Raw genomic sequence first — 72,089 nt, 5'->3', positions numbered from 1 at the left:
TGTTCAAATTTCATAAGTGATTTAATCTCACATGTTTTCCAGACATTAAAAACTGTGTACGTTTCAGAGGATGGAAAGAGGTGGTTCTCGTGCAGAGGTGCCACAGATAAAAGCTTCTCTATCCTGAAGTACTGTACTTCCTGCATTGGTTCCATATTCTGAGTGAGTGAAGCACAATTGGGTTGTTAGTACAGTGGTACCTTGGTATACGTCCTTAATCCGTTCCAGTTCCTTGGACTTATACCAAACAGGACGTATACCAAACAAAATTTTCCCATAAGAAATAATGGGAAAATGATTAATCCGTTCCCATGAAAAAAAAATCCTATTGTTATTGGCATATTATACATTGACGGGGTTGTATAAAATAATTTAAACACTGCTTAATACTAAAATACATAAATACAAAAGCAATTAGATTAAATAAATGAAAATTTAACCTCACTTTACTTTTAATAACGTCTTTATTTTTCACAATCGTAGATACCGTCATTCTAGGCAAATGGTATGCAACAGCCATGTCCCGGATACGCATGACACCTTTATACTTTTCAACAATCAATTCAAATTTACATGAAAAAAACACAAAATCACGTTGTGATGATGCGGGTTTGCTGTATGCTCCCATCTGCTGTAGGGGATCCCTTGAACCCTACACCGTCGGTAATGTGCCTCACTGCTAAGCTCATTGGTAACAACAAAGCAAGGGAATGGTGAAAAAGTGCAAAGTGCTTTTATTAAAACAATCAACAAAACAAGGTGTTCAAATTAAAGTGCAGTCTCCAAAGTTCCAATAAATAATCCATAAAATCAGAAGTGAAACGTGGAGGTTAGAAACAAAAAGGTCTTCTTAAAAACAATCAGGTTAAAATACAGCAGGAAGCATTCTTACCAGGCAGCCCCCCTGCTTCCCAACAGGGGAGTCGCCCTACTTGCAGCTGACCTTCACTTTGCCTATTTCTGCCAGTTCATGCATGCGTGCGCGCTCGCTCGCTCACTCACACTCTCTCTATCTCTACCTCCCATCCGTTCTTTATTTTTCCTCCCCTTCTAGCTGACTCGCACTTCTATTTATAAAGATAAGCAGCCCCAGGAACAATCACGAATGCAGATGGTCTCTCACCTGTGCACTTAAGTGAGAAACGCCCACATCACGAATCGCCCTGAGAGCCACAAAACTACCACGCCCCCTCACCAAGGAGTGAACACAGTGATTATTTATTTTAAAACTGGGCTTTGACAGGAGCTGTGGACCCGCTATACCACACACGTGAAAATTCACAGAGAGTTATAGCGCGGGTTGTTCACTGAATGCTAGCAACTGGCGCACTAATGCTGGTGGGCAGTCGTGGCTTTGTCTCAAGAGAGGTAAACAAGGGTAGCACGTGAGTCGTATTCCAAACAAAGGTCGTATACCAAGCAAAATTTTTAGTGTCCAAACAGGACGTATACTAAGTTGGACTTATTCTAAAGCAGACGTTTACCGAGGTACCACTGTATTTTGATGATAACTTGTATTTACTTGGGCACAAAGGAAGGAATATAAAGAAATACTGCAGGATTTTATTTCTATTGTGGACCATTTGAGACTTGAAAAACGAAACTGCCTCTTGCCTCGTAGTGTACTTAAAGCTATCCTGGTTAACTTTATAAGGTACAGAGAAGATTTCAAATTAAAAATTTGTCCAGGCAAGTAATACTCATATTGTTTTTGTTGGTTGTATTTTTATTGTTTTCAGAAGAACTCACTCCTCCGCCTCATCTTTCTCTAATAGACATTTTTGCAAATGGAAGGAGATGTATGAAAATTTTCATTCAAACCTCTGCAGCACTGTTACTTCCCCATCTAAATCAAATACTTTCCAGGAAGGTGCAGTTTGACATGTGTCAATATACTGAAGTGCAGATTTAAACTGATACTAAAGGTTCCTACAACTAATATACCATCACAGGGGAAATACCACAAGCAAACAGTAGACATCGTGGCATAATAAATAAACAAAGTGTCAGTGCCTTCTATAACAATGAAACCATATGAATCCAAGTATGTCTAGATGAAGAGCAAAAACTGAGTAATACACTCAATAAATTAGCTAATGAATTAATGAAATCATTTCTTATGCACGGTGGTGCAGTGGTAGCGCTGCTGCCTCACAGTTAGGAGACCTGGGTTTGCTTCCCGGGTCCTCCCTGCATGGAGTTTGCATGTTCTCCCCGTGTCTGCGTGGGTTTCCTCCCGCAGTCCAAGGACATGCCGGTTAGGTGGATTGGCGATTCTAAATTGGCCGCTTGGTTTGTGTGTGTCCTGTGGTGGGTTGGCACCCTGTCCAGGATTAGTTCCAGCCTTGGGCCCTGTGTTGGCTGGGATTGGCTCCAGCAGACCCCTGTGACCCTGTGTTCGGATTCAGCGGGTTGGAAAATGGATGGATGGATTTCTTATCGAGCCAAATCCAGCACTGCCAGGAGAAAAACCTTTGGTATAATAATACTGATTCTTCAAAACAAACTAATATTTTCCTATAAACTGTGTGAATTGTTTACACAAAAGATGGAATTTATCAACAGAACAGAAAAATGCTTTTTTTTGCTCTATTAAAGAAAACCTGTAAAGAATTGAGAAACTCTTCATAGTCGTCAGTAAAAAAAAATATGTAGAATGGCATTACAGTTAGTTAGGTTGGACTCCTGCATACATACTTAAAATGTAAATGTAATGGGTAATGCAAATAAAAAAAGACAGAACATTTGGCTTCCTTTCTAAAAAGGCAAATACTGGAGGTCAGTTTCAAATGCTGCTGAGTGATGGACATACATCTGGTATATTAAGACAGACAATACATTGAAATGGATTCTGTCTGTCTCTTGGGGCACAGTTACTTTATTAGCAGTTACAAAACCAGAGTTTGTGTTGAAGGTTTCAAAGTATTAGACAGAAAAAAAGACACTTATTTCTACTAATAGCTCCTATTTTAGAATTATATGTTTTGATCATTATTATAATTTAAGAGATCTTTAGTGGGTTTTGAACTTCTCAGGAGGAGGTTATCTCAATACATGTACAGGCTGTTTGATTTCACTGTTGCTTATCAGAATGCACCAAGACACATTTTTAGTGGAATTTGAACTATTGTTTCTATCCCCACAGATCAATGCAGGCTTCAGTAGGAGTTCATTATAGTTGGGGATTTTTTGACATTTGACTTTACCTTTGTAATTCCCATTGCCCTTAAAGGGCCCTTAAACAGCATTTGTCTTACATTGAATATGGTCTCAGCTCATTTACCTAATATATGATTACAGCTAGTAGTAATTTATAAATGCAAAAATGATTTTAAAAGATTCTAATAGACAACCTATTTCTTAAAAAGAACTCTGCCTCTTAAAAATTGTTTCAAGAGTATTAATTGGGTAGACAGGTGAAATACAAACAGTGAGGAGAGCCTGTGCCTGTAAGACCCTGAGAGATATTTTTTTCTGAAGAAGTATAAACATACGACAAAGAACAATCCAAAAAATAACCCATATGATAGTTCTGAACAAATCAAACAAATTAGTGCCTTGAACAGAGTTATATTAGAGCCAGGCCTGGAAGTGAACTTCACAGGGAAGCGCCTCATGTAGCCTGGTCAGACTCAAAAAAAGAAAAACATGTATAGTTGCTATGTGGGCTCACCACACATAAAGTTGAATAATGAGGGCTGGTGTAATGTCAGTCAGGCGAAAGACAAGAGTTGGACAGACCCAGGTATACTAGACCCTGAGATTGAAATTGGCTTTTTGAGATGTAGGGCATATGTTTCCTGGCAGAGAATATGCTGGAGCTTGTGCAGGAGATGGAGAAATACCAGCTACATGCAGTCAGACTTACATCTACACACATAATTTTATCTGGAAATGTTCTTCATCTTTCCCCTGCTTTAGAGTTTCCCCTCAGGGCAGACTCCAGGTACATGTTGGGATACTTAGAAGCTTTCAACTGAGTGCTCTATACTTGGAGTTCATTGTAGTGGATGAGGGGGTCCCTTAAATGTGACTCTGAAGATACAAGGAAGGAAAAAATCCTTATTGTATGAGTGTCAGCGACATTAGATTTAGTGTTGTAAAAAGCACCATCTGCTGACTTTGTAGTCCTTCTGGGAGATTTCCGGATCACATATTGGGAATGATGGGAAATGATTGAAAGGAACGGCTGGCCTGAACTGAATCTTCTCTGCTAGTCATAGATTCTACATAATGAATTCCATGTTCGAACACAAGGATGCCCACAAGTATGTCTGACTTCACTGAGCAGACCTAAAATACTAAAACAAACTGAGGTTGTGCTGGGAATGACTTAATAACTTTGTCCAGGAGGAATGTGGTTAAAAGTCAAGCAAAATGACCCGTTTTATTGGACAACCAAAAAGATTACAATATGCAAGCTTTCAAGGCAACTCAGGCCCCGGAGGAGTGTAAATCTTGGTAAAGGTCAGCGACTTACAGTTTAAACGTACTTTTCAATATCTTAGTAGTGTTGGCAGCTATCTTACCAAGATGTCACTGGTGTCTGATGTTATAATTACCAAGAAGAAATTTAGACAACAAATTAAACCAAAAAGCTAAGATAAATATCCACATATAGCCCTAAATCTCAATAACTGCAAGGTTTACTTACAAACAATGCTGGTGTAGTGCAACTGCCTCTATGGGATGAGAGTTGAAGATGAGTTTTGAACTGCGGATGATCAAATTGTTTACAGTTGCTACCACATTGCTACACTGAAACAGCTAGGAGTATACAACTGTTATGTTTCATCCAGGATTTATTCCCTGGCTTAAATATATTTTCTTTTTGGCTGCAACATCTTGTTTTTGAATTATTTTTTCTCTTGGGTTGTGTTATTTTATCATTTTTGTTAATACTGTTTTGATTAAATATTATATAATTCAGTACTTTTGTGTTTGTCTTATGGTTGTAGTTCTTGTGTTTTATGGGTGGAGCCCCAAAAGTTGGAACCACCATGACATCACTACTGAGGAATTGCTCTCAATCTGTATATAATGGCTGATGAATTAGGTCCCTCAGCAGGGCTTCATTGACTGCTGGAGAATTTGGAGCTTTTGTAAGCACTAGTTGGATGTTTTTCTGTTTTTTGGATTTTTTGCTTTGTCTCTGGTTTCTGATTATTAGGTTATGAATTGAACATGTTAGCCATGGGGACATTATACCTTATTTTTTGCCCCTTTTCCTTGCTCACCAATTTTTGTGCTTCTTCTGCTTATTTAATAATTTAGTGATATTTTAGGATTTTGTTTTTGTGTCCTTGACACCATATGGTGTACGGTCATCTTCACCCTTGAAGAGCATTTTTGTATATTTAAAGAATTTTTTAACTTTTAAAACCTGAGCCCCATTTTGGGCCTGTGACTGCCTTTTGACCTGCCTTAGGGTGAGGCCTATTTTTGAGGCAGACCAGCAAGTTCTTGAAAGCCAGAAATCTAATCTGAAATTCAAAAAAACACAATAATCCACCATCCAACAGTGCTGAAGCTGCTATGATAGCAGCAACTTTGTCTTAAATATTTGCTGGGGTAAAACACTAATGGTATGATTTGGTTACTTACTCAAGGAAACTCCATTCAAGACAATGACAAAACATAGCTAAAACAGGCTTAATAAATTAATATTAAACATTATATTTAAATGATAAAATAACTATATAAGAAGAAACTGTCATGAACTTGGAGTCCCAATCACTAAAGAGTTCCAAAGCATGCAGTTCCAAACAGTTCCAATAATGCCCCTAGAGAGGGATGTCACTGTTAAACACCGACTAGTAATAATGGCAAGCACAGAATTTTTTATAAAAGATTCATTCTTCACCAAAAGGATTCTCTGTGGAGCACAAAAGCAAAATGGAATTGCTTGTAACAAAGGCGATCCAAGTCGAACAAAGTCCCAATACAGAATCCAAACAGAGTGGTTGAAAAAACAATAGAATCAAAGTTCAGTCAAACACAAATATCACACCAACTCCAGAGCACATTTGCAGTGACCACCAGGAACTGTGGAAGTCCTGCCAGGTTTACAGAGCATGGGGAAATTCTAGGTAGTAATTGGCAAGTAGCCCGGCCTCTTGGGGGACCACCCACAAAACACAAGGAACATAACAAAGGCAGTTCACTGTACATACGTAAAAGAATAAATAAAGAATCATGCACATAGTTAAAATAAATAAAAGAATAAAAAATTAACAAAAGAGTCCTAACTCTGTACTAACCCCTACTCTCTCTTCTGTTTCCTTTTTCGTTATCCTTTTGGTGGTGGCTTGCGCAACCACCATCTACTCAAAGCACCGTGATGTTCCAACAATGATGAATAGATTAAAAGCCAGAAGTCTGTATGACCATCAACATCAAGTGACTCCGTGAGAACCCTAACTACAAAGAGGACTATTTCATTCATGTTAGGTAGAATGCCCAGAGGGGACAGGGCGGTCCCGTTGCCTGGAACCCCTGCAGATTTTATTTTTTTCTCCAGCTGTTTGGAGTTTTTTTTCTGTTTTTCTGTCCTCCCTGGCCATCGGTCCTTACTCCTTTTCTATGTTAACTAATGTTGTCTTATTTTAATTTCTTATTTTGTCTTTTATTTTTCTTTTCTTCAGTATGTAAAGCACTTTGAGGTACTTTTTGTATGAAAATGTGCTATATAAATAAATGTTGTTGTTGTTGTAAATAAAAACGTAAACTTGAACCACAGCCAGGGAATGAAACATGGCTGAGACACGGCAGAAACTAACTTGAGCGACAACTTGTACTGTGCCATAACAGGAATGGTTTAAAGGTCAGTATTTTTGCTTTCTGGTTTTCCGAGATTGTAGATTCTCTTCACATTTTTTTTATGTGCTTAAGTTCTTTATTTTCTGGTCTCCTAATCTTTTGCTCTTGAATATTTCACAGCTTAGTGTTTCAGGTATTCAGTTTGCTTGGTCCAGTGCTGACTTTTACCTCATTTTTTGATCAGGTTATATCTCCTGGTTCTTTACTAAATAAATTACATGCCATGTTTTCTCTAGAAGTAGCAGGAAACACGTCCTGTGAATAGATAAGTGTGCTTAAGCCACACTCAGAAAAAGTGAAATGAAAAGTTGATGAAATAAAAAACAATTTCATTGTTTTATATTATGCACAGTTTAAATCTAATAGTCTTTGTTTTTTAAAGTGACTTTCACAATGAACAGCATTACAAAACAATTAATAATACAAAACTCAAGTAAACAGTAATTCATTTATATATTGATGAAATGGGAGTACTGATAAATGTGGGCAATAAGGTACATGTTTGAGCCATCCCCAAACCCTGGATGAAAACCGTAAAGTACTTAAAAGGTCTTTTATTTTTATTTATTTATTTATTTAAAAAATAAGTAAAAAGGGAGGTAATAACACAAGGAAGCACAATGTGTCAACTAAATAACCAAACATGAAACTCTAGCTGCACCCCTCACTACTTGTTAGAATGCAGTATGCACTTTCCTAAGAGTCACAATGAGAATCGTCCTTAATTAAACTTTCCCACCTCACACACACAATCCTTGCCTCTCTTCTTCTCACCAATTGGACCCTTGACATACTCACCACCCAACTTGAAGTTCAGTGATGAGCTAGACATAAGAAACTTTTAAACTCTGGCTGGGTGCCAATCCCTGCCTTATCTCACAAACCACCTCCTGGATTAGAAAGGTCCTCTGGGTCCCTGTCATCCTCTTATTGGAGTTTTACTTCTTGGAATTACTACTTAAGAGACTCTTACTGTTAAAATATAGTTTACCATATCCTAATAGTCATCTTTCATCTTTGCAGATGCCTACAATGACAGTGCTTCACATGGCCCTTCACACCAATTAAAATAGCTTACTCAGGGCTCAACAGCCATTGGCAGAGACTGAACATGTAGGCTTGTGGAACCCAATCTAGTCCAGTCACTTAGCCACTAGGTCATATCAACTACAGTACATAGCAGGAGATGCATGACATTGAAGTTATCTGTGGCAATCCTCTTGTTTGATCTAAAAGTATATACTGTATAATGGTAAAAGTGGAACAAGAATTCCTTTTTACCTCTTAACATTGACATGTTGACATAATGAAATAACCTAGAATACATTTTACTTAGCAGAATATTAAATGAAATGAAAACTCCCTCTAATGTTAAAAAACTTTCTTTAAAGTTATAGCTAAGTGCACACATGCAGTCGCCAACTCTTTGTGTAATGTTGAGTGTTTATGCAGCACTATTCATTTTTTAACTGAAGAGACTACATCTTTACTCTAAAGATAATAAAATTGCTCATTTTCAGTGCCGTAATATAATATCTTGTTCTGTACTTTTTAGTCAGATTATATGGTATTAGATCCTGTGAAATATTATTCAATAAAACATCTAATCAGTTAATGAAAGAGAGAAAGAAACAGTCAATCAGCAAGTATAAAGCAGGGCAGGAAGTCAGGACAAGAAGTATAGTACAACATATGACAGAAAAGACATTTCAGTCAAACAGCATAATAAACGGATCATCTTTAACAACAAGATTCTTCAATCACAAAAATTATTAGGTTGGAAAAAACAGCAGTTTAATGGTGATTTTTTCTTAAAGGCATAATATGTATATATCAAGGATCAATGGCAAAAAAATTCAGAATCATGAATGTTTTGTCACAGCATAGCTTCTTAAGGTGTTCTGGACATGAAAGGGGTGGGGGGAGGACATTTAAGTGAAAGGTCTAAGCCCATAACACTAAGAGGGGTTTTGGTAATGGGAATACATTTTAAGACAAGTGCATGGAATTTTCTAAAGCTGGAAACTGGCTCTCTAATTCACATGCCACTTGAATTTTTTTACCAATGGTAGACTGCGAACCTTACAATTTAAACCCTTGCAACAAAATAGTACGGGATATTCATAAAACAGGTAGATTAAATATATTTTAATTTTTAAGCAATTGAAGAAAGAATTAGGAATTAGCTTATCTGGGTAGGAAAGAATATAAAAGGGTTAAAATAAAGACTAAGGTCAAGAGTAAGAACGATTTAGAGAAAGAAATGCAGAGTGCTGAGATATTGAACAATGAAAGATATGACCTTTTAGAGCTCCTGCAGACTGCATCTCTTGACAGAAGGACTTTGATCGCATGTCAAATTTATTGTTAGAACAACACTCAAAGTATCCCATAGATTTCACTTCACTACAGCATAAAGTGTTCTTAAACATGCTTCTAGATCTGGAACTTTTTGTTTCTAAATTTTAACTGTTGTGCCTTCATTTTAAAACAGATTAAAGTGATTCTCTATATTGCTGCCATTTAAAAATTACTTCCTTGGCTGCAATGTAACATTTTGCTGATACAACACTTTATTTTTTAATAGAAAGGATTTATTTTAGAATTTCCAGCAGCATACATCTTATCCACCTAGCCAGTGTTGACGCCTGGTGTTTATCTTAATTTGATCTTTTTTTAAAGATATTGAGCCTCATTCTGTTTTGGATATGTTGCAGAAAATAAAGCTGCTTACATGATTTTTGTCCTGTGCTTTTGTATAAATTGTCCTAAATATGTTCTATATTTACAATTAGGGTGGAAATCTGAGTCCTTATAATAGCATTATAATTAAGCTTAACTGACTACACAGCATATTGGTCTTTTAAGAAAATCTGAATTTTGGGATTGTTTATGGGACATCTTTAAATAATAGAAGAATACTACAAGAAAGCCATTTCCTCCGCTGGAGAAAGAAATTATTGACTGAGAGATGACAACTGAAGAGCTAGGCAAAAGAATGATCAACGGGAGTGTGAAAGGAGCCAAAAGGAGCATCAAAAACTAACTGTTTTTCTAATTAAAGAGGCAAAAGGCAAATTTTAGAGCTGAAGACAGTAAGAAGAGTCAATGTAAAACATGATTCTAAATTTTTAGATACTTGATAGAAACCCTAACAAATGCTAAGGATTGTTTGAAGACAGTCTTATAGAATGAGGGATACAGAACATGGGGATTGCTGTCATATTTATACTGGAAAGTACATGACACTATTAACCGTGTCAGTCATTATCACATAAACACCCAGAAATGCATCATGGAAAATAAAATTAACAAAACAATTTAAAGTAGTCTAGAAAATAATGTAATAAAGAAAGTTCAGAGAAAAAATAAAATTTAAACCGAGATTCATAACAATAGCGAGCAATGGGAAACAAATATTAAAAGTTAATAAGCCAAAGTCAACCTAAAGGACTGTTCAACACATATCCATCCATCCATTATCCAACCCACTATATCCTAACACAGGGTCATGGGGGTCTGCTGGAGACAATCCCAGCCAACACAGGCCACAAGGCAGGTAACAAACCCTGAGCAGGGTGTGCGCACACTAGGAACAATTTAGAATTGCCAATGCACCTAACCTGCATGTCTTTGGACTGTGGGACGAAATCCACACAGACATGGGGAGAACATGTAAACTCCACACAGGGAGGACCCGGGAAGCGAACCACTGCACTGCACTACCACTGCACCAATGGGACGCCCTCAACACATATCCTGTACTGTAAAGATTGTGTATGCAATATTTCAAGTTTTTTTTTCTTTTCAGATCAATCTTATTGTTTTGTCTACAGTCCACTAGGACTCTTACTTGTCTGTCACAGACTAAATACAACATAAAATTATTTGGTTTAGTGGATTGAACACCCAGGCCCATATCAATGTGTTTGTATTCTTTTGTAGGTTCATGCATCTCTGGAGCCATGGTCCTCTGATATTTCTTGTGATTAGCACATGGTTCACATTAACAGACACCTTAAAAAGTGTAAGCTCAGTCAGTAACCAAAATATTTGCCTTTTTTTATAGGGCAGTGCACCTCAAAACCTCAGCTACAATCTCATCACATGTACTGAAACACCTGACTCCAACTACCTTTTGGAGAAGTTCACATACTTTTTCTGTCCTTGACTGAGAATGTTTAAATCAGGCATGTCAAACTCACTACCATTGGTGGGCCGCTTCGACTGCCATACGTGCGTCAGCGGGCCGCACTGTAACAAATACTATTATACAAAGTTACTGTAGCTTTCTTTGTAATACAGAAAACTTTAAAAAATATAACACTTAAAGTTTAAAGAAAAGCAATTTATTTTCATACAATTTACGTAAAACAGCGTACAATTAGAGTCTTAGCCTCTTAGCTAGATCCTTATATAGGAGTCTTACAGTGTGAGATCTATTTCTTTTGTCCCGACACTTGGCATCTCTTGTTAGTAACCAGTTCGTCAATATCAGGTTTGAAATCTTGTGCAGCTGCAACTTTTATGAGGGATGAAAGGTGCTTGGCAGTAAGTCTTGAGCGATGGGGTTTTTTTTTTGGTAGCTTTCATTAATGAAAACAATTGCTCACAAAGGTAAGTGCTTCCGAACATAGACAGTACTCTTGATGCCAACTTATGGATCTACACATACGAGGATGGCAGGTAAGCATATAAGCCTGGCACCCCAACTTCGTTGTATTTTGCCTCCAGAATAGAATCTGACTGAAGTTCAATCAATTCCATTTGGATATTCTCAGGTGAATTCTCAATGTTATAAGAGTAGGTGACATAAACAGCGCAAAGTCCTGTTCGTGTGAACTGAAATCATGAAATGCTCACTGAATTCATTGCTCTGTAATTCAAGTTGGAAAACAAATCCTCCAAAAATCAAATTTTACTTTACTAAGTTTATTTCAAAGTTTATATTGTAAAATAAGCCAATATGCAAAAAGCCCCCCAACCTACACTAATTTTACAAACTCAAAATCACAAAAATTTGTTAAACAACTTACCAACTTCTCGCGTCCACTTCAGATCTTCAACTGTAGTCTGCACTAACTGTTCGTTACAACACTAGCACAAAATGACATAAAACTAGAGCAAAAAAACATGAAAATATTCAAGCTATTACTACTCATGATGGTCAGTTCTGCCCAGTGGCCATTCTCAGCAGCACAGCCAGTAGCATAGCCTGCCAGGCTGCTGCAGTCTAGCACTTCAGTTGCGATGTCGTGGCTCATTAACTTTGGTCAAGGCTTGTGAAGGGGGGGGCAGTGTCATGCCTAGGGTATCAAGGAGCTGACGCCGCAGCTGCAACTATACTAGCAGATGATGTTTCCGGTCCTGTAATGCCATGGGAAAACGCGCTTTTGTCAGAAGGCGGTAGTAAGAAAAGTCAATAAGTAACGCCCAAAGTTGCAAAATGATTTAATCACAAATAATCGTAATCATTTTGTAGAAGTTTAGTGCTAACTAGGATCTGTCATGTGGGCCGCACAGACTTCTGTTGCAGGCTGCATGCGGCCCATGGGCCGCGTGTTTGACATGCCTGGTTTAAATGATGCAATCAGTGTTGACAGAAAGAGATCCAATAGTTTGTAAGTTATTAGTTTATAGCAGACTAAGAAAAGATTGGATCGGAGAGCTGTCACGTCAGCACTCAAACACACAGCATGCAAGCAGTGATGCTAAAAGTCATCCTGCATTAGCTCCCTTCTTCAGATTAAAAGAACTGATAATATTCCTCATCATGCAACATCTGTGGCTGCTAGTTAGCAGCTGGAATAGGCAGCATTCTGGAGGAGAGATGACAGAAAGTGAGCACAAGGCCAGGTCAATGGCCAAGTTTAAATGTTCCTCACATTAACTGCTGGGTGACAGACATGTTAGGCGATGAGTCTGTGAACTTGCAGTTGCTCCAGCAGCTGTGCTGTGCTGGGATTACATACCCCTGCTTTGTTCACACCAGTGTGAATTAAGCAACAGTCAAAGCTGGACTCAGCTGGACACAGCACGACATCATTGTTGATGTGCACAAAACCGGGACGATGGTTGACATCAAAATCAAATGGCTGCAAGCTAATGAACCACCAAGCAAACAGTGAGTTCCTATCTTTCTGCCTGTAGAGCCAGTGGAGCAGAGCCTGGTCAGTCACCAAAATAAAACTCCTACCCCAGAAGTAATAGTGGAGTGTCCCCACTGCCCATTTAATAGGCTATATGCACAGGGTAGTGCTGACGTACTTCCAGCGAAATCTCAGCAAGCTCAGCCACCTTCTTTATTCATACTACAGCTGCGACACTTGTTTAGTGGTGAGAATATCCATGACAAAAATGTTTAGGCTTCAGTGTACAGAGAGCTCTACAGCTGAACATTGTTGTGTACCTTGTGTGCAACAAGGTACTTAGTTTTCATATATTTCTCTCCAATGCAGAAATTTGATCTAAATGGATTGTTGCTATCTGGAGAGAGCTTTACAGTTGATCATCATAACCGAGCTTGTAGCCAGCATTTTAGATTCACAGAAACTTGATCTGATGAACAGGAACCTGTCTCAGGAACAAGCCTGCAATGAACCTGTAGGATCATTTACTGTATGCACAAACTGTGAGGATTTTGGCTTTTCCTTATTGATGTGTAGCACTGAGCCCTGATTTTAATATCTCCTTTCTCTGAATCCTTGTTTGAAACTGAATTTGACAAAGTTGTTAGGAAAACTGTAACAGGGATTGACACACGTTAGTGGTACCACTATGTTAACCTTGCCTTGTACACAAATATGTTAATACATCCGGATCTTACCTTCATAATTATGGATGTCTGAATGAACTCCTTAGAAAAATCCAGATTCCATTTTCAAGTCAGAGAAGAAACGTTTGTAATCATTGGACCAGACAATGTGGCAGTTCATTTTGCCCTTTGTCAAGTCAGTTAGAGGGGCGACTCTATTTGCAAAATTTGGGATGAACCTCCTATAATAACCAATAACGAGTCCTAGAAAAGCTCGAACCTGCTTTTGTGTTTCTAGAATTGGATACACTGGCATCTCACCCAGCTTGTCCAACTGTCTAATCAAACTGTTCCCCATAGAGTATCCTAAAAACTGCATTTCTGACACATCCAATCTACATTTGTTAGGGTTAACTGTTAACCCAGTCTGCCTGAACCTGTCAAGCACTACCTGTAGAGAGTTGAGACGAGACTGTGAATCGTTACTGGAAATGACCACATCATCAAGATACGCTCCACAATATGCAGAATATGGCCACAAAATCTGATCCATCATATGCTGAAAAGTTAAAGGTGCACCATGCAGTCCATATTGGAGTCTAGTGAATTCGAACAACCCGTCCGTGCAAGAAAACGTGGTCTTCTAGCAAATGGATTCTTTTAGGGGTACCTCCCAGTATCCCTTTTTGAGATCTAGGATAGAAATATATGAGGCTTTTCTAGGTTTCTCCAGTTAGTCATCAATACATGACAATAGGTATGCATCAAATTTGGAAATGTTATTCAAGATTCTAAAATCTATACAAAGTCCAAAGGGAGCCATCTCATTTTGGCACCAGAACAACTGGGCTTAAGCCGGTAGATGCATGAGGAGATTCACAAACAGCGAACATGAAATAGAGCCACACACTGAATCATCTGCTTTAAAGTCTTGTTAACATTCAGCCAGACCATTTGTCTGAGGATGATAAACAGTGGTTCTCAATTAACTGTCAGGCTCTCACATTGCTGCTACCCTGGTTAGTTAAAATCTCATGTGGAATGCCAAAATATGCGTTAGCCTTGGGATATCTCTGTTGTGTAATCAACACAAACATATACTAATAATTCTTACTCTTGGGAAGTGGACCAACAATGTCTAACCCATCTCTCTCGAAAGGGACATTCAAAATAGGCATCGGTGAAAAGGAGTATCGGGTCTATGAGCAGAAACAACTTTACAGCCAACTTTACAGCTAGACTTAAAAAACTGCTCCACATCTATGGCCATATTCAACCAATAAAAGCATTTCAAAATGCGATCCCTCATCTTCTCCATGCCAAGATAACCTCAAGATGTGTCTCCCTATGACCCCACAGGACTACCTACTATTCAATCATCCCACCCCAATGCAATTGGAAATCACCCAACACAAAGGCCGTTCTTAACTAAAAAGTGCAGAATATTGAAACTAAGGGCCCTTCTGCTCTTCATAGTAACAATCACCTGTAACATGTGTTTGTTCAAAAGCAAAATCTAAGCCTTTGTCGGCTTGTTGCAAGCGCACTAACTGCATCTGTGTGTCAGCTCCTGCTTCCTCAGAGCCAGACGCAACAGGCTCCTCTTTAGGCAATGTTTCCCCAAAGCCCGAAGCAGCGGCCCCCTCTGAGGAGGTTGAAGGTGGAAGCTCCTGTTGCAAGAACCCTTTTAACTGTCCCAGAAACTGCTAAGAACAATAATGGTTTAAGGGTGAGGTGAGGTATCCAAGCCAGCTTCCTGACAGACATTGTCAGTGACGAGCACCTCCCTAAAGGAGGTCAAAAACAAAAGTGGAAACACTTGGGGTTGTCCAAATGAGCCATCTTCTGGAGCAGATCCCTGGGAGGGGCATCATGCTGAGGCTGTTGGGCATCCATCTGTGCAAAACCCCACTCCGGGTACCACTTGTGATGTGTGGGTCATAGACTTCCACAAGAGAGAAGGAGGTGAGTCCAGGTTTCAGAGAAAATCAGCTTTATTGTAGTGAAGACAGGAACAATCTCAAGCATTTATGCTAACGGGAGCAATCACATCAGCACTCAAACACAAAACACACAAGCAGTGATGCTGACAATCGTCCTGCATTAGCTCTCTTCTTATGATTAAAAGAACAGATAGGATTTAGCGGGTTGGATAATGGATGGATAGATGGATAGTATTCCTCATCAAGCAAGTTCAGTGGCTACAAGTAAGCAGCTGGAGCAGGCAGCATTCTGGAAAAGAGAAGACAGAAAGTGAGAGCAAGGCCAGGTCTCAGGTTCCCCACAACATTCTTCTGGCAACAGACACGTTATGCGATAAGCCTGCAAACTTGCAGTTGCACTGGAGGACAACCAGCTCCTGCCAGCCAACCAACAGTGGACAACCAACTCCTGTCTCTTTCAACAGAGCTTCCGCGCACAACGCAGTTGGGGGGTTCCAGGGTCACAATATAAAAACACAAATCAGGTATTATTCTCTTGCAGTAGTCAGTAAAACAATCTGTTAACTATTGTTATGACCTGTTGTGGTGTGAAATTTTGTATACAAGTTGATAAATATGTTGTATGTTCTTATTTGTAACTTATAACACTAATGTTTATCATTGATAAGAACAATACTGGTTTGATGGTTAAGAAACCACCCCAACCCCCACTTACGACAGAGTCTTTTTGTAAATTTACGAGAGGGTTGGGGGAAGTGCCTGAAACCAGTTTGGCAAGTGATTCTCTGCAAGACTCTCTTAGTCAACCCCCACAGGAAAGGCAGACTTACTAGCTGGCAAGAATCAGCTGAACAAATGGTTTGGGGGGTAGGTGTGAAAGGTATGGTGTTCCCCATTGGTTGAAGTATGGCTTTTTGGGATTGATCTGAATCAGAGGCCATTCTGTAGCACGATGCCCTATTGGTGTAAGGGTTATACAATCTGATGAAAGACCATCTCAAAAGGCATTAACTGTAAAGGAAAACACAATGAAGAGCACAGCTCACCAGCCATATTGAGACAGACATGCAGCCTGTTCTGAAGAAAACTAACCAAAAATGATGCCTTACCTAGAGACGTTTAAAGTAAGTACAAGTCTGTGTGCCGCCTGAAACTACTCATGAGCATTTATCATGTTGTATAGTTGCCAGTGTTCACTTGTACTTGGCTTATTGTTATTATTTATGAATATTATCAATAATACATCATTTAAAGTGTAACTTAACTCCTACTTGTCTTTTACTACACCTAATTCACTGAGGTTATAAATGTAGAAAGGAAGGTGGGGAGAAGTTTTATAAGTGAGATTCATAAAGACTGACATTATATTTGTGTTAAATATAGAAATACTACAGTATAAGCAATTACAAAAAATATCATAAAAAGCACAATGACACAGCTGTTAGTGTTACATCCCCATTGTTCCAATGTTGTTACTGATTTCAATCATGGGAGGAGAATGCATATTTCCAATGTGTCTGTGCAAATTGTACAAGGTTTCCTTCCATTTCTCAAAGATATGTATGGAAGACACAAGCATTTTCTCAAAAGGGATTTGTTATGGGTGCCCAAATATTATCCCATTGCATAAAAAGGGCGAGCACGTTGATCCAAGTAACTATATTTCAGTAAGCTTAACATGCATCACAGATAAATTAATGGTAGCAATTATTCATGAATAGGATCACGCACGATGTCTAGAATAGGCGTGTTAGCACATGCTCAACATGGATTTGGATGAGGAAGGTCGTATTTCATCAAAATGCTGGATTTGTATGAGGAAACAACAAAAGCATGCAATAAGAGAGGAGTGTATAATATTATTTATTTTGATTTTCAGAAGACTTTTGTGTAGTCTATCGGTGGGTACAAAATTGCCTCAAACACAAAAACCAAAGGATAATGGTGAGGGTAAAGTTTTCAGAATTAGGTGATGTTAAAAGTGATGTCCCTCAGGGGTTAGTGTGGGGACTGCTACTGTTTTTGATGTACATAAATGATCTGGACAAAAATATAATCAATAAGCTGGTTAAGTTTGCAGATAATACCAAAGCAGGTGGAACGGGGCATAATGTAGATTCAGTTAATTGGTTACAGAAGGACTTGGAAAGCATATACTGTAAGCTTGGGCAGATTTGTGGCAGATGAAATTTAATGTAAGGAAATGTAAAGTATTACATGTAGGAAGTAAAAAAGTTAGATTTAGATACACAATAGGAAGTTTGAAACTTGAAAGTGCATCTTATAAGACAATTGACTCATCTTTATCTACTTCCAGACAGTACTCAGAAGCAATCGAGAAAGCTAATAGGATGTTGGGTTACACTATGTATCACAAAGTGTGAAGTACAAGTATATGCTTAAGTTATATAATGCATTAATGGGGCCTTGCTTGAAGTTCTGTTTTCAGTTTTGGTCTACATGTCACAAAAAAGCCATAACAGCCCTAGAGAAAGTCCAGAGAAGAGCAACTTGACTGATTATGGGACTAAGAAGTATATAAGGAGAGACTGAAGGAGCTGAACCTTTTCAGTGTAAGAAGGGGTGTGATTGAAGTGTTTAAATTATGAAATGAATTAGAGCAGTAGATCCCAGTTTTTATTTTAGAATGCACTGCATCAAGAACAAGGGCACATGGTTGAAAACTTGTTAAGGCAGATTTCACACAAATAATAGAAAGACTTTTTTTCATACAAGGAATCATGGACATAATGAATCAATTTCCAAGTAGTGTAGTGGAGAACGAGATTTTACAGACTTTCATAAATTAACTTAAATGTTATTTTGGACAAAGGACAGGCTTGTTGGGCTGAATGGTCTGGTCTTGTCACAACTTTTCTAACGTTCTACTGTTTTGATTGGGCCACAAACAGGAGTCAAGCTACAGGTAGGAAGTCTTAAGGCTGTTTCTACAGTTTCCTCAATGAAAACACCACCCAACTCACCCCTGCCGCATGTGTACTTCGTAAATAGGGATTAGAACATTAGAACAATCTATACGAGAACAGGTCATTCAGCCCAAAAAAGCTCACCAGTCCTATCCACTTATTTCTTCCAAAAAAACATTAAGTCGAGTTTTGAAAGTCCCTAAAATCTTACTGTATACCACACTACTTATTCCAAGTGTCTATCATACTTTGTGTAAAGAAAAACTTCCTGTTTGTGCGAAATTTACCCTTAACAAGTTTCCAACTGTGTCCACGTGTTCTTGATGAACTCATTTTAAAATAACAGTCTCGATCCACTGTACTAATTCCCTTCATAATTTTAAACAATTCAATCATGTCCCCTCTTAATCATCTTTTGCTTAAACTGAAAAGGCTCAGCTCTTTTAATCTTTCCTCATAATTCAACCCCTGTAGCCCTGGAATCAGCCTAGTCGCTCTTCTCTGGACTTTTTCTAGCACTGCTATGTCCTTTTTGTAGCCTGGAGACCAAAACTGTACACAGTACTCCAGATGAGGCCTCAGCTGTGCGTTATAAAGCTTTGAGCATAATCTCCTTGGACTTGTACTTCACACATCAAGGCGCTATATAACCTAACATTCTGTTTGCCTTCTTAATGGCTTCTACACACCGTCTGGAAGTCAATAGTTCCTAAATCCTTCTCATAAGGTGTACTCTCGATTTTCCAACCGCTCATTGTGTATTCAAACCTAACATTTTTATTTTTGTGACAGGAGGCTGGGGGCCATACCCAGCTGGGACGCCTGGAAGGACCAGGAGGCAGTCTACATGTTCCCCGGGCAACAAGAGTGCAACCGCCCTGGATTATGAGGTGACCACGGAGACGGAGCAAAGAGTTGAGCCAGGGGGCGCGCCGAGCCTCATGGAGCCCAGGGGACCTGCACTTCCACCACACCTGGACAGGTGGAGGAAGAACCTTCCAAGGACACCTGGAGTGTTTCCAGGTGCTCATGTGGCACTTTCACCACACCAGGTGTCAACGAGCACCTGAAGCACATCCGGGTGGACATAAAAGGGGCCACCTTCCTACAGTCAGGGAGCTAAAGTCGGGAGCTGGAGGTGGATGAAGCTCCAGTGACGAGAGGAAGAAAGACGACGTTAAAAGGCCTGAGGAAGTGTGTTGTAGTGCTGGAGCACTGTGTGTGTGCATGACTTGTGTTTGGGGACACTTGTTTAATAAAGAACATGTTTTATGAACTGTCGGTGACCGTTTGGTTGTGTCTGGGCTGAACATCTCACAACTTCCTATGTGTAATACTTTTACAATTCCTACAATTCCTGACATTAAATTTCATCTGCTACAATTCTGTCCAAGCTTATATGCAATCCAAGTCATTTTGTAATGATATAACAGATTCCAAATTATCTGCTAATCCACCTATCTTGGTATAATCTTGGTTCCTGGACCTTTGTAGGTGATAATGAAATCTAACTTGAAGGTGAAAAAATATGCTATTTTAGGTGGTTCATGCCTTAATCAAGCACTCTTCTTCACATTTAGTACTTGGAGCAAAAATTCTTTAAAAAATTTTTTTCTGAACCAAAATGGAAATGTCATTATTAGAGAACAAATGTCAAGGAGATATTTTATTTGGGCTTAATTCTGTAAACCTACATGTTTTTATTACCTAATGTTACACAGTAAATAGTAAATAACAAGTCAACTAATACAAAAGGGACTTTGTGGCAGTTATAAGCATGTTCCCTTTAACTGTTCTGGTAATAATGCATTCATTGAGCAACTCTGGAAATGAACAGATCAACATTAATTAAACACATGAAACCTCTGGAACTTTTTTTTAAAAGCCTCCATTGCCCTTTCTGAGTTAAATTGATAGAAATGATACATTTAAATGACAGCACTGCTAGAATGTAGTTATTACTGAATGGAGCTTGACTCTGTTAATTTATGGAAGTCTTCTAAATTATTGCTGTGAAGTGCATGACAAGACCTTAATGAGAACTGCTAATGAGAATGTAAAAGCAAGGATTTTGGTTTACAAGGCAGGCTTGTTTGCAGAGGTGCATGTCCGGAGCATTTTAAAAACTGCCAAAACAGACAATTAGTTACTGTGATTGAGTTAGACAGTAGCTAGAAATATACAGTCAACTTTTACCAATATATTATAGAGATCTTAAGATTATTTTTTTATAAGTGCTAGTTGTTATGATGATTATATTGACAACATCATAATGGGATGCTCTTTATTTAGGCATGCATATTCTTATGTCTGAGAGCATTTCAAGTTGAAAATTTATCGAAAGGGTAAACTTAAAACTACACATTACAAATTCACAAATACGATAAAGTGACAAATAATTTCTATGTTTATTAAAGAAAATGATTTTGCATTATTACAAAAATGGTGGTTCAGATATAGAACACAACAGTTTTCTGTAATGTAAGGCAGGACTGTTTTCTTTTAATTTTTTTTAGATTTAATGCACAACCAGCTATATTTCCTGTTGGAGTCATAAATATTGTCATGCTGTTTTTTTTTTTTTTTTAATCAAGATTTAATCTTTTTACTCTCTAGACATTTTGAAGAAGCAGTATGTTAGAATTATGAATTGTATCACGCTTCATTGATCTTTCTATTCTTCCAGGAGTGTTTTTAAAGCAATAATATGGTTTTTCCTCTCTGTGACAGCTTATTGTATTTTATTAGCTATAAATGGTGTACTTTTGACAGTTTTGTTAATTTCTGTCTTAGTGACTGAAAAAAACTTTTCAGATTTCAAATAAGTGATGTGATGATAAGTAATGACAGGCTTCAGTCATTGAAATTCTAGAAAAAGCTAGTTGTAGGATGCTGTTAATAGCATCAATTTAAATAAATTCTGAAAACTAAATGAGGTAAGAATAATATATACTGTATAGTCACTTAAGAAGCAAGGTGAAGTAACACCACAAAAAGAGTAATGGAATTGAGCTGGGTGGTTTTTAAAAGGATAATGATTTCACCAGCAAGACAGTAACAAAATATCTAATGCACAACAAGAACTAGAAGAGGCTCAAGGCAAAACCAGAGGGAAAGGTAGAAAAATAGAAAACAAAACACGTCATGAGGTATTTACTTTGGTGTTAGATCCTTGCATCTTTTTCTGATGTATTATTCTGACACTTCTTTTATTATTGACTTCATGTGTTTTTGACCTCTAGCTAGCTCCTTCAAATTGTGTTTTCCGTTTGTAGTTTCTTTGCTTAAATGACTTTTCCTTTCCTCACACCATGTTGTAAACCACCTTCTGCCCAACTTTATGTCCTTATTAATCTACACATTTCACATCTTTAATTTATCCACATCTGAAAAACTCATTTACATTCATTTGTGGAACAGCCACAAAAGTGCTCTTGCAAATTCTGTGCACCTAATCTAGTCAGAAAGCTTGGTTATCCTGGCACAAAATAGCCATTACTGTTAATTGATGTACTTCCCACAGGGTGTAAATTTATCTGTATAGTATCATCAGGACCAACTTTCAACACATGGAACACTTGGAAAATGACATAACCGGATTACGGAAAGACTTCACATTTTTTTTGTTGTAAATATCAATAACAAAATATTTTTGCAACTGAAGTCTATAACTTTGAATATTGGGCTTACCATTTATTCAATAGTTTAATATTTTATCATCTTTTATTGAAATAACAGGGTTGTGTCATCACCATATGTTTCTGTCTATCTGGCTGAATGCAAAAAATCTCTGTCACTGATAACCACATTTTGGTGAATGTTTTGTTAAAAAGAGGAAAAATAAGTTTTATATCCATAAAGAAAGGAAACCGGTAAAACATTTGGGAAGTTAGTCAGTCTACTTCGCAGCCTCTGTTTGACTAACTACCTATTAATGAGCCCAAATGCACAATATACCACCTGCATATCTTCTTCTGGTCAACCCACTGTTATGATAGCCTGGATTGTCAAAAGGCAGAAGCAGGAGCAAATAAACAGGAAATATACTGTAGATGATATACTGTAGGGACTGGTAGGGCTTATTCAAAAAATAGGCAGAGATCAAAATGCCAGAAGTAGTAAAAGGATCTATCATCAAGGCTACAAATTACTAAAAAAGAAACACAGTCAAAAGGTGGAAAACAAAATGGTCCTAAAACTATAGTCAACACAGAAAGGCCCTTTTGCCACCATTAAAGTCAAATGGGGGGTTGATCTGATGCATGGATGAATGGATAGACACGTCACCCACTTTTTAAAGGCCCACTTAATGACGTCAGTAGTATAAGCCCGGGGGTTTCTGTCAAACTGTCAACCAAAATGATTAATGACCTTAAGACCCGCCCCTTATGATGTCATACCGAAAGTCCCGTCCCTCCATGTGACCTTGCCCCACCCCCTGGCAGTGGATTGGTGAAGGACACCCTGTCCCCACCCAGACTCCACCTTGAACCCGCCCCCTGCAGCTGATTGGTTAAGGAAACTGTCAAGAGCAATTTAATGGATGTCTACCCCCTCCTTGCACCCGCCCCCTGCACCTGATTGGTTAAGGAAACTGTCAAGAGCCGTTTAATGGATGTCTGCCCCCTCCTTGAACCCACTCCCACCCCACACCCACCTGTTTGCCCTAGGAAACTCTCAAGAGCCGTTTGATGGATGTCTGTCCCCTCCTTGAACTCACCACCGCCCCCACCCACTTCCCAGCCCCCCTCTCCCCAGAACAAGCCCAGGCATGTTACAGCTTTTACCTTGAACAGTCCAGACATGCCCAAGGTCAGCCCTCGACAAGTCCAGGCAGGTTGCTGCCTTGTCCCTGGACAAGTACGGGCACGTTCCAATCTGTACCCTGTTGGCCTGAAGGGCCTGCCTCGGCCCCCGGTCAGGCAGCACCTGACAGCCGGCCTCCCCACCATTCCCAGTCCTCTCTCCGGAGGACATGTGCTCCCTTCTGAAAGCCCTTCTGAAAATGCTATATAAAAAGCGAAGCATTTTCTTCGGTTCCATCTATGATTGTAATATTAACACGAAATTAAAATATCTATCTAATCTTTGCTTTATGACTTGCAGCTCCAGGCTTTTTCCATCTCACAGACAGATTCTTTTGTCAGAGCTCAGACACGGTCTGAGCCAGCCGAGTGCGATCGCACCTCTGTTTCGGCCCCCTAGGTCAGGCAGCACCTGACGGCCGGCCTTCCCACACTTCCAAGCCACTTCTGAAAGTGCTGTATAAAAAAGCGAAGCATTTTCTAAAGACTCAGCAGGAAATGGAATCTATGACCGAGGTCCTGGCATTCCAGCCAGGCCGAGTTACCTTATAGCCTTTCTTGCTTTGGGTAAGAACCCCTGTATCTATTATTTAGACTATTTATCTAACCTTTGGTTTATCACTTGTAATCCATTTTTATTTCATCTAAGGCAAGCCGCCTTCCCCATCCCCCTGAAAATCTTTTCACAGAAAGATCTAAGCATCCAGCTGCTAAATCTTCCATCTCACAGAAAATCCTCAAGCAGCAGGTTTCCCAGAGAGAAAGACCAAGTGGCATTTCTCAGCCCCAGCTTTTAACAACCCATGCAAGCAGGCCCTGCTCTCTCTCTCAATCTTTCTACACACTGAGACTCTCAAAGCTGACAGGCTCTGCGAGTTCGCTTGCAAACAACTGAGCCCACCCGTTTCGAGCACCCATCCTCCGCTGGGTGAGGCCCTGCGTGCGCATGTTTGTACTCTCAGGAATGTTTGGTGGGGGGTTAGGGATCTCTGCTGGCCAGTCCGTACTACCTCGTTCACCGCTCTTAGGTCATGTACAAACCTCCCACTTTGATTTATCACCTTTCAAGACATGGAGCAGTCTCGTGTTACAAACGCTTTGTGTCTCTTTTAACACTCCTGCCTGTAAAAGCTCTGTTATCGTGATCTCTCTATTCCTTCCTCTGCCTCAGGTTTAATAGGGGCTTGCACACAGGCTAATGAACCATGTCCTGTACATGTCGAGATGCCAGCCCATGCCTTCCATCCCTTACACTATATAACATGTTTGGTTGCTCTTTTTGTAAGTATAAAATAATAAAGTTATTTTAAAAAGTAACACCACACTGCTCAAGAGAGACAGATTCCATATGTGTTTTAGGATTTGCTGTGGCCAGTGATGAATTTTAATTTTTTGCTTAGCTCATGGGCAGCACGGTGGCGCAGTAGTAGCGCTGCTGCCTCACAGTTAGCAGACCCGAGTTTGCTTCCTGGGTCCTCCCTGTGTGGAGTTTGCATGTTCTCCCCGTGTCTGCGTGGGTTTCCTTCGGGTACTCTGGTTTCCTCCCACAGTCCAAAGACATGCCGGTCAGGTGGATTGGTAATTCTAAATTGTCCCTAATGTGTGCTTGGTGTGTGAGTGTGGGTGTGTGTGTCCTGGGATTGGTTCCAGCCTTGCGCCCTGTGTTGACTGGGATTGGCTCCAGCAGACCCCCATTACCCTGTGTTCGGATTCAATGGGTTGGAAAATGGATGGATGCTTAGCTCATTTCTATAACATAGGAGCCTTTTGACAAAGGAAAATTCTGTGCATTTAAACGGAGATTTATAAGAAAGCACAGGAGGCTATAGTGAGGTGTGCTTGTTTAACTAGAGGCAGGGTTTAAAAGTGCAGGCAGGTTGTGCATTAGCTCTGACATAGGTAAGAGGGCAGTATTCTGAATTACTTGCAGAAGGGTCCCGCTTGTGAAATGCGTAATTGTTCGAAACAGACTCTCTCTGTACAGAGCCGCCTGTTTTAAAAGGCTGAGGAGAAAAGTATTATAGGTCAAATACAAAACGGATGGCTGAATCCTTATATTTTATCCTTAATATTAATATTTCCAAGTTAATTCTCAAGTGTGTGCGTGAGCGCGCTCGTGTGTATGTATAATATAAGATTCTTTTTTGATCAGCTTTTACACTGATTTTATAAAGGTAATCTAGGTATAATGCAGTCATCCTGTCTCCAAGACAACTTTTCCTTTATTACATTAAAATCTCTTGTCTCTAAAAATTCATTCATAGCTCATACGTTTCTGCTCCTAGAGCCAGTAGGTGTGCTGGTTTAACAAGAGGCAATGGATGTAATAAGCGCTCTTCTGCACATCCGAAGTTCATCAAACTAAAATCATGTTTTTAAAATCAGCAGTTTTAGCTCATGCTAGTGACCTTATAAAAGGGAGCCAACAGCTCAGCACGCTTGTATAGCTCACAAAATAGCAGAGCTAATTACTCTTTCTGCTTAAACTATCAAATATTCAGGTAATTATTAATTAAACACTAAAGCATTAGTGAACAAAAATACATTTTCAGTAGCCAAGTAAAATGGCCAGTTGCTTTAACATGAAAATAAAGCATCTAAAAGTATCTTTGTGAAGGTCCAATTTTAAAACATTATAAGAAAAATCCTTTCTTGCCAGCCCAAGTAATTCAGATTCTGCTTGCAACACAAATGTACGATTATTTTTTCTCAAATGGCCAAATCTTTGGACTGGTAATCATGAAAATATCAGATTTTATTCTCATTACACTTTATTTGCCTATTTTATTATACCTCCTTAACTTTTATCGACATTTATCTCTATATTTATTTTTCTAGTATCAGAGTGTAGTTTAAGTTAATTTGTTTTGGGTTCAATAGATGTATTTTTCATATTTTCGATTCTTGTTTTCTTTTTTTCACAACTTCGAGCCCCCTTTTTGTTACTTCGCGCCCCCCTAGGGGAGGACCGGCCACAGTTTGAGAACCACTGTGTAGGGTTTTATTTGTAAAACACTCTGCGGCATTTTAAGCTAAATTAGTTTCCCTTGGTTATTCAGCCGTCCATCGGTGTTATGTTTTTGTTATAAATTGTGTTTAGTCTCTTTATTTACTAAGCATTTTATATGATGATTAGAAAACAGTTATCTTGATCAGACTTTAATTTAAAACAGCATTTTCATCAACAGGTTATAAACACTTAGGTACTCAGGGGGCTTTGTATAATACAAAGTTTTAGAAATTCTGTTAATGCTTGGTAATTGCCTTCTATTTTACAATTATGAGCCCCTGAAAATAAGAATGGTTATAGTAGGTTATAGGAGCCTATACACTACAGGGCTGATGATTAGGCTTATTTTGGACATGTTAGGCCAATCAGGATGGAAAATGTTTTTAGTGAATAGTTACATCATATCTATTATATGTTGTGGACTGTGCCGGGCAGTTTATCCCGGCCAAGTCCCCCAAGCTGCCAGATTGAGCCGTCCCTGCAGTATGGAGGTGCCCCGAAGACCAGCAGGGAGTCATGGACTTTGTAGTTTTTATCCTCAGCCCTGCTGGATACCACAGGGGCCGCAAGAGGGAGCTGCAGGGAGGACCAAAGACTTCTTTTTGCCCTATGCCCCGACTTTTATCTGACCCGGAAGTGATAGGGAATTATGGACTGAAGGATGAGAAACACTTCCGGGTCAGGAACTATAAAAGAATTGTGGGAGCTCCCAGACGGTGAGCTGAGCTGGGTGGTAGGAGGGCAACGCGTCTGGGAATGGAGGATTGATTATTGTTGGTATTATTGTGTTTATTTGTGAGTATAGTGTGGAGTGGAAGGTGCTTAGTGCACATAATTATTATAATAAAATAATTATTGCACTTTTACCTGGTGTTTGACGTGGTACCTGAGAGTTCAAGGGAGCAATAGCGCCCCCTACTGCTACAATGTGTTAGCACAAGGATTACAATTTTACTAAAACTGTGTGGTTTTATTCTTTCTTTTAGGTGGTCCAGGTGACATAGGACAACTGTCATTGAAAACTGCTTTTCCCCTCTGTTTGTGAAAAAGCACCCTTGGTTTTAGTAGCATTCAGGGTGAAGGGGATGTAAGTTTAAACTGTGATTCCAAGAGTCAACAAGTGTCTGCAGTCTTCTTGAATACGAGTCAAAGGACCAGGGTTTGTGCAGGGATCATAGTCAAGGGCAGAGTTAAGCTAGACATTATTATTCCAAAATGAAACATTGACTCACCCATATCAAAAAGATAAGATAGTAAAAACTAAAATTTACAAATACTAAGTCACAGAGGAGATTAAAAACATATTAAGACCGGATCAACAAGGGATCACCCAAGCTCACCCCACACTACAACAGAACCTACGTGTTCTGCGGTATATTATCAGCTAAACTTTCATCTATTTAGGCAGTTCCACGGGATTGCAAAGAGTTGGGGAAAACATTATTTAGGAAGATGATTAAATATTGGAGTTTAGAATATGAACTAGACTGGTAGTCTTGATGTTAAGGACATTTGTGCCAAAATAACTAAATAAATAAAGTTAATTATGAAGTAAATAACCACATGAAAAAGTGGAGTTATAAAGGAGTTATTACAATTTGAAAAACTGCCGTGATGTATAAAAACCAGCATGAAAAGAAGCCTTTTGAAATACATAATAAGCTTTTTTGACATTCACAGTCTGGAATAGTCTGAATATGTCTTAAAGAGTTCATTTTTAAATAAAACTTAAAAGGCAAATTAAAAATATTAAACCTGAATAAAACACAGAAGTATCATTTAATGATATCAATTAGTGTTAAGTATTATCAAGCCCCGGGATCTATTTATAAGGTTTATTTAATTTAGTTATAAACAAAATGATTGGTGGCATTTTGCTTTGAAATGAACAATAGTTTGGTAGAGCTTTAAGAATTAGAATGCAAAACAAACCTCTACACTATATAACAAATGTTGCTGTTTCAATAGGAGTATCTCGGATCTTTGTTTTATTTTAACCTTTTGACAAGAAGCCCCTGGTCAGGGAAATATACTACATACACTCACCTAAAGGATTATTAGGAACACCTGTTCAATTTCTCATTAATGCAATTATCTAATCAACCAATCACATGGCAGTTTCTTCAATGCATTTAGGGGTGTGGTCCTGGTCAAGACAATCTCCTGAACTCCAAACTGAATGTCAGAATGGGAAAGAAAGGTGTTTTAAGCAATTTTGAGCGTGGCATGGTTGTTGGTGCCAGACGGGCCGGTCTGAGTATTTCACAATCTGCTCAGTTACTGTGATTTTCACGCACAACCATTTCTAGGGTTTACAAAGAATGGTGTGAAAAGGGAAAAACATCCAGTATGCGGCAGATCTGTTGGCGAAAATGCCTTGTTGATGCTAGAGGTCAGAGGAGAATGGGCCAACTTATTCAAGCTGATAGAAGAGCAACTTTGACTGAAATTGACTGAAATAACCACTCGTTACAACCGAGGTACGCAGCAAAGCATTTGTGAAGCCACAACACGCACAACCTTGAGGCAGATGGGCTACAACAGCAGAAGACCCCACCGGGTACTACTCATCTCCACTACAAATAGGAAAAAGAGGCTACAATTTGCACAAGCACACCAAAATTGGACAGTTGAAGACTGGAAAAATATTGCCTGGTCTGATGAGTCTCGATTTCTGTTGAGACATTCAAATGGTAGAGTCAGAATTTGACGTAAACAGAATGAGAACATGGATCCATCATGCCTTGTTACAACTGTGCAGGTTGGTGGTGGCAGTGTAATGGTGTGGGGGATGTTTTCTTGGCACACATTAGGCCCATTAGTGCCAATTGGGCATCGGTTAAATGCCACGGGCTACCTGAGCATTGTTTCTGACCATGTCCATCCCTTCATGACCACCATGTACCCATCCTCTGATGGCTACTTCCAGTAGGATAATGCACCATGTCACAAAGCTTGAATCATTTCAAATTGGTTTCTTGAACATGACAATGAGTTCACTATACTAAAATGGCCCCCACAGTCACCAGATCTCAACCCAATACAACATCTTTGGGATGTGGTGGAACGGGAACTTCGTGCCCTGGATGTGCATCCCACAAATCTCCATGAACTGCAAGATGCTATCCTCTCAATATGGGCCAACATTTCTAAAGAATGCTTTCAGCACCTTGTTGAATCAATGCCACGTAGAATTAAGGCAGTTCTGAAGGCGAAAGGGGGTCAAACACCGTATTAGTATGGTGTTCCTAATAATCCTTTAGGTGAGTGTATATTGAAAATGAACAGTGCCGACATGCTAACTAAATAGATATAATCTAAGATATTTTAGAATACGGACCTGGGCGCTTCCCCCATGATTCTGACAAATTAAAGGGTCTTCACTTAATTGTCAAACTTCCTGGGGGTGCTATGGATCTTGTAATAGAGAGTGCAAAAGATTCTATAATCTTTACTCTGTAATGGTCCATATGACGGAGATCTAGCGCCTGTGTCCGCAGTGTTAACCAGTCATAGGACATGATGTTCAAAGCTCACCTAGGGTTTTTCAAAAGAGAGGACGAGTGTGGTGTGTGTTAAGTATTCTCTTTTCTGTATTAACTATTCACAGTGACCATACCGCTGAGACGTTAGGTTTTTTATGCAGAAGTACCTTTCACAGACCCGAATAAGAGACATCCATCAAAATGCTCTTGACACATAGGAGGAGAATCAACTTGGAAATATTAATATTAAGGATAAAATATAAGGATTCAGCCAACTCCGTACAGAGAGAGTCCGATTTTAACGATTAAACAATCATGACCCTTCTGCAAGTAGTTCAGAACACTGCCCTCTTACCTATGTCAGAGCTAATGCACAACCTTCCTGGACTTGTCAGGACATGCCCCAGGCATGTCTGGGCTAGTCAAGGTAAAGGCTGTAACATGCCTGGGCTTGTTTTTCGGGAGAGGGGGGCTGGGAAGTGGGTGGGGGCGGTGGTGAGTTCAAGGAGGGGACAGGCATCCATCAAACTGCCCTTTACAGTTTCCTGGGGCAAGCAGGTGGGTGTTGGCTGGTTCAAGGAGGGGGCATAAATCCATCAAACGGCTCTTGACAGTTTCCTTAACCAATCAGGTGCAGGGGGCAGGTTCAAGGCAGCATCTGGGCGGGGAGAGGGTGTCCTTCAATCCACCGCAGGGGAGGGGCTGGGTCACGGGGAGGGGCAGGACTGATACTTCCGGTCTTGCGTAATATGGGGCGGTATTTCCGGTATTGCGTCATAGTGGGCGGGGCATATGGGGCGGGCTTCCAGTTTAACGTCATAAGGGGTCATTTTGATTCACAGTTTGACAGAAACTCCCGGGCGTATACTACTGATGTCACAAATCACAACATCATCACAACATGACTACAGGGCAATGGACAGTTGTTGTTACTTCTGCAACAAAGCAAACATTCAAAATTGGGCATGAAGATATTATTGTAATAATAATATAAAATGATTTACAATAGAGAAAAGTCAGCCCATATCATTAAAACTCCATGTAAAAAAATCCTGATGAAGCAAAACTCAAAATTACAACACCTGCCACTTACATCATCTTAAGTTGCATGATTTTCAAATTGCATATAGCTATACACTGAAATATGAAAATGTACACTACAAGTCAAATGTTTTAGAACACTCCCATTTTTTATTAAAATGTAAGCAGTTCTAGTCCATTGAATAACCGGAACTAATACAAAGGTATGTGCTAAAATGCCAGATGTAAAAAAAAAAAGTTTAGGTTACCAAAAACATATATAATGTTATATTCAAAGTTATACAAAATTGACTTTTAAATTGAGCAAGCAATGTGTTAGCAACTTACATCTTTTCTGCAACAATGAAAGTTTTTTAAGCATTGAAAATGCAAACAATTCCTACTGGGGTCCCAATTTTGGCGATTACTTACAAATCCTCTATCTGTATATAAGCAGTGTTGGAAGAAACTGTGTTGCTACATCCTCTGAAGCATTATTTGTATTATACTGCATGGTATATTTGTATCATAATGACAAGAAAAAGGCAATTAACAAGAGAAGGCAGACTACTATAACTCTTGCAAAAGTAGGTGTTTTCTTTTGAGAAACTGCAAAGAAAGTGAAGATGTCAGTGACCACGGTTTCATATAACATCAAAAGCAACTTGGAAACTGAAGGAACTAGACAGAAATAGGCCTGACAGACCTAAAGTCACAACAGATGAAGGTCACAGAAGATGAATTTCTGGAAGTCAACATCTTGTGTGATAGGCACCCCACAGGACACTGGTTGAAGTAAGTAAGTATCACCTTCAACTACGAAGAGAAGACTTTGAGCTGAGGTTTGACAAGTTGAGTGGCAGTTAGAAAGCCATTGTTAAAATTGCAAAATAAGAAAAAGGGGCTTGCCTGGGCCAACAGCCACTGCCAGTCTCAATTTATTCTAAAATTAAAGAATAAAACAAACGAACAATTGGAGATAGGGATACTGCAAATCTGCTAAACTGTACTCCTACTATGAAATCTGCAGACTCTCAGAAACATGTCTTCTGATTCTGTATTGTGTGGTAGTAGTAGTGGTGTTGCAATAAATCACCAGATTGAACTGCAACATGGAAGTATTTGTCCTGTCTGGTGGGAATGCTAAAGAGAAACACAATGGAAGTGAAAAGGCATTATAAGTGTTGGCTTTTAGCAATGGACAATAAACACAGATTTTAAAATAAAATTGTTTTACACAGAAAAATGTGTACAACAGTAACCCGTTCTTAGAGGTAATATTTTTCTGCACCACAACAATGAAGTTATTAACTCTGATACATTCTTCATTCACTGCTATTCCACAATGGGTGGGTTTGATAGTCCTTTTTAGACCAAACATACAAAATACAAACATAAAGCTGTCCAATTCTTATTTTATCTTAAAAGTTGAAAAGCTGTTGTATCTATAACTATTCCAACTCAGATATTTGAACTGAATAGAAAAAATGTACTGTACATGTTTGAATTCATGCATTACACATTTCACACCTATAAGACAAGTTAAATTAAAACATAAGACAAGTTAAATATGTTACAGTAATTAACTCATTTTTTAAAATTTTATTATCTAACTCAATGTAACCAACCATACTAGCTTTCAAAATTCATCAGATGCTGCAAGAATTTTTGCATTAACAATCTTTTTAGTGATAGGAAAATCAAATTTCTTACATTAAATGAAACATGTCTTAGCTTTAATGGTGCAGCCGTGTTAACTGAAGCAGCTCCTCTGATTTATAGCTTTGCTCATTCAGTTTGCTAAGGAAAAAAAGGCAAAAGTTTAGCGAGTATTTACTCAACCTGATTAAACTGTAAAGATGCTGGTTTTAGTACTTTCGCATCATTTGAGTATCTTGCCGTGGTTACTCAAGGATTGTCTCAGTTTCTTGTATTGACAATTTACAGTATATACCTCCAAAATATAATGTGTCATTTGTTGAGGAATTCTCAGACTTGGTATCTATACCAATAACTAACTATGACAGGTTCCTAATTATAGATGATTTCAGTTTTCATGTGGATAACCAATGTGACCCAAAAGCAACAGAATGAACTTACTGGATTCTTTAGCTCTCATGTCAGCATGTCAGCCAGCCCACATATATTTAGTGATTTCAAAAGGATTAAAAGTTGACGTGAGGCAGGTTTTGGATATCGATATATCAGACCATTTTTGTATATCATTTAATGCAGAAATACTGATAGCTACAACTAATGAGAAGTGTATTGTTAAAAAAAATATATATTTTTATACATCTGCAGCTTCAATGTTTGCTAATATTTTTAAAAAATCAGTCCAATTGTAGTGCTTACCTTAATAATGCTAATAGTGTAAACATTAAGGTAGAAAACTTCAATGCTAAGATTAGAGCTGCAGCAGACATTGTTCCAGGGCACAGAAGAAAAGAGAAAATGACCATGTTGTTTGAAGCTACTATATTTGTGTGCCTCACTTGGCTGTTGCACACTATATTCCTTTAGAAAGTATGCTGATATTAAGAGTACTATTACATTCTGCTGTGCCCAACATCATTGCCAGAAAGTTAGTCAAACCAAAAGGAAATTATAACTTGTAATCGAAGAGACAGAAGCTTAGTTGTGCCAACAATTTAAACCACATGCTCTTTTAAATTTCTTCAATACATATTTGTAAACTGAAATAATCTGGAAGTCTCTATAGGCACAGAATGTCTATAGAATTTTAAAAGGTGTCACAGGAAGACAGCACCTTTAAAATCAAAGAATTTCACAAAATTAATATCAGAATTGGATTCTATACCTGAAAAAACCTCTGATAAGAAGAGGAAGGAAGAGGTTGGGAACAGGCACTGATTACAGCATGTTGCCACAGCCACCGGATAAGAAGAGATAACACAAAATTACTTTGTGTTATTATGATTCAGGCTATGCAGTCCATAAGGTGTGTCTACGCTAGTGCTTAAAGGGGTGTATTCGTGCCATGTTGCAGTATGCCACACAGGTGAGATTATATCATTGATAAGGGAGCCATCAGTTCTTACTTTAGATAACAAGGGGAAGCCGCTGCTGTGAATGTATTTTTTTTAATTCCATCCAAAATTAAAAGAACATTTGTTTCCATTATAAAACAATCATGCATACATTTATTTTCTACAATCCTCAAGTAACTGTCTGGAAAAAAAACACAGAAACTTGTCAGCCCTCAGCAGAACAGAAAAAGTAAAGGTAGTTATTTGCCATTTTGGTGTATGAATACAGAAATTCAAAACCAAAATAGTTTTCTGTTTTCCCAGTAATGTAAGTGTGTGATACTCTGCCAAAATATTTACTGATAACTATGAAAAAAAAATTAGAAAAAAATAGGGTAGCAAAAGGTCATTTTAATGACCTTAATGGTAAATCTGTCTGTTTCGATCACATCATGCATTTGTGAATCTCTGTCCATTGAATACGCCTTATTGGACATTTAGACCTTACATTCCTCTTTCTTTGTGTTTTTTGTTGCCTTTCTTTGACAGACATTCCAGCACTGTTTTGTGATGCATGGAAGTACGCCACTATGTATGGTTTGCTATTTTATGCCAGTCACTTGCCTTTGTTCTCAGGACATTTCTGCCCTCTTGTAAACACCGGATGACAATACGTCCAAGTAAGGACATGTCTTATTCGGATATCTTATCACTTTATATACAGAGAGTTTTCTTGGCCACATAACATTCTGTAAGCATTTTTCCCATGTCATACATCTCCATTATATTGTATTTAGCATGTGTAGTCTATTTGCCTGAATTATTGTGCTTTTGGTTTATTTTTATTTTCTCATAACTGAAATATTTTCAAACAGAATCTCAAGACCCAAAACTTTAGGAATTTAGAAACTTTTAATGACTACATTCATTTTTCCACACAGCTAGTACAAAGGCTCAAAGGCTGTTAAGCATGTAAAAGATTTGTGTCATTTTTAAAAAAAGTCATTATAGTTAAAATGCAAAGAAACACACAGTCAGAAGAAGTAACATTAGTGACTAGGAACATTACAATGTTAAAAGCCTTTTCCATACTCACTTTTAAAATATTACATCAAAATGTTATTAAGTGAAATATATTACACTGTGTTCACATTAATTCCATAGAGGAGCATTTTCAGGTACTTTGCTTTTGTGATTAAAATCATGTTTCTACAGAACGCGTAAACAATGAGGCTTGTCTCTGCTGTGCTACACTTGAATTTGGCAGGGGGTTGCTCATTTGCACAACTTTGAAAAGAATGAGCTGTAGCAGCAATGGAACCGTGATGGTTTTGACTCACCTCACAGCTTGAGAGCTTCTTCTCTAACTATTTAAGAGTGAATAACTTAGAGTGCAATGCCTGAGGAACCTATGCTTGAATCGTCAAAGTAAATATTGGCTTTCAAAAACTGAGCATAGAGCTAATTTATGACAAATCTGATTTTTGTTTAAAGTCTTCCACATGTGAATTGGGGGTTGAATGAATATTTCATAAGCTAGTGTTTTTACCACTATTTCATTATTCATAAAAAGTAATGGAGCTCTGAAAGATCAACCATAAAAAGCATACTAGAGACAAAACAGGCCGTAGAGATGTTCAATTACTTTACAATTTTATTTTTCCTATTTTATCAAACCTTTATAAATAAACTAATGAATGTGTATTCACCATGAATATAATGGTGATTTGTAATTATAATTAACAGTATTACATCTGTTATTCAGTATGTTTGATCAAGTTCATGAGCAAGTTCATTCAAAGGCTTAATGTAGTACTGAACTTGAATAGTGTCTGGAATTTTCCACTCAACGTAACTATGCTCAGTAAACAGGAACAATTAACTAAAAAAGAGGTGATATTCTAGTTTTGCATATTTATTTATGTTAAGCATCTTTCATTGTTGTAATCTATAAATAATTATAATTAATTTCTCCTTAAAACCATACAGATTTGTGGCAGAGCATGCTTTACAATTTATACTGCTGCAAGGTTGTCTTTAAGTGCTGCTTCATTTTTCTTTTTGATTGTTAACTACCATTAGCAGTAAGACAACACTTAAATCCCATCTATCTAATTACCACCTTAATGTGTCTTTAATATGTGAAACATGCCTATCTGAGGAAATATCCTTATCCTTAATATAACATTTCTTCTTTACTTAATATGTGATCCATCCATCCATTTTCTAACCCGCTGAATCCGAATACAGGGTCACGGGGGTCTGCTGGAGCCAATCCCAGCCAACACAGGGCACAAGGCAGGAACCAATCCTGGGCAGGGTGCCAACCCACCGCAGGACACACACAAACACACCCACACACCAAGGCCAATTTAGAATCTCCAATCCACCTAACTTGAATGTCTTTGGATTGTGGGAGGAAACCGGAGTACCCGGAGGAAACCCACGCAGACACGGGGAGAACATGCAAACTCCACGCAGGGAAGACCCGGGAAGCGAACCCGGGTCACCTAACTGCGAGGCAGCAGCGCTACCACTGCGCCACCGTGCCGCCCTATAATATGTGATTTTTCAAAAAAAAAAATTGAAAAAATCTGCTCAAAGATATGATGATACTGTGCTATTTAGATTAACTTAAAAATATGAAGTCCAAAAAAAGTCAAGTTTCATCCCCTTTTTCCGAAAGCCAATCGCATGCTGCCAAACGATAGTGCTGTGCAAAGAGTTAATAAAAAAAAAGTAAAAAAACAAGTCAAGTTTTCATTTTCTGTTTTGTTCACCAATATTTCCTCTAAAAACACATACAGGGTAATAGAGTGTGGATTCAAAAAGTATTCAGGCTTCATTGGGGAGATTTAGTTTTAAATGGATTACATTGCCTGTCAATCTACACTCAGTAACATGTACTTAGAAAGTAATGAATTGTTTTCAGAAAGGTTTGAAAATGTATTAAACATTAAAATGTATAATCTCTCTCTCACTTTGGAGAAGCCCCTTCTGCAGCAATTACAGCTTTGAGTATCCTTAGGTAAAGCTGATGTCACATTACGCAACTCTTTGTCATGGGGTATGCCTGATCTTGTCACTTCACCATGTCAAATTACAAGACTGAAAATAACATCCCATGTCACATTTACCAACAAAGTACAGATCTTCCAGTGCAGTCATGGTTGCCCCTTTTTCTAACAGCCAATAGTGTTCTGCCAGCACTTTGGAAAGGGTTAATAGCTGTGGTGAGTTCACCCGCGGTCTTGGCCAATTTTTAATTTTTTCCATTCTGTTTTAATATATTAAATACAAGACATCAGACAGACATGCTTTTCTTTTTTTTTTGAGTTTCAAGACACACATGTTCCTTATTCCTTCTCATAAACTCCATGTACTGTACTTCTGAATGAGCATTTATTGTTTACCAGCATATATAGTCTCTTCCCCTTCAGCTAAAGAAAAAATCAAACCTGTTTGATTTTATCAGAGCAAGTCACAGACTAGTTGGTTTCTTTCGTTAGGAGCAATATATCACATTAGACGATTGTCTTTATGGGAGCACACCGACTGCCTCTGACTGGCTAAGATTATGTAAATGAAGGTTACAACTGAAAACTGTTGTAAAAATCATCTAATGTGACATGGGCTTTACTCACTACTAGCGCAGGACAACTGCATTTATACATTTTATCTCATTCTTCCTAGTAGATTACTTCAGGGTGCATTAGTTAGAATGAGAAGCATCTCTAAACTGCCATCTTTAGGCCTCTCCACAAATGTTCTGTGTGGTTTAAGTCTGGGCTCTATCTGGTCCACTCTAGCATTGTCTTGGCTGTATACTTCAGGTAATTGTCATGCTGAAAGGAGAACCTTCACTACAATCTGAGTTATAATATCCCCTAGAGCAGATTTTTGTCAACGACCTCCCTGTATTTGGAGGCATTAATCTTTCCCTTAATTCTTTGTGAGTTGTGGTAATCAAATCTCAAAGACACATGATATCCGATATGGTGTTCCACAAGGCTCTATCCTGGGTCCGCTGTTATTCTCAATCTACATGCTTCCGTTAGGTCAGATTATCTCGGGTTACAACGTGAGTTACCACAGCTATGCTGATGACACACAGCTGTACTTATCAATAGCACCTGATGACTCCGACTCTCTCGATTCACTAACACAATGTCTTACTGGTATTTCTGAATGGATGAATAGTAGATATTTTTTCAAACTAAATAAAGAGAAAACTGAAATTTTAGTCATTGGCAATAATGGATTCAGTGAGGTTATCAGAAATAAACTTGATGCACTAGGATTAACAGTTAAGACGGAAGTAAAAAATTTAGGGGTAACCGTTGACTGTAATCTGAATTTTAAATCGCATATTCATCAGACCACTAGGACAGCATTTTTTCACTTAAGAAACATAGCTAAAGTTAGACCTCTTATATCATTGAAAGATGCAGAGAAATTAATTCACGCTTTTGTTTTCAGTCGACTAGATTACTGTAACGCACTCCTCTCAGGACTACCCAAAAAAGACATAAATCACTTGCAACGAGTGCAGAATGCAGCTGCTAGAATCCTAACTGGGACAAGAAAATCCGAACACATTTCTCCAGTTTTGATGTCACTACACTGGTTGCCTGTGTCATTCAGGATTGACTTTAAAATACTGCTTATCTATACTAATAAAAGGCAAAGCCCTCACTCACTCACTCACTCACTCACTCACTGACTCATCACTAATTCTCCAACTTCCCGTGTGGGTGGAAGGCTGAAATTTGGCAGGTTGATTCCTTACAGCTTCCTTACAAAAGTTGGGCAGGTTTTATATCGAAATTCTACGCGTAATGGTCATAACTGGAAGCAGTTTTTCTCCATTTACTGTAATGGAGATGAGCTTCAACGCCGTGGGGGCGGAGTTTCGTGTGACATCATCACGCCTCCCACGTAATCACGCAGTACATAGAAAACCAGGAAGACCTCAAAAAAGCGCTCAAGAAAACATGCATTATATAATTGAGAAGGCAGCGAAACAATAAGAAGCGAGTTCTGCTACTTCGGAAACAAAGCACGATGTAAACCTACACTTTAAATTAAGTTCATAGACAGGCTGCGCTGGCGTTTGTAATTTAGTGCCTGCCCATAGAAGGCCGTCCGTCAGCGGCAATCCAATAGCAAACTGCCACGGGTAAATATTCACGGGTGAAGGACTGTGCTTATGGAGAGGAAGATGAGATGGTCAGGGTGGTGTTTGACACAAACTCAGCGAAACTGCGAGAGAAAGTTTTAAGTGCCAGGACTAAGGTAACATTAAATACAGCCATGGACATAGCACGAGATGGCACCAGCACAGCTGGGAACCTTCGATGCAAGTACACCGAGTGGCTCACGTGAACTGACGCAGTGCACAGATAAAAGCAACAGTTCCAAAAGCGCTGAACAAAACCGAATTACACAGTTGAAAAGGCAGCAAAAATATGAAGCGTCTGATAAGCATATTCATAAATGCAGCTACTGTGGAAACAAAGCACACGGTGGAAAAAGTCAATGTCCGCTAAAGGAAGACAGTGTAAAAAACCCGTGCATGCAGTGTGTCAGGTCTCAGATAAAGAAGAAGACGAGCTGTTTATTGATGCAGTAAGAAACGAATCGATGAATGAAACCTGTCATCTTTACACGATTGACAAACACGGAATGTAACTTGAACACAACACATCGTACAAATACGACCCTGATTGAAAGAAATAATGATAATCAAATCCTTGATGACAGCAACATTCAATAACACTCACAAAACAATTACTGTATATTGACAATCATGTTACGTTATTTTTAAAATGTTCCCTTTTCTTTTCATAACTTCTACTTCTCCACTGCGATACGCTGGTATATATTTAAATGTATATATATACCCCTATCTACAGTACATACTCCCGCATAGACAAGCCACATGCTGTGGCTCAATTGTAGAGTCTTAGCCTCTAATGCCGACATTCGAGGTTCGATTCCCGAGAGGGGATGTACTGAGTATGTACGCGCGCTACTGATTCATTTTACCTTCGCATCTCCTTGGTTTGGGACGTATGAAAAAATATTAGGTTAACGCAGAATCATGTTACGTTATTTTTAAAATGTTTCCCTTTATTAGCACAAGCACAGCTGAGAAGCTTCGATGCATGTACTCCATAACGCGTTAAAAAAATAACGCATTTAATCACACTTTCAATTCCAAGCAAGCGGGAACTTTTGTCAATGCATCATTTCCTGGTACATCCATTACACTGATGCACACATCACAGCTACAAAAATGTTAGAGTCGGAATAAAGCGCGTTCCTACGACTGATCATTTCGACTTCCGAAAGCCTTGATAAAAGCATGGTTTTGTGCACAATGAAAAGCAAGCAAAATTAGATGCATTACAGAAAGCAGACTTTGTGGCTCTTACTGGGGATCATTGGACTTCCGTGACCGTTAGTAATTCTAATTACATCTAATTACAAAATGTTCAATGATCACACTGTTTTAGCCTAATGTACAAAATAATTTTGGCTAATGTTACTCAGAGTTTAAAGAGTAAGTTGGTCAAATTACCTTTTATGTTTCTGACTTATTTTTTTAAGAAGAAAAACTGCACTTTATGTTGAAATTTTGGTTATTATTATTTAAAGACAATACTATTCTGAAAATCTACTTAAAGTACTTAAACTACCACTTTATTTTTAAGTCTGCCCAATTTTAACCAGGGATGATATTTTTGTTTCTGTTTTGAATTCAAATGCAGTTTAAAGGCTTTTTTTCAGAAATTAAAACAGCTTCAGTTTACAATATTCATGTACATGTCTATTATTTGATTCTGTAAGCCCACTAAAACACTTTTAAATTAAAAAAAAACTTTTGCGATTTGGGGCAAATTTACGTGTCGATTACATACGATTAATCAAGATTAATTCTTACACAGCCTCTAATTAATTGGATTAATTTTTTAATCGAGTCCCACCTAATATATATATATATGTGGATATATATATGTAGATTTGTATATATAAATGTGTATATACAGTATATATGTAGATATGTATATGTGTATATACAGTATGTATATATATGTATGTGTGTATATGTATATATATATAACTGTGTATATATATGTGTATAGATGTATATATATATATATATTTATATATATATGCCAGCAACACTCATGACAATGACAAAACAATTACATTGTCAATCATGTTACGTTATTATTAAAATGTTTCCTTTTCTTTTTACTTCTCGCTGCCAATGCAGGTATTTTGCTATATCTAGATATATATATATATATATAGATATATATATATATATACAGATATATATATATATATACAGATATATACAGAGATATATAAATATATATATATATATATATATATAAATAGATAGATATGACAACAACACTCAATATCAATGACAAAACAATTACATTAACAATCATCTTACGTTATTTTTAAAATGTTTGCTTTTCATTTTCATAACTTCTTTAACACACTACTTCTCCGCTGCGTAGCGCGGGTATTTTGCTAGTGGTTTATAAAGCCTTAAATAATCTCGCTCCATGTTATATATCAGAATGTCTGACACGTTATATTCCAAATCGTAACCTTAGATCTTCAAATGAGTGTCTCCTTAGAATTCCAAGAACAAAACTTAAAAGAAGTGGTGAGGCGGCCTTCTGCTGTTATGCACCCAAAATCTGGAATAGCCTGCCAATAGGAATTCGCCAGGCAAATACAGTAGAGCACTTTAAAACACTGCTGAAAACACATTACTTTAACATGGCCTTTTTATAACTTCACTTTAACTTAATACTGATACTCTGTATGTTCATTTCTTCATAATAATTATTCACAGTGGTTCCAAAATCCATACTGACCCCTACTCTCTCTTCTGTTTCTTTTTCCGGTTTCTTTGTGGTGGCGGCCTGCGCCACCAACACCTACTCAAAGCATCATGATGCACCAACATTGATGGACTGAAAGCCAGAAGTCTACGTGACCATCATCATCAGGTCCTTCCATGAAAACCCTAAATACAAGAGGACTGTTTGACTTATGTTAGGTAGATTGCCCAGAGGGACTGGGCGGTCTCTTGGTCTGGAACCCTAGATTTTATTTTTTCTCCAGCCTTTGGAGTTTTTTGTTTTTCTGTCCACCCTGGCCATCGGACCTTACTCTTATTCTATGTTAATTAATGTTGACTTAAGTTTATCTTTTATTGTGTCTTCTATTTCTCTATTCATTTTGTAAAGCACTTTGAGCTACATTTTTTTGTATGAATATGTGCTATATAAATAAATGTTGATTGATTGATTGATTGATTGAATTCTAACCAGTTTCCACAGCCCTGCCACTAATAAGCATTCTCAAGTCTCAGTCAACTGTAGAGTCCTAGTGGATCCAATCTTCTTCCATTTCACAAAGCCACTGTGCTCTGGAGTACAATCAAAGCTTTAGAAATGTTTTTATACCCCTGCCCTGACCTATTGCCTCATCATAATTTGATGACAGAAGTATAGACAGAGTTTCTTGGACAGTGAATTGTGGAACCTTAAATACACAAATGTGTGCCTTCCTAAAATATTTCCAGTTAATTCAGTTTGCCTCAGGTGGAGTACACATCACATCATCACGCCTCCCACGTAATCACGTGAACTGACTGTGAACGCATTACGTAGAAAAGAAAGAAGAGCTCCCAAAGAGCGCTGAAGAAAAACGCATACAAGCTTATTCATAAGTGCAGCTACTGCGGAAACAAAGCACGGTGTAAACTGTAAGTTTAAATTAAGTTTATGGACACGCACCCGCTGCCGTTTGTCATGCCTTCGTCGAATACTTTATTCGCGAGATACAAGTTTAATGAGAAGACACGAGGTATAAACGAGACTTTGGATCACTTTGTAATGGAGTTAAAATTGCTGTAGCAAGGAACTTTTAAGTGCCGGGTCTTAGCTAACATTAAATAAAGCCGTGGACATCGCAACATCACACAAGAGAGCAGCTCACGTGAACTGACTAACGCAGTACGAGTGATCACTTCCATGCATCAAACCTGTTCAGAAATTCGCATTACACAATTGACAAGGTAGGAAGAGAATATTCTCCGAGCTGAGCTCCACAGCTAACGCCGTCTTGCGGAAGCAACTTCGTCATGTTGACACCAAATACTCACAGAAAAATCCACAAGTTAAATCACACGCTGTCTCTAGAGTTTCTCCACACTCAATGTATTCCTCGCATCCCCGTTATATCCTCTGATCTCCCATTTCAATTCAGATGCCTCCAATTTCCAGTAAGGCTCTGCTTCGCGATGACAAGTAATAAGTCTCAGGGACAGACCCTACAAAAGGTTGCCATTGATTTCAGGCAAGATTGCTTTTCTCCTGGACAACTATACGTTGCATTCTCAAGAGTGAGCTTGCGCAGCTTGGTCATATTACAACTGGAGTGCTGAACTGACAACGTGCTATACAAAGAGAACTATAACAATCATAATAAACGAACAATAAAACAGCGGAGAACCCGTGGATTAAATAAAAAGGCTGCTTCCTTGGCGAAGCAAGGAAAAAGGATGGCCTTATATGTCGTTCGTTTATAAAACAGAGGAGAAGCTGTGTAAAGGCTGCTTCACAAAAAACCAGCGGAGCGCCTTATATGAGCAGGCAGTCAGCTAAAGAGGGAAATCAATAAATAACTATAATCGTAATAAACGAACAATAAAACAGTACAGAACTGCGAAGCAAGTAGAAATGACGGCCTTATATGATGTTCATTTATAAAGCAGCAGAGAAGCTGTGTGAAGGCAGCTACACAAAAAAAACAGCAGAGCGCCACACTCTGAATGTATTCCTCACATCACCGTTATACCCTCTGATCTCCCATTTCAATTCAAATGCCTCCAATTTCCAGTAAGGCTCTGCTTCGTGATGACAATTAAAAAGTCTCAGGGATAGACCCTACAAAAGGTTGCCATTGATTGGAGGCAACATTGCTTTTCTCCTGGACAACTATACGTTGCATTTTAAAAAGTAATCTCAGTGCCAAGCTTGGTCATATTACAACCGGAGTGCTGAACTTATAACGTGGTATACAAAGAGATCCTTAACAGATAGTTATTGGTATATTTTCCCTCAGTTTAAAAAGATTTTCTTTTCTTTTTAATAAAAATGTAAAACCAGTTCTTCGTCGCTGAGAAGCGCAGGGATTTTGGTATATACTATATATATATATATGTATGTATGTGTGTATATATATATATATATATATGTAGATATGTATATATATGTGTGTGTATATATATATGTGGATATGTATATATATATGTGTGTATATATGTAGATCTGTATATATATGTATATATATGTGTCTGTGTGTATATATATATATATATATGTGTGTATGTATGTGTATATATATATATGTATATGTGTGTATGTATGTGTATATATATATATATATACTAGCAAAATACCCGCGCTTCGCAGCGGAGTAGTGTGTTACAGAAGTAATGAAAAAGAAAAGGAAATATTTTAAAAATAACGTAACATGATTGTCAAAGTAATAGTTTTGTGACCGTCATGAGTGTTGCTGTCGTCAAGGATTTGATTATCATTATTTCTTGCAATTAGGTTCGAATTTGGAATCCATCAAGGAAGAAAAATGAAAAACATTATTTGTACAAAATCTCAATTTACTTATCCATTCCTAAATAATTAAATGGGCAGGCTATTTTGTATCAGTGCAATACGCTGCTTGTTAAAACGAATGACTCCCTCTCTCACGTGCAAGTCTGCGTGGATATTATGAACTATCGTATCTGTTTAAGTTCTATTTAAATTTTAAATAGAAGGAATTTTTATTTAGTCGACAGAAATGTCTTTGGTAGGAATGTAAGTTAAATGTAGGCATCATTGCATAAATTTTTCTTCACCATAGAAATGTAAAGAGTAAATTCGCCTTACATTCCAACCAAAGATATTTGTGTAGACTAAATAGAACTTGAAAAGATATATTTTTTTGAATGTGATCGTGCAATTCAGATCGAGTTGACGTGCACTACATCGAGCTCGCGTGCTATTGTGGTTTTGCCTGCGTGCTTCAATAAGTCACCCTCCCCTCGCTCTTACTTTTTTACCGTTCATCTAATGATTACACTGAGTATGGCTTTACCAAAACAATCATTGATGGCGAATAAAGTATCCATTATTTATAAAGCTTCAATTGGTGATGTTTTTCTGCATTAACCGCATATTTTTTCATACGTCTCAAACCAAGGGAATGCAAGGGTAAAATGAATCGGGAAGCGCTGATATATATGTATGTGTGTGTATATATATATGTATGTATATACAGTACAGGCCAAAAGTTTGGACACACCTACTCATTCAATGTGTTTTCTTTATTTTCATGACCATTTACAGCACTCCATCACTCTCCTTCTTGGTCAAATAGCCCTTACAAAGCCTGGAGGTGTGTTTGGGATCATTGTCCTGTTGAAAAATAAATGATCGTCCAACTAACCTGACTTCTGCACAACACAACTGCTGGTCCAAACCCCATTGATAAAGCAAGAAATTCCACTTAATAACCCTGATAAGGCACACCTGTAAAGTGAAAACCATTTCAGGTGACTACCTGTTGAAGCTCATCGAGAGAATGCCAACAGTGTGCAAAGCAGTAATCAGAGCAAAGGGTGGCTATTTTGAAGAAACTAGAATATAAAACATGTTTTCAGTTATTTCACCTTTTTTTGTTAAGTACATAACTCCACATGTGTTCATTCATAGTTTTGATTTCTTCAGTGAGAATCTACCAATGTAAATGGTCATGAAAATAAAGAAAACACATTGAATGAGGAGGTGTGTCCAAACTTTTGGCCTGTACTATATATATATTGAAATAGTTTTACTGTGAAGTAATGCAAAGAGTATGCGACACGTGTTTCGCCCTAATTTTGGGGTCATCAGGCGTACATACTCAGTGTACCCCCGCCCTGGAATCGAACCTCGGACGTCGGCGCTAAAGGCGAAGCCTCTTCTGTTGCGCCACAGCATGTGGTTTGTCTATTTGAGAGTATGTAGATCAGAGTGTATATATATATATATATATATATATATATATATATATATATATATATATATATATATATATATATATATATATATATATATATATATACACTCACGCTTTGCAGCGGAGAAATAGTGTGTTAAAGAAGTTATGAAAAAGAAAAGGGAACATTTTAAAAATAACATAACATGATTGTCAATATACAGTAATTGTTTTGTGAGTGTTATGAGTGTTGCTGTCATCAAGGATTTGATTATCATTATTTCTTTCAATCAGGTTCGTATTTGTAGGATATGTTGTGTTCAAGTTACATTCCGTGTTTGTCAATCGTTGTAAAGATGACCGGTTTCATTCATCGATTCGTTTCTTACTGCATCAATAAACAGCTCGTCTTCTTTTTTATCTGAGACGTGACACACTGCATGCACAGGTTTTTTTTTTACACTGTCTTCCTTTAGCAGGACATTGACTTTTTCCCCCGTGTGCTTTGTTTCCGCAGTAGCTGCACTTATGAATATGCTTGTATGTATCAGACGCTTCATATTTTTTTGCTGCCTTCTCAATTGTGTAATTCCGTTTTTGTTCAGCACTTTTTGGAACTGTTGCTTTTTGTCTGTGCACTCGTCAGTTCACGTGAGCCGCGGTGTACATGCATCGAAGGTTCCCAGCTGTGCTGGTGCCATCTCGTGCGATGTCCACGGCTTTATTTAATGTTAGCTAAAACCCGGCACTTAAAAGTTTCTCTTGCAGTTTCGCTGAGTTTGTGCCAAACACCACCCTGACCATCTCATCTTCGTCTGCATAAGCACAGTCCTTCACCCGTGAATATTTAGCGGCAGTGTTTCTATTGGATTGTCGCTGACGGACGGCCTTATATGGGCAGGCACTAAATTACGTGGGAGGTGTAACTCCGCCTCCCACGGCCATCGAGCAGACGTCTATTATAGTATATGGACGAAAAAATAGGTTCCAGTTATGACCATTACGCGTAGAATTTCAAAATGAAACCTGCCCAACTTTTGTAAGGAAGTTGTAAGGAATGAGCCTGCCAAATTTCAGCCTTCTACCTACACGGGAAGTTGGAGAATTAGTGATGAGTCAGTGAGTGAGTGAGTCAGTGAGGGCTTTGCCTTTTATTAGTATAGATATGTGTGCATGTGTGTATATATATGTATATTTATATGTATGTATGTGTACAGTATATGTATATACAGTATGTATATGTGTGTGTGTATGTATGTATGTGTATATATATGTTGATATGTGTATATATATATATAGATCTGTATATGTATATATATATATATAGATATGTGTATGTGTAGATATATGTATATGTAGATATGTATATAAGTATATGTATATATGTTTATATGTGTGTGTCTGTGTGTGTGTATATATATATATATATATGACAGCAACACTCATAACAGTCAATTACATTGACAATCATGTTACGTTATTTTCAGAATGTTTCCTTTTCTTTTTCATAACTTCTTTAACACACTACTTCTCTGCTGCGAAGCGCAGGTATTTTGCTTGAACTTATATAAATGAGCGATATCAGTTTATGATTTATAACAAGTTTATTCATATAAAAATTAAATATATAACACAAGAAAGTGTGCAGAAGGTGAATGGATCTGAATACTTTAACAATAGAATTACCGGAGCCTACGAAAAAACTCGTAGATCCGTCCCACCTTAAAACGCTTCACACCTCTCCGTCATGTCTTTTGTCTTCTAAATTTGTGGCTAAGCAGTAAACAGCAAGCAGCCTACTCACATCCCCCACCGGCGCACAGTTTTCTCAGCTCAAGTCTGTTTACCTGTGTGTCAGTTGCTTGGAGTTGTATAGAGTAAGAAGTCAAGCAAAATGACACCTTTTATAAATACTATTTCGTTATTTGGAACACTTGAATTTCATGTGTGTTCCGTGTCTTCATGTTTTAGTCATAATTGACAAAATGTAGACATGAAGCTTATAATGTGTGAAGCGTGAAGTCCAAATATCAAAGAAACTGTTTCACAAAAAGTACAAATATAATAGAACAGGTGCACTTTTATTCAAAAATACACTGCATTTACAAGCCATACTTATGCTACATAAGTACAAAAAGTACAGTACATATAAATATTTGTTTCCCTACTTGTAAGCTAATTTCAGTCAGTGCAGTTTCATGCTTTGCCACTGCATGTATATTGTGTCTGAAGTTTGACTAGTCCAGTCCAAACTTTTATATCCCTTGTTTTCTGGCATTCTTATTTGGACAAGATTTTGAACTTTGGACCATTGTCTTGTTACAGGTTCCAAATGTGCATCAGCTTCAGTTCAAGGATACACTACTGGTCAAATATTTTAGAACATACGCAGTTTAGTGTCCTAATGTTTCATGAAATCAAAACATAGAGCAAATGAAAAAATAAAGGAATCATTAAGTGCATAAACTTTTAATCAATTTTTTGATTTATCATAGTAGTCACCTTTTGCTGATATAACAGCCAAACTGTGGTAACCCTTTTGATTCAGAAGGCCAGTCACCAACTCTGCCTCCAGCAACAGCACCCCAGACTATCACTCTTCTTCCTTCAGCTGCTCTTGACAGTTGGTGTCACACACTGAGGAACAATCTTTTCTACAATTTGGCATACAAACACCCTACGTGATGAATCAAAGATTTCAAATTTTGATTCATCGGTCTATAAGAGTTTCAGTCTGCAGTCTGGTAGTACACAATCAGTATTACAAGGCCCTATCTTGTCCTTTATGGAATGGCTTTCTTACTGCCACTTGCCCTGTCAAACCTGCAGCACAGTCTCCTCTTCACATTAGAAACTGAGACTTGCTTTTTTCGACCACTGTTAATCTGTGCTTGAAGCAGTTTTGCCCAGTTTCTTTTTTTTTCTCTCTCTCTCCCTTAAATTCTAGCCATTTAACTACACAGACTGCAGAAATTGATGGCTGGTGTTTTAGAAAGATGAAAATATATTCTAAAATCCAAAAATATTCTAAATCCAAAACATTTCTGGTCCCAGGCATTTCAGATAGAGATGCTCAATGTATATTTGATACAGTAATTTGTGAGCCTAATTATGTTTACCATACATACATTTTTCGAGCTAAAGCAAAAACAAATCATTCAGGCAAATAACCTTAAGCAGATGCACTGTTTTCAGATAAGGAATGGATGTGCTATATTGGGGTCCTAGAGAGCCTAATTTATACATAGCACATGCAAATACCTCCCTGAATGAGCTAAAGTGATAGTAATCCATATATAGGAAAAAGAAAATCATCCAACCTGTGCTTTTATATTTTCTGAGACATGTCAATAATAATGCTGTAGCGAGTGGACTATTTTTAAGGCACACCATCTGTTTTACGCTCAATGCAGACAAATATGGCTGCCAGATGAATGCCACCAGCACAACAGCACCTCTCGCTAAAAGTGTGAATGAATGGGTGAATACGACGGAAAAAAGACACGGTGATATGTGGCATGAGTTCTGAAGAGAAAGAAGGAAGGTTAATTGAAAATGAAGTAAGATATGGTTACACACTCAAAATGATATCTACACTTCAAGTCCAGCTGCCATGGAGGGTCAGAGAAATACAAGAGGAGATGTATTTACCTGCATCCTAAGACAATAACCCACAACTGACATCACAAGCACAGCTCAGAAGAGAGAGGGAATTTACACTCATGTAGTGTAAAATTTTGCATATAATGCACACTTGTGTATAATGTGCATAATGATTTAACTCAAAGTTTTCAGGTAAAAAAAGAAATTCATATATAATGCACACCCTTAACTTTTCAAAATTTTATTCAAATTGCAGTAATTTTTTTAAACACAATTTAAAGTAATAATTATAATAATTTTTTATTTAAATTAGGTTCATTTTTAACAATACATATAATAACAAGTTAGTAAGTACCTATTAGGTAACAACTCTTTAATTTGCAAAATTGTACTTTAAATTGCATACATTGTTTTACATAATCTACCTATAGGTAGTCACAATTATTACTCAATCAAAAACATGTAACTCTAAATATAAGTATACCCAACTGGAAGAACATTCATCATCACTATTACTAGTAAGAAGCTCATTTTATGCTGTCGAGTCAATGCTATTGTCATTGATACATTGTAATAAATATCACCATCATTTTCTTCATCTGATGACACCTTTTTATCCTCTCAAAAAATGTTGTCCTCAATGCTATCAAGATTATTAGAAATAGAAAGGCAGACACTCTTTGCTTGAAGGAATTTTAAACTCGTTGACTTGATGTCTAATCCTTGCGTGTGCATCAGTAGCGATGACCAAACAAGGGCAAACATGGCATTGACATCTGGCGAGAGAGTGAAGTGAATGCGCAAAGCAAAATTCTCAGTGGGTGATGTTTTGCATATATTTTATTATTTTGATTTGGACTCTGACTTGTTGCCTCTGATTTGGGTGCAAGTGATTGAGATCCAAAACGAAAGTGCAGTACTGGCATCAGCTGATTGGTCCCCAGCTGATCGTGATGCTAAACACATTCATGTAGCTAGTGGATATAAATAGTCAGGTCCAGAAGTAATTGTACAATGACACAGTTTTCATAATTTAGGGTCTGTACATCACCACAATGGATTTGAAACAAAGCAATCAAGATGTGATTGAAGTATAGACTATCAGCTTTAATTCAAGGGTTTAAGAAAAATATTGTATGAGCTTCTTTAGAAAAGACAGACATTTTAATACATGGTCCTCCAATTTTCAGCCATTTTTTCAGCTGAATCTGTCATTGTTACTAATAACCTGTTTCAAATCAAAATGATGCAGTTTCCTGTAAAACTGTGTTTTACACTGATCATAAAGACAAGCCAAATTTAGTCACTAGGGCAAAACAAGAATTTATTTACAGCAGGAATGTTTATGACAGTTATGTAGCATGTTTATGAGTAAGCAGCTCAGGTGACCTATGGTAGTAATATTAGCTCCAGGTAAAAACACTATAAATATTGTACTAAAAAATGCTTAGTTAGTTACATAGTATTTCTGATACATACAATTAACTGGAGTCACTATAATCGAGGCCCACAGTCTTAGGAAATTTCTGTATCACTTTAGGTTAGATGTCCCTAATTACGCTGTACTTACCATGTAATTACCTGTATAATTTGAGTAACTAGGAGTTATTACATTGTATTTACTGTGTAACACAATGTATAGCTGTGGTTAAGCACTCTGTTGTAACTGTTATTGTACAGTTTATGTACATACATACTTTTAAAAATTGTGGAATAACAATTACAATTGAGTAATTCATTTTAGCATTTCTCTGTATTGCACAGTAAGTACATGATAATAACAACTAGTTACTCTGCAATTATATAAGTAATTACAAGGTAAAATACAGTGCATTAGGGACACCTAATCTAAAGTGATACTGAAATTTCCTGGGCAAAATTGAGTAATACAGCTAGTTTATCATATATTTGAACTCTCACTGATTTTTTGTTAAACCCAATAAACTATTACTCAGATTTAGATATTAGCAGAAAGTGTGCTTTTTAGTCTAGAAAAACAGAGGATAAAGTTATTTCTATACATCCCCGGGCTTCTGTTTTTTTTTCTACTGCATGTTCATGTTTTTGTGTCTATTCTTTGGTTACGGAGGTGTTCACTTTACATTCAAAAATATTCTCTTGGTTAAATTGGTGACTGAAAAGTACTATAAGAACATAACTAAGTGAATGCGTCAATCTTCAGCTTAGCATCTCTACCACCACAGCCTACTGACAGAACTGGCAGCTTTTTATGTCAATGGTGTTATGATTAATATGATGATGTAACAATATTTGGAACATAGTTGTTGTATATTTTGGGTAATGCAGTCCCTTCTGGTTCAAGTTGTAGGTACCAGTTTTGATTAAAAAAGGGTTCTAGGTTTCTAGTTGAAATGGACCAACTTTACCTGTGACATTATTAAATTGACACTTATTACTTCCAAAACTATACACCACATTCCAGTATGCAACCTCTACTGACTTGAAACCTAAAATCTAGTACCATTTCATTGGGAATCGTATGAAAAACTGAGCTAATGAAAAGCAAAGTTTCCCATTCAATAAGACATGTCCTGAATTACAGATGGACCACTTGTTGCACTGGGACACACATTTAAGAGTTTCTTTTAACTTTATAAGATTGTTAATTCATGTTTGAATATTATTTTTTAACTGAAACCTGTGTATTGATATTGGATGGATAAATGCATTTATTTTCTTGTTGGATGAAAAAGGCATTATATATTCATTTAAATTTAATTTGCAAGAGAATAAATAAAATTTGTGCTTCTAGCAGAACAAATAGGTTTCTTTAAAAGTCAAACAACAGTCAATCTTAAATTCTTTCCACTTCATCTGATAAACCTGTCATTGGAATGAATGTACATGGCAATAATATTGAAATGTTGTCCTTAAAACTAATAAAGCTCCCATCAAGGTAACAGAGTTGTTTTTGTGGTTACATCTGACAATAAAACCAATATAGTTTAAATTTAAATCAATATAATGGTGTGTCAGACTGATACAATTGACATACAAAGTAACATCATGGTGTTTTAAAATCATGCATTTTCTTATGTTTTAAATGCATGAATGCCTGAATAATCAGAGTAACTGAAACTTTTACTTGACATTTTATAGAAACACATCACTGTGTATCTAATTTAAAAAATGACATTCTTTATTTCTCTGTCTTAGATCATCAGTCTACATTTATTATCTTGATGAAGTAATGCACCATTACAATATCAAGTCAAAAGAAAGCAAGAAAATAAAGCTGTTGCATAATATTTTTAGAATTAGCATGTAGTTCTTTTTGTGCATTTGCACAGCATTTATATAGAGTACATTTCTTAACTTAATATGTATGTGGTTATTGAAATATACCTGCTATCAAGATCATGAAGCTTTTACAAGGCTACATATCTCATCTAAATTATTCCTATCAAAACATTTGAACAATTAAATAACAAAATAGCTGTCACATTATAAATGAGACCACATCCATACACAAACACATTTTATGTTCAGCACAGTGTACTCTTAAAGTGTAGTCTTTCAGTACTTGCCACCATGAAAAACAACCCTACAGTATGATGCTGCCAATACCATTCTTCACCATTGGAGTGGTATTGCACTGGTGATGAACAGAGCCTGGTTTCTCCCTGATGTGATACTTAGAATTAAAGCCAAACAGTTCAAGCTTTTGTTTTTTCATAGTACACAACTCCATTTAGGTGTCTTTTTTGCAAACTCCAATCAGGGTTTCATGTGTCATCTGGCCAGTCTGCCATGAAACCCAGATTAGTGGAGTTTTACAGTGGTGGTTTTCCTACTAGAAGTTTCTCCCATCTCCTCACAGGTTACCAGAGTGAACATTAGGTTCTTGATCACCACTCTTACTGATTCCCTTCAACCCAGATTGCTCAGTTTAGCTGGGCAACCAGCTTTAGGAAGAGTTGCCGTTGTTTCAAACTTATTACATTTATTTATAGCCTTTCCCAGATCTGTGCATCAATACAATGTTGTCTCTAATCTATGCAGGTAATTCCTTCACCCTCATGGGTTGATTTTTGCTCTGATACACATCGTACTGTGAAACCTCATACAGACATGTGCGTACCTTTCCTAATCATGTCCAATCGATTCAGTTGACCACAGGTGGATTCCAAAGAAAGTGTAGATACATCTCAACAATGATCAATATAATCAGATGCATTTTTGTCATAGCAAAGAGTCTGAACACCTGTGTCAAGTGATATTTCAGTTTTTTATTTTTAATTACCGTATATACTCGCAGATAAGTTCTCCCGCAGATGAGTCGGGACTTGATATTGTCCGTCGCTCCAGTCTCTACATTCCCTTCCTTGCTTCGCCATGGGATTCACGCCTCCCTGCTGATAACTACAGCCTTTTTATTTAATCCATGGCTTCTCCGCTGTTTTATTGTTCATTTATTACGATTATAGTTATTGTTTAGGTATTTTAGACTTACTTTACATTGTTCAGGTACCCATTTCCTTTATCATTCCAACCGTACCCCCATTAACATGTCTATCGAGGTGATCACCATCGATCAAAGAACTGTCACTTACCAAGTGGTTTCCATGCCCAGAGATGGCAAGTGCCTTTTCCATTCTCTTTGTTACATATTGCACGGCCATATCAGGCTCACTCTTGATATCCGGAAGAACATTGTGTCTTATGTATTGAATGACTGGAACAAGTTCAAGGCGTAGACTGATGACGGTACAGGAGATAATTATACTACACAGGAGCACTATAAGAGTGAAATGCTTAAGCCCTTCACCTATGGTTCTGCATGTGAGTTGATGGCTGCCGCTGAATTGTTCGGTTGTCGCTTTCAAGTGTACCGAAATGGCCAAATATTTTACACCTTTCGACAACCGCCAATGCCTCTTAAATATCTTAGATTGACAGGTGACGATTTCAGTAGTGGACACTTTGATGTTTATGAATGTTTAAACTCTCTGGATATGAAGTTATCGATGAAACCGGTTGTATACTTACAATGCTTGACAGATGCCGAATGTCTCTTCAACACAAGTCCTGCAAATACTGTCGTAATTGAAGCAAACCATGAAACTCAAACTGATTATGACAGCAGCAATCCAAGCTGTGAGATTTGAAACAAGATTACTGTTCACATGGCCAACTGTATGTTGCATGCTCAAGAGTAAGCCCAGCGCACAACTTGGTCATATTACAACCAGAGGGCCGAACTCACAATGTGGTATACAAAGAGATCCTTAAAAAATAATTATTGGCATATTTTCCCTCAGTTTAAAAAGGTTTAATTTTCTTCTTAATAAAAATTTTAAGGCAGTACTTCGCCGCTGCAAAGCGCGGGTATTTTGCTAGTTCAATACTAAAAGAAAGCCTGGTAAATAACGAGTTTTGTGATATAACACACAACAAGATTGCCAGAAACAGAGGACCTTCGTGGGTGGACAGGAGCAGAGTGATGGAGAAGGTTACTGATGAACTCTGGTGCAAGGCCATTTAAAGCTTTGTAGGTTAATACCAGAATTTTATATTCGATCCTGTAAGACACAGAGAGCCAGTGAAGGCAAAGCAGGGTGGGTGTGATGTGCTCGCTGTTGCTGGTTCATGCTAGGACTCTTGCAGCAGAGTTTTGAATCAACTGGAGCTGTGATATAAGACTACAAGAGACACCTGCCAGGAGGGAGTTAAAATAATGAATCTGGGAGGTGATAAAAGTATGGAAAGGTTTCTCAGCATTAGAAAAGGAGAGGAATGACCGAACACAGGATATGTTACGAGGTGGGAGTATGAAAGTTTCTTAATGTGGTTTATGTGGGCAGAATAAGAAAGGGGGGAATCAAAGATGACACCAAGATTCTTTGCATCTGAAGGTCTGATGAGACCACCGTTAAGAGTGACAGAAAAGGAGCCCATGTTCTTAAACTGCACTTTAGTGCCAATTTGCAGGAGTTCACTTTTGTTGCAGTTTAACAACACATTTTACTGTGGTAAGTTGTGAGCTGAGAAAGCCCTGGTGAAGTTTTGCTTTTAACATTGAAATAGAGTTGAGTATCATCTGCATAAAATGATGCCCATGTGTGTGTTTATAACCATCTTAGTGTATTCATATTTGTACTACATTTCAGCATGTAGGCATATATGTCATTTCCTTCTTCTCCATTACTCAGCAAATTTTAGTTATTTTTGAAATGTATTTATTGTCACCAGTTTTTACACTTGATATGTTATTTGGTGTAGCCCAATCTCAAGAGCAATAATTAAAATTCTTGATACAGAATGTTTAGTATTGTGTATAAGGAAGTATTTAAATACAGTGTGTTATTTCATTCAAGAAGGAGTTGCATAAGCATATAAGTATAAATGTAGTTACTTGTGTACATGGAAATATGGAGGAATGCAAGTTGTTCTTCTTCTGTTCAATAATATTCTTTTCATGAATGGCAGGTTGTGCTCTTATGGCTATGGATATTTATATATACAATATACAGGTACTATATATTTTTCTTTATATACTGAATATATAAGGTATACTCTTGCACGAAAAAAGTTATCTCAAACAAAAGCATCCATCCATCCATCCTCTTCCGCTTATCCGGGGTCGGGTTGCGGGGGCAGCAGCTTAAGCAGAGAGGCCCAGACTTCCCTCTCCCTGGCCACTTCTTCCAGCTCTTCTGGGAGAATCCCAAGATGTTCCCAAGCCAGCCGGGAGACATAGTCCCTCCAGCGTGTCCTGGGTCTTCCCCAGGGCCTCCTCCCAGTTGGACGTGCCTGGAACACCTCACCAGGGAGGTGTCCAGGAGGCATCCTGATGAGATGCCCGAGCCACCTCATTTGACTCCTCTCGATGCGGAGGAGTAGCGGCTCTACTCTAAGCCCCTCCCGGATGACTGAGCTTCTCACCCTATCTTTAACGGAAAGCCTAGACACCCTGTGGTATTCGCGATCTCGTTCTTTCGGTCACTACCCATAGCTCATGACCATAGGTGAGGGTAGGAACGTAGATCGACTGGTAAATTGAGAGCTTTGCCTTATGACTCAGCTCTTTTTTCACCACGACAGACCAATGCAGAGCCCGCATCACTGCGGATGCCGCGACCGATCCGCCTGTCGACCTCACGGTCCATTCTTTCCTCACTCGTGAACAAGACCCTGAGATACTTGAACTCCTCCACTTGGGGCAGGATCTCTCCCCCAACCCTGAGAGGGCACTCCACCCTTGAGGACCATGGTCTCGGATTTGTAGGTGCTGATTCTCATCCCAGCCGCTTCACACTCAGCTGCGAACATTTCCAGAGAGAGCTGAAGATCACGGCCTAATGAAGCAAACAGGACAACATCATGTGCAAAAAGGCAGTGACCCAATCCTGAGTCCACCAAACCGGACCCCTTCAACACCCTGGCTGCGCCTAGAAATTCTGTCCATAAAAGTTATGAACAGAATTGGTGACAAAGGGCAGCCCTGGCGGACTCCAACTCTCACTGGAAATGGGCTCGACATACTGCCGGCAATGCGGACCAAGCTCTGAAACCGGTTGTACAGGGACCAAACAGCTCTTATCAGGAGGTTCGGTACCCCATACTCCCGGTGGACCCCCCACAGGGTTCCCCGAGGGACATGGTCGAACGCCTTTTCCAAGTCCACAAAACACATGTAGACTTGTTGGGCAAATTCCCATGCACCCTCCAGTATTCTGCTAAGGGTGTAGAGCTGGTGCACTGTTCCACGACCAGGACAAAAACCACACTGTTCCTCCTGAATTGTTCCTCAAACAACAGCATTTATCCAATTTGTATTAAAATCAGAATATACAAGTAGCATATCACAGATGTGATGCCAAACCCAAAGTAAAGAAGTTATTAGAGTGGAGCTGCATGTAGGGACCACAGCTATACATCAGGGATGGAATCATACATGTGTTGTCAGGATCGTCAACCATTTGGCAGCTTTTTACAGATTATATGGTTAATTTTTGGTCTTTTAATTTTTTTCTAAAGATCCACTATAGCTACCAGGTTATTATATAATGAGGCATGGATATCATGACTGTTTGACCATGTAGTATTTCCAGCCATTTGGAGCATACTATATAATAAAGCTTGAAAACCTGATCAGATTGTCAGCTCTTCCCATTTTTTTTTTTGGATAAACTTCCAGTAAAATGAAGTATTTTTTCCAGCAGTAGCTGTTTTGAATATTATTTTCCCTGTACTTTATGAGCAATTTCATATTCTGTGGTCCAGTTTTTTTGCTTAAGGCAGTTAGTGTACTTTTTTTAGCACCCTGTTGTTCATACCCATTAGGAGTTATGTTGAAATAAACAGATGCCCACACTGACTGTGTAGAGTCAGGGGGTGTAACAAGCTTTTAAGAGCAGAATGTAGCACTGCTATTTAGTTTTTTCTTTCCTCAGGCTATTGACAAGTCTTTTTTCTCCATGTGCTTTTTTTTTAATTTAATCTTGAAAACTCAGTGACACAGTTTACACTTTCTTTTTGTTAATACTGTCCTGGTAATAACATATATCAAGTTATGTCCAGTGTAAGAATCAAGCAAAAAAATGGCCCCTTTCAAGTAAAAATAGCATGCAACATAGAGCTCCTGTGGCATGGCTTTAGTTTGTACACCTGCAGCTCTGAAGCAAAACCCTGTTAGGTTCCTCAGGTGCCACCATTAGGGGTGCTGCAGGGAAAAGTCTTTCTTCCTTTATGGCAGTTCTACTTGACCCAGAAGTGCTTCCTGTGTGTAATGTTCTAGCAATTGAAGTACTATTGGGTCCATCAAACCAGCTGCTCCGCCTTCATCAGGTGAGTTAATGTCAGTAGAGGGGACAAAACTTGCCTGAAAAGAGTGGAGGAGAAAGTGGGAAAGGATGTGTTTGGATATGTGTTAATTTTGAAGAAGTCTGTCTAAAGGTACTTTGTTAAGTTACATTTTGTTATGTTACAGCCTTATTCCAAAATGGATTAAATTCATTTATTTCCTCAGAATTCTACACACAACACCCCATAATGACAACGTGAAAAAATTTTACTTGAGGTTTTTGCAAATTTATTAAAAATAAAAAAACTGAGAAATCACATGTACCTAAGTATTCACAACCTTTGCTCAATACTTTGTAGATGCACCTTTGGCAGCAATTACAGCCTCAAGTCTTTTTGAATATGATGCCACAAGCTTGGCACACCTATCCTTGGCCAGTTTCGCCCATTTCTCTTTTCAGCATCTCTCAAGCTCCATCAGGTTGGATGGGAAACGTTGGTGCACAGCCATTTTAAGATCTCTCCAGAGATGTTCAATCAGATTCAAGTCTGGGCTCTGGCTGGGCCACTCAAGGACATTCAGAGTTGTCCTGAAGCCACTCCTTTGATATCTTAGCTGTGTGCTTAGGGTCGTTGTCCTGCTGAAAGATGAACGGTCGCCCCAGTCTGAGGTCAAGAGCGCTCTGGAGCAGGTTTTCATCCAGGATGGCTCTGTACATTGCTGCAGTCATCTTTCCCTTTATCCTGACTAGTCTCCCAGTTCCTGCCACTAAAAAACATCCCCACAGCATGATGCTGCCACCGCCATGCTTCACTGTAGGTATGGTATTGGCCTGGTGTTGAGCGATGCCTGGTTTCCTCCAAACGTGACACCTGGCATTCACACCAGAGTTCAATCTTTGTCTCATCAAACCAGAAAGTCCTTAAGGTGCCTTTTGGCAAACTCCAGGCGGGCTGCCATGTGCCTTTTACTAAGGATTGGCTTCTGTCTGGCCACTCTACCATACAGGCCTGATTGGTGGATTGCTGCAGAGATGGTTGTCCTTCTGGAAGGTTCTCCTCTCTCCACAGAGGACCTCTGGAACTCTGACAGAGTGACCATCGGGTTCTTGGTCACCTCCCTGACTAAGGCCCTTCTCCCCCGATTTCTCAGTTTAAATGGCCGGTGATCTAGAAAGAGTCCTGGTGGTTTCGAACTTCTTCCACTTACGGATGATGGAGGCCACTGTGCTCATTGGGACCTTCAAAGCAGCAGAAATTTTTCTGTAACCTTCTCCAGATTTGTGCCTCGAGACAATCCTGTCTCGGAGGTCTACAGACAATTCCTTTGACTTTATGCTTGGTTTGTGCTCTGACATGAACTGTCAACTGTGGGACCTTATATAGACAGGTGTGTGCCTTTCCAAATCATGTCCAATCAATTGAATTTACCACAGGTGGACTCCAATTAAGCTGCAGAAACATCTCAAGGATGATCAGGGGAAACAGGATGCACCTGAGCTCAATTTTGAGCTTCATGGCAAAGGCTGTGAATACTTATGTACATGTGCTTTCTCAAATTTTGTATTTTTTTATAAATTTGGAAAAATCTCAAGTAAACTTTTTTCACGTTGTCATTATGGGGTGTTGTGTGTATTATTCTGAGGAAAAACATGAATTTAATCCATTTTAGAATAAGGCTGTAACATAACAAAATGTGGAAATAGTGATGCGCTGTGAATACTTTCCGGATGCACTGTATATATATATATACATACTAGCAAAATACCCACGCTTCGCAGTGGAGAAGCATTGTGTTAAAGAAGTTATGAAAAAGAAAAGGAAACATTTTAAAAATAACGTAACATGATTGTCAATGTAATTGTTTTGTGACCGTTATGAGTGTTGCTGTCATCAAGGATTTGATTATCATTATTTCTTTCAATCAGGTTCGTATTTGGATGATGTGTTGTGTTCAAGTTATATTCCGTGTTTGTCAAACGTTGTAAAGATAACAGGTTTCATTCCTCGCAGTGTTCATTACCCAAATCAGTACTCGTAAATGTAAGATGTTTAACAGGCATTCCCGGTATCAAGTTGTGGATTTGCCTACGAATATTTAGCAGTAGCGTGTCTATGAACTAACTTAATTTAAACCTAAGCTTTACACCTTGCTTTCCTACTGATATGTCTACAAAGGTTTATTCAGATTCAGAGGGTTGCTCCTTTCTTACTGCATCAATAAACAGCTCGTGTTCCTCTTTATCTGAGACACAACACACTGCATGCACAGGTTTACCTTTCCCAGTCCTGCAAACTTTAGCAAAGTGGTTCAATTTACCACATTTTTTATGCTGTCTTTCTTTAGCTGGACATTGACTTTTTCCACCTGCTTTGTTTCCGCAGTACCTGCACTTATGAATATGCTTGTATGCGTCACACGCTTCATATTCTTTTGCTGCTTTCTCAATTGTGTAATGCGTTTTTTGCTCAGCACTCTTTGGAGCTCTTGCTTTTTGTGTGCGTACTGCGTTCACAGTCAGTTCACATGAGCCGCTCGGAGTACATGCATCGAAGGTTCTCAGCTGTGGTTGTGCTATCTTGTGCGATCTTGCAATGTCCACGGCTTTATTTAATGTTAGCTCAGATCTGGCACTTAAAAGTTTCTCTCGCACTTTCTCTGAGTTTGTGCCAAACACTATTCTATCCCTGACCATCTCATCTTCGTTTGCATAAGCACAGTCCTTCACCAGCAATTTTAACTCCGTTACAAAGTGATCAATAATCTTGTTTATACCCTGCGTCTTCTCATTAAACTTGTATCTCGAAAATCATATTCATCTTAGGCATGACAAACGCGGCAGCGTGTCTATTGGATTGCTCGTGATGGACAATCCAATAGACGTGATCCAGGGTGCGCGTAGACCCTCCTCTGGTCCCTCAAGGCGTCCCGGCCGGGTCATTGCCCCTGGCATCCCTGAAAATATATATACACACACAGATAGATAGATAGAAATTGATTTGTTTTATCATCAAGGCACCATTAAATGTCTTTAAAAATATAAACAAGACATTACTAATGTTGTAAATGGCTATTACTGCATGAAATGACTGATTTATAATTTTAAAATGTCCTGCTTTTTTAAATTTATATTTACTGTTTCCTTCTTATTTACTCATTTTTATTTGCTCCTGTGTCATATTCTTTGTCGTTGCTGAAGTATATTTTGGTGTCTTAAGAACACACACTATGTCTGAAGGCTCGAAAAATGTTTAGAAGAAAGCAAACAAGAGTCTCACAAGCTCTTTTCAATAGTGTGAGTCCGTACTGGTATAATTTATGCAAGAGTCTGGGCTACTTTCTGATGACTGTGAAACCCTTCCTGCTATAAATGCCATAGCCCACATTTACATAATGTTTCATAGTTTAAGGATATAGCAACTTATTAACTTACAGCAACACAACTCTATTGTTCTCCTATCAGCTTTCTGGCATGGCACATTATAACACACTTAAACTTGAAAAAGCAATTCATTCTTCAAGGCGAATATCTAGTGTGTTTGTAACAAAAAAAAAGCACAAATTGAAAGGAAACATTTATGATGACAGTTCCTAATAACCCATTAGGTGTTTTATGGTTTCCACAAGAAACATCTTCTCTTAATTAGGACTAGCATATCTGTTATTACTTTGTGTTCAGAGGATTAATTCTGCTGATAAACAATATTTTGCATGAACAAGTTCTGTTTTAAATCTTCTCCTCTAGTTAATTGCAGAAACCTTTATTTAGATTAATTTTTGTCCTAAAGGAAAACTGTAAGCAGTATATCTTATAAGGTTTATAAATTAAAAAACATGCATTGTTTTTCCTTTATTTGTCTTTCTTTTCTTTGGTAAGTAGTGAGTTTCTCTAAGCTTTTTACAATTAAGACTCAGTTCACTGTGAAAAGTAAACTGTTTGAGACTTATGCCTAAATTGCTCCATATAATACCACTCTGAGAATGCTTAACTTTCATTTATTTTAATATGGCACATCATAAAGCGGCTTTAGATCATAAATGGCTGCACATAAAATAAAGTGCAAAATAAAAATAAAAACATTATGAATTATGAAAGCAAATAGAAAAAATGAACTATAGAATAATATACCTTAAGGTAGAGGTGTGCAATATACATTCTCTCAGTCATGTTCATGCTCTCCCTCACCGCCACCCCCCTTCTGTTCTGACTCTAACTAACAGCACCAGTATAAATTCACACCCGATCTGACGCTGTTCATTGCAGAGGAGCTTCGTCGTTGCTTCCTACAAGAAAAGGCGATGGATAAAGCAAAAGAGGATGCAACATCGACAAGCTTCAGTTCAAGGACAGACACTCTCTCCAGCCTCTGCAGTGTCATAGTAACCACAGCACAGACAGAAGTGCGTACATTGCAACTGGTACACGTGTCGTAAATGTAGGAAGGATGGTCCTTGGGTGTGTGTGAACTGTTAACATTTGAATTTGATGATTGCATATAGTGCTGAACTGACCTCTCTGTACTATTCTTTCCTCCGCATGTCCTGGAGTACAAAAGAAACAGCACCATACAGCAACATGTGGGGACTGGCAAGATCGGGGGGGTTGTGAAAAAAACACACAGTCATTGATTACAAGTGCAAGAAGGCATGCGAATGAATATGAATAATGTTGCATCAGTGCCACAATGTTTTCCAAAATGTACTATACAGGTCATAAAATTAATAATTCTAAATATCATATATACCTACCTATGTCTCTGTATTTTTTGTCAAAAAAGTCAAAAGAGGCTGACGGAGAGGTGTAAAGGGATTTAAGGTGGGCCAGATTAGCAAATTTTTTTCGTTGGCCCTGGTAATTCTAGTGTTAAATGTGCCATGAGACGGTGGATGCTGTGCTTCCTCCTGTTTACTTCTCCTGATGTCATTAAGGTGATTTGATGATCTGAGTGTGTTGAGTCCTGAAATCTGCATCTTCTGTGGCTCTTTGTTATCCGCTCTCTTAACAGCAGTCCTTTTCACCTCCTTTTGAGAGGGTGTGACACATTGTTTACATTGAATGCATATTGTGCAATTCATATTTTCAAAAACATGGCAGTTTAGTAATTAGAAGCTCAGATCAAATTAATGGCAGCACCTCTGCTCTTAGCAGTTCAAAATCACCACCCCTACTTTAAGCGTTACCCTCATGAGGTGTAGGATATGTTTGGAAATGTGACACTCAGTGAGTCATCAAATTATTCCCACCCAATTTTAAGCAAATTTCACCCATGGATACCCCCAAACATGATTGACACAGGACAGTTACACGTGATGTAGTAAGATAGACTACTGCACATGTGCACTGAGAGTTCATGCATTGCACTTGTATAGGCATACATGGTGACTGCTTCACAAGTTAAGCTAGTGTAGGTAGTTAAAAATGAGTGAACAGACAGTAGCCGAAGACAAAATACAGACACCATGTGCCTCACAACTTATGGCATTAGATTTTAATTGCTAAATGTGGATTATTCTCACTTGCTTGGAGGAGGTCTGGATTTGGAAAGACGGATGTTGCTTAAAAGATGGCAATCTGCAAACTTTGTGGGAAATCAGTTGGTGTTAAAGACAGCTCAACAACTAAGCTTCGATAGCCTATGACACTCCACCAAAAAATATTTTTTCTAAATGCTACTTACCCTAAGTAGTCTATAGTTGTGGCCAAGAAAAATTATTAATATCATGAAGTGTTGATAAATAATTAATGCTGAACAGTGTCAAATGATGTAAAAAACATCCATAGAATTTAAAAGTTATGTGACGAATAATCCACATTGTCAAGGCATGCAAAGTGTGTGCATTTTTTGCTAAAATATTATTAACAGTTACTTCCTGAAAATTGACTAATTGAATGTAAACACAGAATACATCATTCCCATGATGCTGTGCATTTAAATAAAAGATTTCTTCACCAGTGAATGAGTGGACGAGACAGAGCTTCAATTCAAATGCACAGCACTCTGGGTAGCAGAATTTAAAACATATCTTTTGGGTAGTGTGTTCCTTTAAATATGTTGTTTCCATTAATATCATTAGTAAGCAACAGTTAATATCCTCATAAAAACAGTGAGCTGGTGCTAGTATAATATAACACTTTTACAAACACATTTATGCAAAATATCCTCTACTTATCGTTATCAGGAAAATCCCAGGAAATATCAAGTTATCATTTTTTGTCAATATCGCACACCCCCAATTGAATGCAACCAATGGATTTTACTGCTTTGACAGATTTCAAGCAGTGTTTTCAGGAGCACAATGTTGAAGCATTCTGGGACTATATGCTAGCAATATTGCAGATGAGACTATTTTTAAATAATAACCAAGAAAAAAATATTAGACTAACACAAACCTAACATTAGCATGAGAAAAGACTTATCTTAACAAAATAAGCAAAATCATGTTTGTAGGACACCAAAAGCAGATCTTTTATATTTATATTATTGATTAAATTGATTTTATTAAATAACATTCCATACAAATAAATCAAGTTTTACAAAAATAGGTTTGAAACAAATCAACCCCACCCCTGTAAGCTAGTAAAAATAAGTAAGAAAATAAATGAATAAAGATAAATGTAGCAAAAACAAAAAAGAGGGGAGAGAATCTTCTTCCTCAATTTAAATGATTATTCTAAAATGTTATTGATTAGATCCTGCCAGGTTTTGAAAAAGTTTTGTACAGATCCTCTAAGTGCAAATTTGATTTTTTCCAATTTCAAATAATATATAACATCAGTTACCCACTGACTTAAAATAGGAGAGTTAGGATTCTTCCAGTTGAGCAAGATAAGTCTATGTGCCAATAGTGAAGTAAAGGCAATCACAGTTTGCCTGTCCTTCTCCACTTTAAGCCCATCTGGGAGGACACCAAACACAGCTGTTAAAGGATTAGGAGGGCTGTCTAAAAGACATTTAACGATTTTGGCTCAAAATGATGTCAATTTGTTGCACGCACAAAACATTTGACCCAATTAGGCTGGAACTTGATTGCAGCATTCGCAGGTTGTATCTTGCCCTGGAAACATTTTGGAGAATTTTAAGCAAGACAGATGTGCTCAATATATAGTTTAGATCATTTTATTTCTGTGTATTGCTACATTCCACTCCTTTTCTGAGATGTTGAGTGAGAGATCCTTTTCCCACTGTACTCTTGGATCCTTGAAAGGGAGGAACTGTGAAATGGTTTTATATATTACAGAAATGCTGTCTGAGTTCTCAAGACTGATCAATATTTTTTCCAGCATACAGGTAGGTGGGAGGTGAGGAAAACTGGGCAGGTTCTGGGATATTTTATTTTTTATGTAGTAAGCTATTCTTTACATAGTCTCATCTTTCAGAGTACCAACATACTGTATATACTATTAAGACACCTGCAGACTATTTTTCCCCTAAATATATAATTACTTGAAGATGCTACAATTAGAGGTCTTGATGAGGTAAAAGAAGATAAGAAAACAAAAACCCCATACCTATAAAAATTAACAGAAAAGAAGGCTTAAAACAAACAATTTGGAAAATGTACACATGGTGTAACATTCAGGTGTGTTCAAGGACTTACTTAACTGTTTAACTGAATGGTGGAGTGTTTTACATTTTTAGTTACTTAATGAAAGAGTCAGTTATCATATTTTAGTTTATTAGATAATTTTGTAACAATGACTCATATTCAAAAATAACACTGATAATGTAATGTAATTACATACACTAGCAGACTACATTAAATACAGGATTTTTAACTTTCCAATTTCATTTGGTTAAAAACCTAGCCCAGACAGGCTTGTGGTGGCTCAATACTTTTCACAGAGACCAGATTTTAACTGAAGTGATGGAAAAATGGCATCAGTTGATGTCCTATTGTTAGTTACTGGTTGTGGAGGGCTTGTAACTAATTTTAGTTGCACTTTTCTTAAACATACATTTTTTGAAAATATCTGATGGAGGAACAAAATCAAGTTAAAATTGTTGACTGATATGGAGCATGATGGAGAGCAGGTCTGAAGATTTGTGAATTAATTGTAGTGTCAAAAGAAATACTGCATGTTTATAATGTGCAGATAATCCAGATTTGAGGTCCTATTCATTATAATGTAAATACTAAGTGCATATTTGTTGATTTTATGAACAAAAACAAAGCGATGTACTGTATTTAATCTTACATGCATTTCTAGATAAGTGACTTTTTAAAACTTTTTTAGTTATTTTACCTCAAGCAGAAGGATAAATAAACCGTATACCAGTGGCTTAAGCCTGTTTGTTTGACTAACTTGCATTGGGGATCTATTTTGCCATGAGGAGTGGCTACCGGGCAAGTAAAAGAGAAAAATATACAAATTATAGATTTGACTTCTCTTAAGATACATTCTAAGCAGCAAACTAATCTCCTCTCTTTGACACACAAACACTGAGAACTTTACCCCAACAATAAACCTGCATAATGCCTCACTGTGACTGTGACTGCCAAATCAGATGTTTTCTTTCTTTTTATTTTCTTGCTTTATAGTCATTCTGGTGTGTGTTCAGACCATAGTGTGTTTATTTTTATTTATTTATCTACTTACTTACTTATCTACTTATTTGTATATGTATTTACTTAAAGAGCTTCTGTAAAAAGCCAAACAAAGCCAAATAAAGTTCTATCTACCTCTCTATCTAATCCATGGACTGAGGTCACACAGAATGTCTCTCTCTGTTTTGAGACAGATGCGTTTGTAAATTCAGCGATGCTTTTCACAGGTAAGTTTTGAAATTTCAATTTGAGATATCTAAATGACAAATTGAACTCTCCTGACAAATATCATTGAAGAATAAGCATTCTAAATTGCTACAAAATCATCTCACTGAGAGTGACTTTTTTCTTTACAGAGAGACCGACGTGCAACCACAGAAGGTTTTTTTTGCATTTTATTAGAGTGTACCTAAAAACTCTATGCAAGCAATGACAACTGACCAAATCATTCCTCACCAAGTATTACTTTACTTTACTTTACAGTTGTTGTGAAGGAGGTGTCAGATTTACACAGTGGTGGGGACAGCCAATGCTAATTCTACTTTGCTCTCCTTTTGCTTAATAATTTGTATAGGTTGTGGACATTATTTAAATTAAAAATACCACTTCTGAGATGAAGAACTTAACTGAAAACATAAACCCTAAAAGAAACACATTTTGGAGGATACGTAATCTTTGTAATATTTTTTTTGTCTGAGATTCAGAGATTAAAAAAGAAAACACTTGTTTTGTCAAGGATAATGCCAAAAGCCAAAGTGCTTTCCATTGTTATCCATTAAACCTAGAAGTGGCTGACAGAATGATTAGAATTGTGGTTAGATAATGCTGGGTCATTAATAAAGTCTGTAGCTGATGGTCACTGTGACAATGGAAGCAGTTGAACAAAAAAAGCATGAAGCAAATTTTCAGAACATTGCCCATATTTTTTATTATTATTAAATTACACTTTTATAAATATTATAGTTTTCCAACTCCTTCATTTCACAGTAGCTAAAAACATGAATCTGATAGAGAAAACAGATGTAAAGATTGCTAGCTAGCTTTGACAGCCCTGTGGAACAGATATTTATAACAAATTAGTTTTGATGTTTGCAGAGTTGTGGTGACCGTGATTGCCATGTCAAGTAGCACAAAACTAATAAATCTCACTCTCACTCCCAAGAAGCTTACACAAGATACAACACTGACAACGGGCCATTGTAGAGCAAACAATAATGAATTTAAGAAACATAACCTCTGTCTTGATGGACAAATAAACTACTCGGCCATGGAACAGCCACATAAGCAATGTAATATGCTAAGCTAATGAAAAATAAATATAGTCTGGGCAGCTAGTAAGGTTGCTATAAATACCAGTACATGTGGGTGATGTTATTACTGCACCCTAAAAAGCTTAAGCTTTATTTTAGATGTGATTGTATGCTTTTGTATATGTATTGTACATATGTATAAGAAGAATACATATGGCCTAGCATTGTCAATGTAAACTCCATGGGCTATTAAATCTATAAAAAGCAAGACAGTTTTTAATAAGTTTGGGAAATCAGTTTATGGTACAGGACTTGAAGTGTGTTCCATGTTTGAAGCATATAGGTTGAGGCCCAGAGGCACAAAGCAACTATTTGCTACTTAATAAGCTAGTATTAAAGTTCGAGTGGCTAACAATCAAAATGCATTGAGTAAATGAATATTGTCATGCATGTGTGCATAGGGTGCATCTTCAGGGCTTCTGTGCTACCTGTAAATCCACACAGAACTGTGGGTCAGCACTGTCGCTCACATCTTTCCCTGTTGTGTACCCAGACCCAACAGCTGCAGACTGGAGGACATTCTTCCACCTAGCATGTACATAAATCAGTGACCCAATGGAGGTAGGTAGTCATAACAATCTTGTACCTGCACAAGGTGTTTCTCCCCTGAGAGTGCACCAGGACTGTTCTCTATGTTTTTGTTATTTTTTGGATGCAGGTATGTTTCATTTCATTGATCTTTACTCTCAAAGTAGACAATTAACAGGGTATGTTTAAATTATATTCAGCCGCACAACAAAAGAGAAACCTGTACTTCCTTGCAGAAAACCGCTAAGGTCACTTATAAACCTAAACTGTTGTTAACTTAGTTGCATCCTCATACAGGTGTTGACTTTAATTCACATCACTGGCTGCTGGCTTTGGTAATAGCATGCACTTGGGTGTGCTGGTCATCTGTTGACCACTAGTAAAGAAGAATTTAACCACATGTATATTGTGCAATCAAGTGAAAAGTACTGAACACAAATTATAGGTAAGCATTTAATCCTGCAGGTGCTGAGGGGCAGATTTAATCAGCCCAATTTAGGATCGCAGTGATAATCGCAGAAGCACTGAATATAAGGCAAGAAGCAAATACTGGTCCATTGCAGGATTCAGTCACACAGTCAATCAGAAAAGAGTGTGCTGCATGCAATCCAGTAACAGAAAACTGGAGATAAAGTGTCTGTTTAGTTTTAATCCAGTTATTTGCTACAGGTAGTTTGAAACAGTGTGATCTGAAGATGCAATAGCTAATGTTTATATCACAAATCCTCAGGAGTATGGAAAAGCAGGGTGTATGTTGTTTACATGACAGTACATGAAGGACAAACATATTTTCTTAATTAAGAAGTAGTTGGCCACTACATTTAAATTTAAAATACACTTTTGTTCTACTGTACCCAATGCTAGCATTGACATCCAAATAATAGCAAAGGCTTTAAATAAGGTGCACTAAAAGCTGCATAATAAAGTAAATATTATTGAAATCTGCTTTATGTTATCATCCTAACCTGGAATGAAGTAGTAATGAATATCCTTTTTTTTCTCTGTTGATTGCGAAACACCTTTAAAATGGACTGAAAGGGAGAGAATGGCTGTTAAAACTGCACGCTCCCCCAAGCTACCAGGTGACATTGTCCTGGGGAGTACTAATGTGCCTACCAGTAGGGCAACTTGGACATTGTAGTCCTGAAGCATAACCCTGTTGATGCCATTGGTGATACCAAGGGGTGCTGCTCAAAATGAGTGTTCTTATCCGTGAAAAAGAAATGTGGAGATAATTGCTTCCTCGGTGCATTAAGAGCTTATTCTAAAATTTTATTGATTAGATCCTGCCAGGTTTTGAAAAAGTTCTGTACAGATCCTCTTACTGAATATTTGATTTTTTCCAATTTCAAATAGTATAAGATATCGGTTTCCCACTGACTTTAAAGAGGAGAGTTAGGATTCTTCCAGTTTAGCAAAATAAGTCTGCGTGCCAAAAGTGTAGTGAATGCAATCACAGTTTGTTTGTCCTTCTCCACTTTAAACCCATCTGGAAGAACCCCAAACACAGCTGTTAATGGGTTAGGAGGGATTGTGACACCAAGGCTGTCTGAAAGGCACTTAAACATTTTGGTCCAAAATAATGTTAATTTGGTGCAGGCCCAAAACATGTGACCCAGTGAGGCTGGGACTTGATTGCAGCGTTCGCAGGTTGGATCTTGCCCTGGAAACATTTTAGACAGTTTTAGACGAGACAGATGTGCTTGATATATCATTTTTAGTTAAATAATTGTATGCTTTGCGCACATGGAGCTTGAGTGAAGTCTCTGCATTGCTATTTTCCACTCCTTTTCTGATATATTGATTAAGAGATCTTTTTCCTATTGTCCTCTTTGATCTTTAAAAGGGCGGGACTGCAAAATAATTTTATATATTGCAGAGATGGTGTCTAAGTCCTTGAAATTGAGCAATATTTTTTTACATGGAGGAGGGTGCAAGATGAGGAAAATCGGGCAGGTTCTATTTAATAAAGTTCCTAATTTGAAGATAGTGAGTGTAATTGTTCATAGGATGCAAAGATGTTGTCTATATAAAGATCTCTAAGCAATTTAATCCCAAATCTTTTCCAGATATTAAAAACTGCATATGTTTGCAAGGGTTGAAAGAGGTGGTTCTCTTGCAGAGGTGCCACAGACAAAAGATTCTCCATCTTAGAATGCTTTCTATATTGGTTCCATATTCTGAGTGAGTGAAGCATAATTGGATTATTAGTATATTGCCGATAACTTGCATTTATTGGGGCACACAGCAGGGAATATAAAGAAGTACTGCAGGATTTTACTTCTATTGTGGACCAAGCCTGTGTAAGTTCATCTATTTGTGTCCAGGTTTTTATAGCTTGTATGTTTGCTGCCCAGTAATAAAACTGAAAGTTGGGTAGAGCCATGCCACCTTCTGCCTTAGGTCTTTGAAGGGTTACTCTTTGGGTACGTGGATGTTTTGAGTTCCAAATAAATGAGGTTATTGTTGAATCTAATTGCTTAGAAAATTATTTATTGATGTATATTGGAATGTTGTGAAATAAAAAAAGAAGCTTAGGAAGAATATTCATCATAACAACATTAGTTCTTCCAGCTAGAGTGAGATGAAGGGTTGACCATCTATGCAACTCTTGCCTAATTTTTTCCATACAGATGGCAAAATTTTGCTGATAAACAGCTTTATGTTTACTTGTGATGTTTACGCCTAGATATTTAAACTGATCTGCGATGATAAAAGGGAAGGTGTCCAATCTAATATTGTGTGCTTGAGAATTCACTGGAAAGAGCACACTTTTATTCAAATTAATTCTGAGACCAGAAATCTTTTGAAATTCTGTAAGTGCTGTTAAGACTGCAGGCACAGAATTTTGTGGGTCTGATATATACATTTTCTGTTCCAGTCCTTCTCTGAAAAACCCCTTTATCTGATAAGAATTTCGAGAGTGAACCGTCAGTGGTTCAATGGCGATTGCAAATAGCAGTGTCGACAAGGGGCATCCTTGTCTGGTACCACGTTCTAGTTTAAAGCAGTCTGAACAAATATTGTTAATACAAACTGAAGCTTCTGGATTGGTATACTGTAGTTTGATCCATGCACAAATGTTCGGGCCAAACTCAAATTTCTCTAATGTTGTGAAAAGGTGTTTACATTCAATCATGTCAAATGATTTTTCTGCATCTAATGATAATAATATTTCTGGGGTGTTTGACTTTGTTGGTGAGTATATTACATTAAACAGGCATCGAAGATTTAAAGATAAGTGTCGACCCTTGATAAATCCAGTCTGTTCTTGTGATTTTACCGAAGGCAGCACTTTCTCCATCCTTCTAGCTATGATTTTTGAGAGTCTCTTAACATCATTATTCAGAAGTGAAATTGGTCTGTATGATGCACAATGTAATAAGTCCTTATTTTGTTTAGGAAAGACTGTGATTAGTGCTTGGCAAAAAGTTTGAGGTAGAATTTGATTGTCTCTAGCTTCTGTAAATGTTGCTAATAGGAGGGAAGCTAGCTGAGTGGAG

The sequence above is a fragment of the Polypterus senegalus genome, chromosome 8 (genome assembly GCF_016835505.1).
Source record: "Polypterus senegalus isolate Bchr_013 chromosome 8, ASM1683550v1, whole genome shotgun sequence".
Classification (NCBI taxonomy): domain Eukaryota; kingdom Metazoa; phylum Chordata; class Cladistia; order Polypteriformes; family Polypteridae; genus Polypterus; species Polypterus senegalus.
The sequence above is the reverse complement of the archived record's forward strand: the minus strand, read 5'-3'. Positions refer to the sequence as shown.